The 72089-nt window shown below is 41.3% G+C and overlaps 1 long non-coding RNA gene across 1 annotated transcript; it reads right to left on the reverse strand.

Moving 5' to 3' along the window:
* Nucleotides 1–30505: 30505 nt before the first annotated feature.
* On the reverse strand, nucleotides 30506–33942 carry LOC309531072. Its single transcript, XR_014219053.1, has 3 exons — nucleotides 33840–33942; nucleotides 32162–32255; nucleotides 30506–30672 (listed from the first exon to the last, which is right to left on the reverse strand). It is a non-coding gene; the product is annotated as an uncharacterized lncRNA (long non-coding RNA).
* Between the last annotated feature and the right edge of the window lie 38147 nt (nucleotides 33943–72089).

Consider the following 72089-nt stretch of genomic DNA (forward strand, 5'->3'; position numbering starts at 1 on the left):
TCCCAGCGCCTGCCCACCTAGCAGTTCGAAAGCACCCCCGGGGGCAAGTAGATAAATAGGTACCGCTTACCAGCGGGAAGGTAAACGGCGTTCCGTGTGCGGCTCTGGCTCGCCAGAGCAGCGTTGTCACGCTGGCCACGTGACCCGGAAGTGTCTCCGGACAGCGCTGGCCCCCGGCCAATAGATGTGAGATGGGCGCACAAACCCCAGAGTCTGTCAAGACTGGCCCGTTCGGGCAGGGGTACCTTTACCTTTACCTTTAAAGATATGTAATGAAGGCACCAGGCGAGCCTTCCTAGGGACAGCATTCCACAAGCAGGCAGCCACCACAGAAAAGGCCTATTCTCGTGTTGCCACCCTCTGGACCTCCCATGGAGAAGGCACCTTAAGAAGGGCTTCAGACTATGATCACAGAGTCTGGGTTGGTTCATATGGGCAGATGGGGTCCTTGAGGTATTGTAGTCCTGAGCCATTTAAGGCTTTATAGGTAAAAACCAGTACTTTGAATTGGGCCCAGGAACAGTCAGTGCAGTCATGCCAGGATGTAGTGTAGAGCCACAGTGCATTGGTATTTGAAATATGAATCCACATACAAATATTAGAAATATGCATACAAATATAAATTCAAGCCCAGCCCTATCAGAAAATCAAACATACTTATGGTGGGAGGTCCCCCCCCTTACATACTTAAAACAAATGAGAATTTGAAGGACGCCAAGATTGTTGTCTTTCCCTCCCTTCCAAACTCACACCGTTTTGTCCTTCACGTCCACAGTTGAAACTTTCTTTGCTTGGCTGCTACCCTTTTCCATAAGCAAGTGTTCCCCTTCACCATATGATTTTTTGATAGAACCAAGTTAGCAGAGGAAAGGGAAATCTGGAGGCATAATCTATCTTAATTACTCGAGAAGCACTTGCTAATTATTATATTGAAAGCTAGTGATTAAGGTGGGGGGGAAAGCTGGCAGCAGATTGGTGAACTAGATTGACTGGCTAACTGACAAATTGTAGAGGATTGTCATAAATACAAACAGATTCTTCTACAACCTGCCAAACGGGATTCCCTTGAGCAGTAATGTAAATCAGAAGGGTTTTTTCCCACACACAAAAATGGAAGTGTTAAGTACACAGCTATACATAAAAGAACTAAGTAACTCACATCACAAGAGTTGTCCAAAGAAATCCACCTTTCATAAGTTTTGCTTATTATTGACGTGAATCACATCCTAGGCTGATGGAAAGATGCTTAAATTAAAGCAGAGAGACTTAATTATAGAACAATACATAAAGTGTTGCATAACACTGAAGAAGAGTGAACTGTATCCTTTTGGCTGTAGATTTTATACTCAGAGAGAAATATACACAGAAGGCTCCGGAATTTGTGGGATTCTTGGAAGAACCTTCACTGAGGCCACTTCCCTGCAGGACATAAAAACTGAGAATTCTCCTTTACTGGATCTAATCTTCCTAGGTCTTCTGAAGTGAGAATAGAGGTGTTGTTAGGGCAGTGCCGGACAGGCATGGCCAGGCTTCTGATCCCTCCAGTTGTGCCCCTTAGCATGGTATCCTGGGTAGGCCCTCCCCTCAGCTCGCCTTGCCTTGGTAGTGGTGGATGGGCAAATCAGCAACACACCCAAAAACTCAGTCCTGCTTGAAAATTCTTCAGCTGGCACCTGCCATTTTAATTCCCCCACAGTGCAACTTTTGCACCCAGAGGGAATGTGGGGGACTTAAAATGTTGGGTCTTAGTCATGGCCATTTGGGCTTTAGTGCTGAGAGTAGCACCAGGACTATCTAGATGTAACTGACATTTGAGGTTGGCCAAGGGCAACTTCTCAACGGTGCTCACTAGGGCTGGAGGACCTGACTTTGCCACCTTCTGGTACTAGCTCCCATCTGAACAGCATTTCTCCACATATGGATCTCACTGGAAAAGGTCGGTGTTTTGCTGCTCCCATTCTTCATTAGCATGTGTTTCCCTACCCTAGACATTGTGCAACTGCCACCAGTTATTATTAATAGTTACGTTTAAAAGCATGACAGCTAATACCAGTGGGGCAGCGAAGGTAAAAGGAACAGTAGTCATTAGGCTCAACCAGCTCTAAGCAATGGCAATGCTCATAGTGGATAATGGGTAATGTGTGACGTCAGGACAGATTCTTTATTTTGCTCTTGTGTTTTAAAACGATTGAAAGAATTTTACCTTCAGATGTTAGATCAAATTGTAAAATATGATTTAAAAAAATTAAAACCCACAAATTGCTGTGGAAATATGGAGAAGTGAATTTTAGTCAAAATAAATGAAAAATTGGAGAAAAGCTAAATTGAAGGTTTCATCCACACAGTATGCAAAGGATATTCTATATTGTGTATACAATGGATATATGAGACAAGCCATATATGATGTTTGCAGCCAAAGAGCAAAATTGTAGCAAAGGCATAATAACCTGCAACAGTCTTCCAGATGTTCAGGATTACTACTCCCACCAGCCCCAGCCAACACAGTCAAGGCTGCTCTACAATGTCAGAATGGAAGTGTGCAGATTATGGGGGTGCATTATGGGAGGCACCAAGAAAATAATAAAAGTTTCACCAAGAGTTGGTTTTATGATTGAAAATGACTCCCTGGCTGCAATGGCACCAACAACTTTGATGAATAGCATAAACTAGGAGTTTATTGTCCATTGGACAGCATGAAGAACAATGGCCTCCTTGGTGTCACTATATTCCGCAACTTAGCTTTTAGATGAAGGATATGTTCAGTCATATTCCAGGCAGACTTTCATCTGGTTCACAAATCCTGAATTAGGTGGACTGGAAAGGTTTGCTTTATTATGGTTAAAATCATCACAAAACTGTCAGCCGCAGTGGAGGCCATCCAAATATATCTTGCTGCAAAAGAGGTGACAGGAATCTAGCTCAGTGATTGCTGGCTGATATTTTTGGGTTGGAACTTTTTTGAAGGCTGCATCTGCATTCTCTGTTGCTGCAGCCCCAAGAAGTGGAAGGAAGTGCTGAGTGGCCCATTCAGTTTTTAAACCTAGGGATACAGTAGGATAAGATGATAAAGGTAATCATGATTCTATGCTATAACTGCAGGAAAGCAACTGCACCAAAAGTCATACTACTTTGTAGAGCAATTCTACAATTCAGTTATGCCATACCATGTGGTTGATTTTAAATGTGCACCCATGCAGATACACACTAAAAGGTGCACACAAAGATGTTGCCAATGGAAATCTGAAAACATCACTAATTCAGCATTTTAAATGTCTCATTGACTAGAAGCCTATGGCATCAACCTCTGTTACTGATCAAGGTGCACAGAATAATAAATACAGATGGGTAGCCGTGTTGGTCTGCCATAGTCAAAATAAAAAAATTCCTTCCTGTAGCACCTTAAAGACCAACTAAGTTAGTTCTTGGTATAAGCTTTCGTGTGCATGCACACTTCTTCTGTGTATCTGAAGAAGTGTGCATGCACACGAAAGCTTATACCAAGAACTAACTTAGTTGGTCTTTAAGGTGCTACAGGAAGGAATTTTTTTATTTAGAATAATAAATAGTTGTTTCTTGCACCTACTACATATGAAGGCCAAACTGTCCTTCATCTCATAGGAGCTGGGGGCAGTGCACAACAGCAAAGCAAAACACATCATAGATACAATAAAACAGGGTAAACCCATAGCAACAAACCCCCTTCCCAAAAGCAAATCAGCAGGAGACATTGTTATCCAATCCTACTCTTGTTCACCCAGTGCCTGCATACAGAGATATGACTTGAGCCATCCATAAAATATCATATGAAGCTGACTTCATTTATCTGCATGTTCGGGGAGACCAGGAGGAAGAGAGCTTGTCACAGCAGGAGGGGAAGACTCCCTGGCTTCTTCAGCAGTCTGCCTCCACTCTGGCCCCAATCCTCACCAGTCTACACTTCTGCTTCTGATTCTGGACTGCTCTCTGTCACAGCCTCTTCCTGCTCACTAAACCCTGTTACCTCTTCAGCTTCCGACAACAACTCCTCCCAGTCTACTCCCTCTTCTCCTTCTGACCACTCATTGCCCACAACCCTGACTCTGAGCCTTCTTCCCCTGGGGCTTCCCCTGGGGGTTCCTTAGCTGGTGTATCCCACACTCCTCAGCATCCATCCAGTTCATGACTACACCAAAGCATCTAATCCCCAAAGAATCATGAGAACTGCAGTTTACCCTTCACAGAGTAACATTTCCCCACAACCTAACCATACTGAAGGCTTTGGATGTGCTTTAACAGTATGATGTAACTTCAGCCTTGCTACTGTGCAACACTTGAAATTAAATTATCAGTCAGTCAGTTGCCCAATGATCTTACACACTGGAACAATGATGACACGTTATACTTTTGCATCTGTTTGTAGCGATTAGAGTCATGGAAGTACACAAGTTAAATCAAGATACACAATATTTCATTGCAATAAATTATACTTGGCCATGATGCATTTATTCACTTTTAGCTCTGTTGTCAACAGTTAGAAACCAGATACATGCTGTGAGGATCCCAGGAGGTGTAAATTAACACAGCAGAATTCATGTCCTGTCATGTCTTATTGCTTAATTATCTGGATACAGTGAATAAGTCAAGTATACAAACAGAAGTGCATGACAATGGGCTAGACAAAGAACGAGTCTTTTATAATCTCTCTTCTATCTATCCCACTGTGTTCTAGAAACAATTCAAGGTACTCTTGGGTGACCTTTAAAGTTGCATGTGGCTTGGATTCAATGTTGCCCAGGCTCCCGAAATCTGGGATTCTGCTACTATGGAAAGTAAGGTGGTGAAGAAGGAAGAAAAAATGTAGGTGGTGGGCCGAGGCCTCTAGAAAGAGACCTGGCCACAGTTTCTGCCCAATAATTTTTGCTAAATAAATTTGGGGGAAAGAAGGAGCTGCCAATACATCAATTGTACCATCGCTATTGATGGGGGGGGGGATTGTCATTATTCGCAAGTCACTTTATACAAAAAAGTCTCAAAGCAACTTAAAAGCAAAATAATGCTTATGCTTAAAATACCATGCTCAACATTTTTATTTTTGCACAACCCTCAGGAATAAAGCACGTACAGTATATTGGGATTTCACTGTTGATATTGAGTAAAAACTTGCACATGCTTTTGGATACTTAACAGAAGCCTATGTAGAGCTCTTGGTGACCAGGAGCTATTCTAGGCAGCCAGGGAGCCTCAGGATGCATATGCTACCCACTTTACTTTAGTGAAGGGCAGCACAGATCATAATTGTCCCTTCAAAGTAAATGTGGCCAATCTTATGGTGAAAGAGCCCTGCATGCAAACTGGGACTCCTGTCCCACAGTAAACTGGCTTGTCAGATAGAGCATACAATCCCACAAAATTGTAGGATGCTTCTTTTATGAAATGTCTATAATGGCAATATCCTGAGATGAACTGCAAAGAATTAAATTAATTCCAAGTATGTATTTTCTGCTTCATTGTGAACTCAGACCGATGAGGCATGTGAAGCACTAAGGACTGTAACAGAGCACTTAATGCCTCAAAAAGAGGAAATGAGTCAGAACATTGCTTAGTAAATGATAGAATTAAAAGGAAGAAAATTAACAGTTAGAAAATGCTAAGGGCACAGTAAATTCCAAGTTCTCAGTATATGCAGTGAAATTGTTTCTGGGGACGAAACAATGGAAAACTAAAACCCAAATGTCCTGGCTAAAAAGTAAGAACTTGGAAAGTGAACAAGACCTGGAAAGGAGGCCAAGATGCTGAAAGAAAAAGCAGAAGCAGAGAAACAGCAAAATGGAGAAAGGCTAAGAATCTCAAATCGTCATAATGAAGTTGATAGGGTGTCAGCCAACCAAGTATATTATAGATCCTGGTTCGGATGCAAAGGTTCAGAAAAACGATATTACTATGCAAGTGCTCACCACAATCAAAGTTTGCACTTTATCATTCCCACATGATGCAGTGCTGGTCATAAATACAGATGGCTTCAAAATATTAAGTTAATTAATAAAGGTAAAGTTCGCAATGGCTTATAACCATGATGGCTATTAACTGCCTCCCAGTGTTAGGAATCTTAGGTGGGGAAAGCACTGTTTGCAGCCATGTTCTGCTTAAGGATTTCCCTCAGGCATCTGGTTGACACTGTGAAAACAGTGTGCTAGACCAGACAAGCTTTTGGTCTGGTCCAGCAGGGCTTTTCTCAAGCTCTTCACATAGATACAATTTCTTTGGTTCATTCTGTAACAACTTTGGTTTCCTTAACTACAGGGGAGAAACTAGATAAATGTTTCAAGGCTTCTGAAGCATGGTGAGTCAAATCAAGACTTGCAAGCAGATATCATTTCACTATCTTTCATATCTTAGAAACTTCTTTTAATTTTGGTTGAAAATTATTATTTGTGTTATCTGAGATAAGTGATAGGTCAAAAGGAGAACATGAGCCACAAAGGAATTCCAGTGAATGCAAATATAAGTTTTCACTTGGAATCTATCTTGAAAACTACTTTATTTTGAAGATTTTTCACTTCCAAAACAGCAGAATATTAACCAGCATCACACATAAGTTACCAGAGTCCAAATTCACAGTAAATATAGCACTCAACGTATTGCAAATTTGTATAACCTCACCCAACCAATTTGAAACTTGCTTTACACAAAGCTTACCATTTTGTTAGTATCATGGCAATATAGGATTGAGTATAGAAGGCATATGTCCCCCTTTCAGAGTCAACATATCCTAGAAATTGGAATAATATTTCCAGGAACCCTCTTTGAATTTAGGGTCCAAGCCACCATAATATGTACAGATATTTTGTCCAATTCCCTTAGGTAGGATGTGTATTGACATTGTGAGGTTGATTGAAATATTCACAAAAGTCCTATTAATTCACATCATGGGCTTGGAATATTTTCTGGAGAATACATATTTCACTACTTTCACAATGGAATTTTGAATCCCAGTTCATTACTAACCATTTCATCCTCTGCTCAAGCATACAAATGAGCCACAATTTTCCACCTACTGATGCCCTGCATGGTGTATTCTTCTTCAATGGAGTTTATAGAGGAAGATTCCCCCCACACTGCACTATATATTTCTAAAACGTCATATCTCTTTTATTCACATGCATAATAGTCTGTGTTCATAAGTAACACACTTTTTATATATGCCTGTATGAACTTGTGATACCAATTATATAGTCTGATGGTAGGAAAGTCTTTTGAACCTATGGAGAACACAAAGGGCATAATTAGTAATGTATTGTATATCCCCCTCCCCCTGTTTCATGTATTCTGTACTGAAAGAGTGGCAAACGCAATGATCCATCAAAATTATTTAGATCAAACAACAGTTATTCTAACATCAGCATGATAACAGCTTTTTATGTCATTATAACGAAGGCCATTATGCCATCAAGCTTTTCAATTTTGGAGCCAGTGGCCATTTATCTGCATAACTGAAACCAATGGTGAGCAAATCTCTGCCAGTGTGTGATTTATAATGACTGCTGTTAAAGTCTTTTTTAATGATTTAGTCTAAAGCGTACTCACCCACTGAAAGACAATGCCATTTGTTCCTTTGTTTATTTCTTCTCCCCAGAATTTAGTTTTTTTTATGAAAAATAAAAGCGGGGAGAATATGCTCCTTTCCTCATGCAGTTTGATTTCAAACTAGTTAGGCAAATGAAGCATTTCCTTTTATACTCTCTTTGACTCCATGATGTTAACATATAAAGCCCTAAACAATCCGGCCCTTGTACAGAGCCCCATATAGACTTGTAAAACCACTTGGATCATTTGGAGAAACTCTACTTTTGCCTTCACACCTTACAGAATATCATAGGGTGTTGACCTGAAAATGGACATCTGAGGCAGCTACACCTGGACTGTGGAATGCACTTCCCTTGGCCACATGTAAAACAAGACCCATCAGTTGCTTCAGGTGCCTCTTGGCCTGTTTTATATGTCCTACATTTTTTGTTTTAGTCACTTTTATCTGCTTTTTTAGATATTGCTGTTTTATTGTGTTTTGGTTGTTGTTTTTGTTCTTCTTTTAATGATATGTTGTTGTTGTTTTAAACTGGACAGAGCTTGGAGGTTCTTTGAAACAGTTTATAAATGTTTTAAATAAATGTACTTGTTTCACTTCAGACCCCAGTTCAGCCCTTCGGGAAAAGCTCATTAAATCTATGGAGCTGTTGCAACCTATAGCAGTGCCTACTAATTCAGCTTCCGTGATCTTGCTTCCATGTTTTCTAGCGGGTGAGAAAAAGGGAGTCCACGATCACAGAAGCTGCTAATGATTCTTTTGTCCCTGACAGATTAGTTCCTGATAGGGATGGTGACGAAAGAGCAAGCTCTAGCAAGGCTCACGTGCTCATGCAAAAACCAGTCTCCTGCTTACATACAGGTGCTTGATAGCAGCGTTTGATACCAATCTCTTGATAACCTTTTCACTCCAAACTTCTCATCACTGTTCTTAATCTCTAAGTGAGCTCATAACTGCTAGCTCCCTGTCAATCCTTAATGTATTGCAACTGTCTTGTGTGTCCGATGTTGGCATCACACAACAAACCTAGAGAACACCTTTAAAAAATAAGAATATGAAGATTCTCCCCACTCTTGTCAGAGGTAGGCAAGACACATTGTCAAAAGCAGAAAAGAAGGGAATAAATAAATATTTACCTGCATTCAAGAAACATGTATAGACTTTTTAAAAACTAAGGCTTGCGACCAATAGTTTTATGACATTTCCACATAGCTTGTTTTAACTGCTGCCTGCAAGATGTCATAGTGTTGTTTCAAGTTGCTCTTAGATATTTATTTCATATTGTGCCCCCTTTGGAGAGGAAGGGCAGATGATAAATTTGAAATAATGAATAAGTAAGCTAATAAATGTTTATGGGGAAGTAAAGGTCTCTGTTGCAGGACTCTTGGGCTAGGGTATTGTATGGGATTTTGTTGTATGGGGGTGGGGGAGTTGCTGCCACCATTGATATTAACTTTTAGTAAATTTATTTTAGCTCTTATGATTTAGGTGGAAATTGTTCAGTTTGGTTGTGTACTTTTCAATATTTTATTTATTGTGGTCATACTTTTATGCTTGTAATTATGCATTTTTTCATGTTGTAACTTGCCTGGAACCTGGTTTAAATTAGGGTAAGGCAGCATACAAATTAATGATGTGTGTACAGTGGTACCTCAGGTTACATATGCTTCAGGTTACATACACTTCAGGTTACAGACTCCTCTAATCCAGAAATAGTGCTTCAGGATAAGAACAGAAATCATGCTCTGGCAGTGTGGCAGCAGCGGGAGGCCCCCTTAGCTAAAGTGGTGCTTCAGGTTAAGAACAGTTTCAGGTTAAGAACAGACCTCCAGAATGAATTAAGTACTTAACATGTGGTACCACTGTATATAGGTAGGTATTTCCACCCTAGAAAAGAAAAATATACTCTTGAGTAACTGGGTCTAAAGAATTCAGGAAGCTACAATGACAGTTCCGAGTTTAAATGTTTGTCTTTAAGCAGTGAGGATGGTGTAGGTACTTCAGGTAATTCCGTCAGAGAAACAACTAACATGAAGAACAGTGGATGTTTAGTTGCCATGATATTCTTGAGCTGGAAATTGAGAATTTCAGTTTGGAAGGCTATAGAGTGACAGCAGAGCTGAGCTCACAGTTAATAACTGTGAACATGGCCCACATCAGCAGGTGGTGTAGTTCACTCAACACAGGTTCAATATGTATGCAGCCAAGTGGTCTACTCAACAACCTGGCTGCAGCACTCTGGATGAGGTTTTCATGCAAATTTGTATTCTGCCATTATGTGTGTGTTCACACGCACACATGCAAAAACTTGCACAATTTTGTAAATTTTCTTTGCTGCTTTTCTTCTATTTTTAATTCAGTGACAGATAATTTTATAGCTCTTTTCAGAACCCACCAGCAATGTGTCATGAGATTAGAGGTTCAGTCTCTGTTGACTGAACATTATCTGGCCATCTGTCTCATTGGTTAGATTTGGAACTTTTGTTGGCAACACGCTCAGCAAAAGCCTTTTTAAACAAAGGAGAGAAAGATTAACTAAATACACATGCACAGAAAATGTGAAGCCAGAAAAGCAGGATGGATACCATGTTGCAGAAAAATTAATTGGATCGACACAAAAAGCATATTAGTAGGAATTAGCCACTACAACCCCCAGGCCAATTCTGCCCTTTGTGGGGAACCATCTTGCTACTTAGTTGACAACGCCAAGGCAAGAGTCCTGAACTTGTCTTGATTTTATTGTTTTCCCTTTTTGTAAACCACTTTGTGGTGGTGGTGTTTTACAAGCAAGTGGTTCTAAAATTTACGTATTTAATTTTATTAAATAAATAAATTACTCAAGTATATAATAGTAATTTTATTATTTATACCCCGTCCATCTGGCTGGGTTTCCCCAGCCACTATGGGCAGCTTCCAGAACATATATAAACATAATAAAACATCAAACATTTTAAAAGTTGTACAGTTCTAGATGGAATGGCGGCAACAAAGCACTTCAGGGAGTCATCTTGGCCCATCCTGGTTCATTTAACCTCTGTTTTATCCTTAAAATGGTTCCCCAGTAAAACAAATTTCTAATTAGGGATCTACTTCGTTTTTGCCTATATTTTTTTTCTGGTACAGCTTAGCCACATTGCAAAGCCCATGAAGAAAGATGGCTGTAATACATTGTTCATAAAAAAAGGTAAAAGCTTTTGTAAAGCTCAAAATGTCTCAGGCCACATATTTCTGAAGCTACTGCATCCTCTCATGTGTACCATCACTGAGTGGAAAATGGTTTCCTGAAGGCAAAATCTGTGTGCTAAATGAGAGCATCAGTGTTCACAAGGAAGCATTTTCAGTAGTAGATATTCAATTGTCTGAATACCTCTGCATAGAAACCTCTTTAAGACTGGGCTTTGCTATATTACAATGTGTGTGTGTGTGTGTGTGTGTGTGTGCGCGCGCTAAGATTTACTTTTAGAAGCAAATGATAAATAGGAAAACTAAGGGTTTCGGATTTCATTATTTTCATTATTTGTATACTGTTTCTATACTGAAATGATGTGGTTCCATTTGCTAATCTTGATTTTTTGGCTTGCTTCTGTACATTGCCTTTGCCATATAATGTGGCCAATTTTTAAAGGAAAAATAAAAATAAGGTGCTATATCTTGCATGTCCTGAGAGGCTCAAAATGCTGGAGGCTTAGGAGAAAGTGCTGCAAGACCACAAAACTGTAGTAATTCAAACTTACCATTCTGTGCTATAAACTGAAATAAAACAGATGCTTAGGATAGGGCATGCTGGATTGTTTTACTACAATGCCATATAGATGATAATCCATTGCTGAGTTCAATTATACTGTATTTTTGGCTGCAGGACCCATCTAGCCTTAGGACTGATCTATCAGAGTCTAATTTATAGCTGACAAGAAACCATCTCCCAGATCACTAATATGCGTAATCTGAACATGGATTTGACAAGATATAGCAGGTCCCCATTTCCAGGTAAAAAATTATGTATACTATACATATGCAAATAGCATTTCCATGCCTCATAACTAGATGCTTCCACCTGCAGTCAACTTAAAAGGGTTTTAAGTTATGAACTAGCCAAGCAGGATCTTAAGCCACTTAAGTTCCTAACAGACATAGCAGGAAAACATAAGCTAATGTCACATATAAATATAATGAGGAACTTTGGTTGTAATAGGTATTCTGAACAGCAATGGCACATATTCAATTCATTCCCAAAATTGTGTACATTTAAATCAACAGCTCTGTCATTTTCTAATGAGGTGGTGTCTCAAAATCATTGATCCCTGCACCTCAAATTGGAGAGCAATTATAATAATTTTAACAATAATTTCTTTCTTATACCCCGCCCAACCAACTGGGTTGCCCCAGCCACTCTAGGCAGCTTCCAACATAATATAAAAACACAGTGGGAGATCAAACATTAAAAACATATCAATATATTTCTGCCTTCAGATGTTTTCAGAAAGTTGTGTGCTTGTTTACCTGTTTGACCTCTGATGGGAGGGTGTTGCACAGGGCGGAACTATATGTTCCTAATTTCTGTTCTTTCTCTGAATTTCAAACTGCCTGTTATTGGTTATCTGGCTGTATATAGCAGTCCAGTAAACAGATATTATCTTGCTCAAATGCCATCAGATATGAAAGTAGTACTCTTCTCTTCATAGCACCAACGTTGTACCGCTCTAGCAGTTTGAATGGCAAATTTTCCAAAGTGTTTCATGATGAACACTTACTAATGAGCCTTAGCAAAATAATAATTAAGCATGCCCTTTAGTATCCCATCACAATTATTTTAATGAAGATTGTTATTTGTTGAAGCAGATTTGATGGTGTGAGAGCTCTATCACACCTCACACGCCTTTACTCAACACATTCTGAAAGGCTGCATCCAACTTCTTCTACTATACATTTGGTTGCCTCAAATTCACTCATCTGCCATCCATCCATTTACTTTCATGCTGCTATATCTCAAGTTCCGCTGGTGGGGAAGAAAATTTCCCCTTCCCCTCTACCTCCTCTGTCACAGCACCAGAGCCAGGTAACAGACCTCCAACACTTCCTTTACAATTGCATAATTGGAACTCAGCAAAGGTGGTGGGTGAGTTTGCTGAAAAGTTTGCTAAATCAGGCTCATGGCCCATGTGACGCAGCATCCTATTCTCACAGTGGCCAACCAAATTCCTGTGCGAAGCCCGCAAGCGGGAGACATGAGCTCAAGAGCATTCTCTCCACTTGTGATTCCCAGCAACTGCTGTTTAGAAGCATACTGCTTCTCACAGTTGAGGTAGAACATGCCATTGTGGTTGGTAACCATTGATAGTCATGAACGTGTCTTTTAAGGCCAGGTTGGGGGCCATCACTGACTCCTATGGCAGCAAATACCATAGTTCAACTGTGCTCTGCATAAAAACGTCCTTCATTATGTCTCTCCTGAATCTTCCAACATTCAACTTCATTGGATGTCCACAACTTCTAGCATTTTGAGAGCGGGGGGGACTTTTCTCTACCTGCTTTCTTCATGCCATGCATAATTTTATAAACTTCTATCGTGTCACCTCTTGCTCACCTTTTCTCTACATTAAAAAGTCCCAGATGCTGTAACCTTTCCTCGTAGGGGAGTTGCTCCATCCCCTTGATCATTCTGGTTGCCCTTTCCTGGACCTTTGTCCAGATAGTAGCTTGCATGCCATTTCTAGGCACTGGGATCATGAGCTTCATTTGGATTTAACTTTTAAAGGAACAGTGGCCTTTTGAATTCTTCAAATTCAGTGAACCGGAGCATCTATGGCATATATAGGTAAATGTTCAATGGATGAATATAATGAATTTGTATTCAAAAGACAGTGTGATCCCACTTCCCTGTAGCCTTATTAATACTAGTTTATATTTCAAATAAGAACTACATGGCAAGTTAAAGGTCAAACCAGCTTTCTTCACTTTTAAAACCTTAATCTTAATGTTTAACTGAAAGATGACTTTGCAATGACTTACAGAACCATTAACTTTATAATTGCAGCATCAATCATGATTGTTCAACATTTTGCAATACACAGCAGGAATATGGCTATAAGATGTCCTTTATAACCTGTATAAGGTTAATAACAACAGGTGCTACGCACAAACTACCACCCAAAAAACCAACTTAAAGGATTTTAACAGATGGAAGGATTGTTTTATTACCTTACAGAATAAGATATATATTTATTTAATGGGAAAGAGGCATTATAGCTTAATAGTACTTAAGTTGCAAATTCAAACCATTACTTACAGAGTTCTCCAAAGTATTTTTTTTTATGGCAGCTTGATATTTTGTAAGTACACATTACATGCATATGCCAATAATCATATTTTAGTAGCACTTTGTAGCCCCACTTATCTTAGATTTCCCTTAACATATATTGGGTTGGGGAGTGATGTACGAAGTCCTGGGCAATAGATGTCCAGGGGGAGTTCAAATATTTTCTGAACAACAGTATGTTATTTCTGAATGGCCCAATCAAAACCTAATAATTGGCAAGCCCACAGGGAAAATTAAATTAGTGTGGAAGCAAATGTTTTGGAACAACTTTTATAATTTCCTTTGATGCTTAATGAAAACAATCATTGATTGATTTTTAACTGCTGAGGGGGATAATATACCTTTTCCCTGTGATATTCTTGTAAGCAAGCTGGTAATAAGTCAGCTAGATAATTCTGTTGTTGGATAAACTTGTAGCTGATCAATATAACTGTGTTCCTTTTTCTCATGAAGGATGCTCATACTTAAACACACACTGTTTTCAAGGTACATGCTATCATAAACATACAACCATGGAAACATGTTATTTGGGATCCGTAATTTAGAGCTCACTATAAAGCACAGGGGATATGACACTGCACCTTCAGTAGTTAATCACCTGTGGTATTTAGCGAAACCAAGGAAACTACAACTAATCCAGAATGTGGCAACTAGATTGGTGACTGGGAGTGGCCTCCAAGGCCATATAACACCGGTCCTAAAAGACCTACATTGGCTCCCAGTACATTTCCGGGCACAATTCAAAGTGTTGGTGCTGACCTCTAAAGCCCAAACGGCCTCAGCCCAGTACAGTGGTACCTCGGGTTAAGTACTTAATTCGTTCCGGAGGTTTGTCCTTAACCTGAAACTGTTCTTAACCTGAAGCACCATTTTAGCTAATGGGGCCTCCTGCTGCTGCGACGCCACTGGAGCATGATTTCTGTTCTCATCCTGAAGCAAAGTTCTTAACCTGAAGCACTATTTCTGGGTTAGCGGAGTCTGTAACCTGAAGCATATGTAACCTGAAGCGTACGTAACCTGAGGCACCACTGTATACCTGAAGGAGCGTCTCCACCCCCATCGTTCAGCCCGGACACTGAGGTCCAGCTCTGAGGGCCTTCTGGTGGTTCCCTCACTGTGAGAATTGAGGTTACAGGTAACCACGCAAAGGGCCTTCTCGGTAGTGGCGCCTGCCCTGTGGAACGCCTTCCCATCAGATGTCAAGGAAATAAACAACTATCTTTTACAATTTCTTATATTTTACAATTTCTTATGTGTTGTAAGCTGCCTGGAGTGGCTGGGGAAACCCAGCCAGATTGGCAGGGTATAAATAATAAAATTATTATTTTAAACCACTGCCCCAACTTGGGTTTGAATAAAATGATTTACTTATGTACACAGGGGAAATGATTATCAGTAACATGGCTTTGCAGCTCAAGGCAACAAATACAATTTTTGCAGAATGGCAAGAAGCTCCCCAACCCACATAGCCTGGATCAACAGCTTACACTTCTTCCTATGATAGTTACAGAGAAGGATGTAAATGGATAATCTAATGGGTACTGCAAAAGGAGCAGCACTAGGGATTCAGGGAACTGCTCTGGAGATCTTGGTGTCCTGGGGGTGTTAAGTATAATTGTTTCAAGTACATTGAAATGGAAATATATAATGTGCCTGTATTGTACCGTGAAGCACGGTTGAAACTTTCCATGAAGCTGAAGAAGAGCCTAACAGGTTAATCCTTAAGTGGAGCTGAATCTCTGTGCCTCAATCACAAAGTGTTTAGCACCATCATATAAAAAGGATTGTATTACTCGGCAACAAAAGAGTCCAAAATAATTGGATCACCAAGTCTACTCAGGATATTTGTCCTAATAAGCTGGGGAAGCTCCTCAAGTGAAACGTTAGAGGGGCTTCAGAAAGCAGATAAAGTAGCTCCATGAAAAATCTAACAGTTGTCCTACTTACCTAAATGAAATAAGAAGACTTTATTCATAAGTGTGACGCCAAATTTCATGTAATATGATCAAATGTGTGTATGAAATGTTCACGTTATGGCCATGGGAAAAACTGGTTAGTGTAACATAATGAAGCTTCCCATAGCCTTCTGCACAACTAATTAAACTTCTGTTTCAGTGTATCTGAAGAAGTGTGCATGCACACGAAAGCTTATACCAAGAACTAACTTAGTTGGTCTTTAAGGTGCTACAGGAAGGAATTTTTTTTATTTTGACTAATTAAACTTGCTCACTCCTGTCTCTATTATGCTTTTATTGCCTTACTTCAGTTGGAGCCAGAGAGTGTTGGAAGAAGAGAGAGAAAATGTGCAAAGAAAAATATTGTTTGGGGAGTAATGATATTTTGCTGATTTAGCTTTTGATGCTGCCCCATCAAAATGACTATATAGTGAATGCCTCCAGACTTCAGAAATGTGATCTATAAAAACTGCTGCTCCCAAGCGTATAGTAAATAACACATTCCATTGCAGTATTTTATTTTTCATTTTGGGAAAAGAATCATTTTCCCAGTCCTCAAAACACTTAGTTATAGGGGTCCATTGACATGAATGGGACTTTGCCCTGGTAGTATACTCTGACAGTTATCTGAATAAGATGAGTGGGTTGTGTCTATTTCCTATTGTGTATTGAACAAGTCCATCATTTTGGATGATTTAGGACATAATATGGCACTATTCTTTTACTTCCTTCAAAAGCTGTTCTCCATACTGAGATAAAATGGGGATAATTCATCATACTGCTGCTCAACAAGAATTATTAGATCCCATTCTGGATAATATCCTGCAGTTGAGAGCAGTTCCACCATTGAGGCAAATACAACCATCCCTCCCAACTCCTAGAGAGTAGCTGCAATCTGGTCTCAATCTTCCAGCATGTTTTTTACAGTCTATAACAGACATGTCAGGGGACAAAAAAGATTGCTCACAGATGTATCAGGTCAGATTTTTAACAGACATGCTAATCTGCACTTTCCTTTCTGCTATTGGACCTTACAGGTACTTGATGCCCACATTGGTAGGGATCTGGTAAACATTTAATGACCAGATCTGATACAGTGCCAAAATGAATTTGGCCAAGATGCTCATCAGATATAGAGATATTCAAGTGTTCCAGTAACCTGAGATGGATTTGCATATAGAGAGACAGCTGTGGATGGGCATTGGATAAAGTAGAAAAGCTTGCACGGAAAGCCCCAAAGCTTTGCTCATTTTGTGCTGCTTTGTCAAATCACAATTTGTATGTAGCAGTCAATGGTGTGGTTAGATAATTTTAGACTCTGGGCATAATTGACTTATGCCCCATCATTGTTTGATGTATATCACATTACTTACTTCAAAGTGTGGTGAGCCAACCCTGCCATGTTTGGAGGCATCTTGATCATTCTGGTGAGCGGAACCCTGGATTTCTGCTTCCATAGGAGCTAGAACTGCTCATGAGTTGAACAGCTCTGCACACAATGATAAAATATCTCTCTCTCTCTCTGTGTGTGTGTGTGTGTGTGTCCGCTGTTTTCCATCTGCAGTTTTTTCTAGGCATGTTAGATATTTTTTTAAAAAAATTCTATTCTTTTAACTTTTATTCCTCCCTGGATTTTATTTTACATCTCTGTAAAACTGTGGTGCACATAGACAGACAGATGGATAGATAGAACTGGAAGAAAATGAAGGCCACCCAGATGTTCAAACTAAATTCCTTCAAGCCCTAGAAATCTATAAGAGCTAGTGATGGGTAGCATATTTTGCTAGAGCTCAAATAATATTATACTCAGTAGCAGTGCTTTTTTTTTTTTTCTTCAGGGCATACTCAAGGGCACGCAGTACCGGCACTTCTTTTCTGTCTTGTTAAAAAGTGTAGCACTTACTGTAACAACTTCTTGGTGAGTACTGGCACCTATTTTTCTAGAAAAAAAACTTTAACCTGAATTTAGAAAGACTAAGCCCGGCTTCTTATCATTTCATATGCTTTCAACAAATCTGCTTATTCATGCTTCTACGTACATCATTATATAGACTCATAATATTTCAACATTATGTATAAAAACATCTGAAATCTTATATTTTTAACAAATTCTCTTTATTCTCATTATACGTTGCAGCTGAAAATGAAGCATTGCATATACAGCAATACAACAATAAGGTCTATGATTCAGTGCAATGCTGAACAATGCTAACATTCAAGACAGTAAACTGAAGGGAACTATTAACAATGGAGCATCTTAAAAAGCAGAGACATCACCTTGCCGACAAAGGTCCGTATTGTTAAAGCTATGGTTTTCCCAGTAGTGATGTATGGAAGTGAGAGGTGAACCATAAAGAATGCTGATTGCTGAAGAATTGATGCTTTTGAATTCTGGTGCTGGAGGAGACTCTTGAGAGAAGAGAAGATCAAACCTATCCATTCTGAAGGAAATCAGCCCTGAGTGCTCACTGGAAGGACAGATCGTGAAGCTGAGGCTCCAATACGTTGGCCACCTCTGATGCTGGGAAAGATTGAGGGCACAAGGACAAGGGGACTACAGAGGATGAGATGGTTGGACAGTGTTCTCGAAGCTACCAACATGAGTTTGACCAAACTGCGGGAGGCAGTGGAAGACAGGAGAGCCTGACGTGCTCTGGTCCATGGGGTCACGAAGATTCGGACACGACTAAATGACTAAACAACAACAAAATTAACAATTGATGGATGGCTAGATGGATGAATAGAGATACAACCTGAACTAAATGAAAATCAAATTCGAACATATATTATCAGTGGAAAGCTGCTGGTGAAGGTTGGAAAGAAATTTTCCATTTTTAATATAAAGAAAGCAGGTTCTAAACATTAGTATAAAACCATCTTAAATTTCATTCAGATTATTGTTATAATTAAGAACTTATGAAACTGCATCAATCACATTGTATTTGCAGAACACTGCTTCTAGAGTTTTTATGTTAAACTATCTACAGTATTTCGATCCTAAGACTGCCTCTGAGCAAAGCATGGAAATATAGGCTGTTAGACCTTTAAAATATACCCTTCTAAGTCTCTTCCAAAGCAACCCACTTCCTTTGGTATAGAAAGAGACCATACATTTCTTTGTTAAGTTAAAAAGGATTTACTTAAAAACTCTTCAAAGTTCATATTCATGTCATTTTCCATACAGCAGCAAGAAAATAAAGACTATACAACTTAGTTTCAAAAAGTGGTAAAACATTTCTAAATTATTTGTATAGAAACACAAAGATGGCTTGCTAAAGCTATGTGGTCTATGCTAGAAGCATCCAGCATAGACATCCTAACTGGTCAATTCACATGGTGCAAGAAGACAGAACAAAGTGTTTGGTAACCCTTCCTTCCAAGGTGAGAGGGTGTGACCTAGCTAAACCTGGCAGAACAGCTTACTCTGTGGTCTTAACCCCTTCATGCATTATTTAAATTTCAGCATGTTGGTTATATGAGATTGGATATATCCCACATTTAATCAAAACTATGTTTTACTGGGTTCAATGGCCAAGTCTGGGTTCCATGGCCAGTGTGGTGTAGTGGTTAAGAGCGGTAGATTCGTAATCTGGGGAACAGGGTTTGCACCTCCGCTCTTCCACATGCAGCTGCTGGGTGACCTTGGACTAGTCACACTTCTTTGAAGTCTCTCAGCCTCACTCACCTCACAGAGTGTTTGTTGTGGGGGAGGAAGGGAAAGGAGAATGTTAGCCGCTTTGAGACTCCTTCGGGTAGTGATAAAGCAGGATATCAAATCCAAACTCTTCTTCTTCTCTTCTTCTTCTGCTGTGAGGTGGCTCAATGGATGGCAGTGATTCTTGTGTACTCAGGGGGCAAGGGGCAAATGATTTGCATTTGCAGCTTGTGATTTTTCAGCTAGAATGATAAAGATGGACATCAGAACCGAGTTCACTATTGACATTCCAGGCTGTGGAACAAGCCCATACTGGAGTAACAAGCTAAATGTCATCATGGACCTAGCAACCATAACAAATTCGCAAATGCAAGCCAAGTTAAGAAAAGCAGTGGATCCCATCCTTACTTGTAAATGAATTTTGTGCTTCCTTAAATGCATGGGTGCTGCTCTGTTCCTATGTAGTTCTTCAAAGGTTTTATTTCATATAATATTTTCTCCCCATTCCCTTCCTGGTTTAATTTTCTTCGCAATCCTTGTGAGAACTTCAAGGTCAAACTTCACATGCAACAAGCAAGGCTCATTTTCTGCTATATAAAGGTACAAATCAATAGCATTCATCAAATGTGAACTTTGAGGGAAATACTTGTTCCAGCACTGAAGTAAATTACAAGTTTTAAGATCAAAAGGGAACCTTCCGTTTATTTAGGTGTATCTATTGTTTTTTTCTTGATTTATACCTATCTAGAATGATTCTGCATGGAACTACAGGTCTTTACATGTGCCCCCCAAACTTGCCACTGTTTACATGCACACAAGGCTCTAGCATTTCACTGTTTGCATCCCAATAGGCAAATAAAGAGGCAGGCACATAAGCTGGGGTTGACCTGGACCACTTTTATTTAAACCTCAAATTAAAATCAGCAGAGGGGGATGACTATAGAGTGGGAACAAACTTCACTGTATAACTATAGCTATTGGGAGATTTGTCATTGCCTAAGGAATTAGGGCCTGGCTTCCTAGCCTGTTCTGATTTCTGGATCACACCCTGAAGGTGAGAAGGGATGCCTTATCTGGTCACCACCCCTGGGACCACAGAACCCCATGTGGATGAGGGGGTTTGGCCTCAGTGGAGGCCCTTATCTCACCCTCTGAACTGTGGAGTATGAGACGTGAGCCTCAGGGCTGACCCATCACCTGAAGGTGCCAAAAGGAAGTCACCAGGTTAAACCAAACTATTCCTTTTCCCGCACCTAAACTGCCACTGTAAGGGGACAAATCTCTATTTAGTCCCCTTTCCCCACCCCAAGAGATGCTCTTGCAGGTCAGTAGGATGATGTCATTGCTGACATTTGTCAAATGGACTCCACCTGGCCTATACACTTCAACCCCATCCCCACCATACTTTCATGACAGATTACTTGACCTCATCAGCCCTGAACTGCAAGCCAAACTTCCCTGTTGACTTCGGGGCCTTGTCCTGTTTATTCCCCTAGGATCACAAGAGAACTGTGCCATTTCCATTGAGGGGAGAGTTGATTGCATACTTACATATTTATAAATTGCAAATATATGGTTGCTCATAATTTGTGTTGGTCTGCTTTCAACTAAAGGTGGGACAAAGGTGTGATCCATGCTGTTTCTATAAAATAAGAAGTTTTTATTGGATCGTTTCAGTTTTAGTGCTTTACTCTGGGTGGGTGGGAGGTTAGTGAAATTGTTTTATTTGTTCACAAGAATAAGAATGCAAGAGTTACAAGGGTATATAAATGTCATATGCCAATTCACCAATAAACCTTTCAGGAGGCTTTTGCACCATGAATGCAGTTGTAATGTTTTAGTTTCTGACTCTTAATCTGTTGCATTTTGTCCACTTGTTGGGGAACAGCACTGAGAGGAGGCAATTGCCTTCAGATTCAATTTGCAAAACATAATGATAGCCTAGAATGGCCTTTCAGCACTTCTTATGTTCCATTGGGGCTGTAAATTAATAAGTACATGCAATGGGGTCTGACTCTGCCCCAGTTTCCAAAACAGAAAACAAAGGAGTCTTTGCTACGTACAGTAGCTGTTTGAAACACAAGTTTCTGTTTTGCACACTGAAGGAAGTGGACTTTACATTTTCTTTTCCAATCATGTGTTCACTTATTTCATAACCTACATATACTTTGCTTAAACTAAGGTATTATTTACAGGAGATTGTGATCTCACATGCTTTACTTACACCCAGTGATTAAGATTTCCATTTGCAAATATTTGAGCACTCTTTGACCATAGGCAAGGTAAAAGAATAGATATAGGTAATGGAGCAAATCTAATGGAAGATGACTGATATAACCTGTTTTTTTCACAGTGCACTGCCTCCCATCAGCAGCATTAAAATGAATTTCAAGTAAAATAGCAATTAAAATGATATTTCCCACAAAAGTCTATGCTTATATTTGAATGAGGCTAAAGGGAATGAACTAATCATATCCATATTCAGGATGATTTTAGCAATCACTCACTATGTCCTGTAGCACTTGATGTCCACTATATTTTCTAAAATCATTACTTTCTAGATGGCCAATTTGAAGTAGGATTCCCCACCCTCCCAGAAGCCCTTGGAAAGAGCTTAAAAGGAGCCAGTTTTAATTAGACTATTCTGTTAATCCTAGTAATACTGATTCAATCCTACTGATCCAGTACAACTGAGTCATCCAAACACATTGTTTTTTTACTTAACGTATTTCGATACCACCATATATTCACATTTTTTTAGGTGGCTGAAAGAAATAATTTGGAATTATTGGAATGGTGTGGAATCCAGCCATGAGGAAGTAGCACACAACAGTGTGTTAATGCTAACTGCCTCCTTTAACTTTACTTCACTTCATTCATGAAGATCCCTATTAAGCACTGAACTAATCTCCGATCTTCCATCTCTGTGCCTTATCTATTCTTTATGTTATTTTCAACTACCAGCTTTTTTTTTTTTGTCTTGCATTGCCCCTTGGGGATACCTTTCCATCTGCTTCCTGGTCTTCAGTCACCTGGTGTTTTTGTTTCTTTGTTTTACTCTCAGTCAAACTGACAATATTCTTTTTTTATTTTATAGAAGCTGAGCCACGACTCCTTAGCTCCCCAAAACATGCAATTCTGTGTCCCTGGAGCAGTTCAGCCAACCATTCTCAAAGGCTTCACTACTGCAACCACAATATAAAATGCTGTAGATGGTTTCTACACACTTGTCTCATTAGATCAGGGATGGCTAACCTGAAGGTCATAAGTTTCTGCTGCTACAGGTAGAACACCAACCAATTGATTAAAATTACAATAAGGGAGATTCTGACAATATCAGGAAAAACTTTCTGACAGTAAATGCTGTTTGATGTGAAATGGACTCCCTTGGAAGGTGGTGGGCTGTCCTTTGATATTTTTAAGTAGATGTTGGATAGTCATCTGTCAAGGATTCTTTAGTTCTGATTCCTGTATTTCAGGGGATTGGACTGGGTGACTTTTGGAGTCCCTTCCAACTCTAGAATTCTATGATTATAAGTCATGGCCATGAAAAATGCTGGCCGCTCCTGGGTTAAGCCTTTGAACAATAAAGGCATTCATATAACTCAATAACATTTCCATTTAAGGTTTTTAATGAACATACTTGGATTTCAAGAACCATCAAGGGATCAGATCAGGGGGTGGCAAGGAAGGGATGAAATTCAGAAACGGTCTGAAAGCAGGCAGTCTTTTACTCATCTGTTTACAATATGACTGTACAGGTAATGAAAAGAAATGGTCTGGGACTTATTCTCATCCTTGAAAGATTCCCCCCCCCCCCTTTACACATCAAGTCTGAAGAAAATGCAACTTGGCTTGTTTTTATGTGGGGACTACTAGAGTACTCATTTTAATGCTTTCCCATTATTTACCATCTGTTCTTTGTTTAGCCAAATAGATTTTCTCCATAGTTCATTTGGACACTTGAGACCAATAAAGCATTCTTGTCACCATTAATGTCTCTGCTATAGAATTTTTTAAACAAAGTATTTTATTCACAATAAAATGTGTTTTCTCTAACATAATGTTTTTTTGAATAATGGTACCTGGTTTTATTTTCTTGGTGTTGTTGGTGTTGTTATGCTACAAAGGAGGAATCGCTCATGCTGCTCCTACATTTTCATGGCTGTAGATCATAACATAATTTGAAAATCATTCAAGCCCTGTGCCGACAGCGTAGAAATGAACTCATGGAAGGGAAGGCTGGTGCACATTCATTCAGATGCGTATTGGACATCCATACCATCCATTTTGATCAGGGTACAAAATATACACATACGTGTATGAATAAAATCTTGAACACATAGGGCGGTACCTATCTAACTTGTTACGTCAGTGCAAGGATTTCTGCTTGCACAACAGGATGCCCATTCTTTCCCATTCATATAGCCTGCAGCCTCCCCACATTTTTTCAGGACCCCCAGAACAGATTTGAGGGGCACAGGGAGGACGAGATGGGGGAATTACCATTGCGCAATCTGACATCTTTGCACTGATGGAATGAGTTAGTCGGATTCCATCCATGGAGATCAGGGCAGTGTGTGCAATCCCAGGCTTCCCTCCATAAATGTGTTTCTATACTAGAAGACCATCTGCACAGGGCTTGCATACCCAGCATAGCTTTTCAAAATTGAAGCTACTTTGCTTAGGCTAGAAGCCCAACTGTGAACTGCATTTTAAAATTTCTACCATTTTGTTCTCAAGCAAATCTACATGCTGTTACAAAACGTACTGATGAAATGAAGAGGGGCGACCCTTGCTAAGTCTCTGTTGACGAGGAGTTCCACAGGGCACAGCCTGCCACACTAAAGGTTCAGCTCCTGGTAAGGGTGAGTCAAAGCTTAGGGACATGTTAGACAACCAAAAGTGACCAATTGGAAAACCTCAGCAATCAAGACAGATCCCAGCAGTGACTGTCCCAATCCAGTTTGGGAATCACAGCAGTAGGAATTTGCTTTTTAAAAAAAATGTGCAAAAACCTATTTAAAGTCATGTTTTGTTTAGTCCTTCTGATAGTGTTGCTATTTTTATCACTGAGATATTAGAGGGAGCAGAAATGGTATATACCATGTAAAGGAAATCCCACCTGCTTGGCAAGGCTTTAGAGCAGAATGTACGTATGTAGACTTATTATAATTGAAGCTTATCATTAATTAATTGGTTAAATTTAAATTAATGCATATTCTACCCTTCCACCCAAAGATACCTTGGATGGGAAACACATAAGCAATGAAACAATTAAAACATCTACAAACATGTAATATAATAGCAATTCCAATACAGAGGCATGGGGGGGTGCTTTCTGATGCTGCAGGAATTTGTATTACAGTGGTACCTCTGGATGCGAACGGGATCCGTTCTGGAGCCCCATTCGCATCCAGAAGCGAACGCAACCCGCGTCGCGTGTCTGCATGCCGCAATTCGCCGCTTCCGCGCATGCGCGTGACATCATTTTGACCGTCTGCGCATGCACAAGCAGCAAAACCCGGAAGTAACATGCTCCGTTATTTCCGGGTCGCTACAGCGCGCAACCCGAAAATACTTATCCCGAAGCTACTTCAACCCGAGGTAGGACTGTATTTTCATTTATTGGGTTTTTTTTGCCTATGTTTTGGGTTTTCATTGTTACTACTTCCCCAATACAGTCTCCTGGACAGCTGAAAACCAGAAGAAACTGGGAGGGGCTTTTTCTCATAGCACCTGCTCTGGTTTTCCCCTCCCATCAACCTGCTTCCATGCCACAACACACCCCATTCCAGAAGCCTTCCTTCCTTGAATTGGTTATTATTTTTATTAAATGATTGTCTTGGAATATATATGAACAGCCAGGGCCAAACACCTTGGCAGGTCCCCCCCCAAAAAAAAACCCCCAACAACCCCCTTCACTCACTGTGGCACATCTCATTTGAATTCTGCTCCTGAGACCTTTTTCCACTGTAGCATTCATCAGCTCTAAAACTTAATTGATTTTCTAGAACTACTGGACATAGGCAATATGTTCAAGATTGTAAGCATTATAGTACAGTTGGGGGTGCAATTCATCATTCCTCATTTTCACAGAGATACAAGTTCAATTACAGCCAAACGAACGGATGTTCTGTGTGCGTGTTTGCCTGGCATTCTGAGCTGATGCAAAGTCCATCTGTGCAAGTTTGCCTTGACTATTGTCGTTTTAATTCATTTCCAGAAAATGTATTTAGAAAAGCAGATGAAAGCAATAGAACAAAAGATATGCAATGACAGTCAGTACCAGATTGGGGGGGTTATACCAAAACATGAGCTAGGATTTAGGTCACTGGTCAAGCCCTGGTATAGATGTAAGTTAAATTAGAGTGGTCCTCTGTATCTATTTACATGTATTATTATTATTATTATTATTATTATTATTATTATTATTATTATTATAAAATACCTAATACTGTGTCAGCCTACTGCTCTTTCACTTTTCCTGAAAGCCAGGTCTAGCCATCTTGTATACAGTATGCAAGTAAATTAAACTAAATGGTAATTAATACCACAAAATAAATGGTCATCAGTGAAAATGCCATGGTTAGGGAAAGCCTCTGGAATGGATTCAGTCATCATCAACATCATCATCATCATCGTCATACTTTCTGAGTGAAAAGAAATTCACTTCCACTACAGATTGGAGTTATATTTCCTCAAGATTGGAGGAAATATATGGGAAATCATAAGTCTTCCACATGTGAGTTATTGAACACATTTTAATTAAATTTTATTTATTTTTAGGTATGTGCAAAACCACTGTCTTCTGCTCCCCTGGGATTCAGCTGACGAGCAGAACAGCTTCATTCTGTTCCATCAAAACTTGTGTGTGGGTCATAGAAATTGGGATCATTTTTGAAGAGTCTCTCAACCCAGTGAAGTGGCCCTGCTGCTTCAGCAGGTCCATAGCAGATGAAAATTTATCAGGTAAGGCTTTTCCTGACATAGCAGATCTGAGAAAGATTGCCTACCCATGCCGCAGATCTTAAAGGAACAAAGCTATCTCACTGCATGGAGGGCACAATTTGACTAGGATTTAAATTTTCTTAGAAACTGCTCCCCCCTTTGGTTTCTCTCGCAGAATGGTACTAGAATCATGGAGTTGTAGTTAGCAGGTACCCAGAGTCCAACCCCCTTCAATGCAGGAATCACAGCTAAATTATAATGACTTTCCCATATCCCAAACTGCATTGAATTTTGGGAAAGACCTACTTGTGGAATTTTATTGTTATTTATGATGCAGCTTTTAAGTCACAGAGCCCTTCTGAGGGGAAAAGAGCTATGTAAAGGACTTGTCAAATATGCACAGTCCAGCTGTCCCCAGTTTGGCTATGTTGCAACCATACACTTAATGTTTAATCTAGGCAAATTTATGCCAACTCAGATGAGTGTCTGTAATACATATTACACTTCAAGGCCAAATTAGACCTAATGGAGAAGTTCCCAGTGTTTTATTTCTTTGTTTAGACGTTTCACAGGTGGGAAGGGATGTGATTCTGTGAAAGACGGGTTTTAATCTTTTCTATTATGCCCCTTCCCTGATTTTTAACCCCAGCCCTGACTGTTTTTACTTGCAGAATGAAAGTAGACAGGCGCCATTTTACTTGCAAGCAATTCTCTTATACTAGAGCACAATTATATGCGCCCAACTTGAGAAGATCAGCTGGAGAGACAGTTTGCTGGAGGGAGCACATGTAGAGATTTTATTTGTTTAGGACACCTTATTAGGGAGCAGGCCAGCAGCTATTTTCAAGGGTCTCAGTTCAGTTCAGAAGTTTATTCTTCTAGCCAAAGGCCATGACCCTTCTCTGCATGCTCCACTCTGCAGTGTTTCCAAGCCTTTTGTGGAGACAATCACCAATGCAATAAACTCACTTCACACCCATGGTTCAGGAAATAAGGTTTATTGCTGGTTTACAACTTCATAGTTCTGTACATCCTTAGCCCATAAATCAGTCACTAGCATACTGCTAGGATGGTCCCACATCTGGAGATGATTCTCCCCCTCCCAGTAGGGAGAAGAGCAGAGAGAAAATGAACAAACTCTGCTCTTTCTCTCAGTGAGGCCCAAAGAGACACGGTGCATGAACATTATCTCATGCTTCTGACCTTGCAGCCACCTGCTTGTAGATTATTTACATTGCACTGTGCAGCTAAGGAATGACTATTAGTTTCAGTTTCACATATACCAAAACTATATCACTACCGATGTGAAATATTCTCAAGCTGAAATCTAGCACCCATTTCTAAATACTTTATTTCAGCTTGTTGCTTATGGGTATGTAACTGGGTGCAGAGGTGGATTTAAGGGAGTGTGACCGGCTTGCCTACACCGGGCACTGAGCCGAGAGGGTGTCGCACAGGGCACCACTGAAATTTAAAAATCCCAAGTCTGCCACTGCTAGGTGCATGCTTCCAGTTTCACGCTGCTCATTAGCCCTGTCCCATTATATTGTGCTTGAATCTTCCCAGTTCCCAAGCACATTGTTGGGACCAAGAGCTGTATTACATTCCTTTCACATTCATCTATAAAAATGGGCTTTGGAGGCTAGAAGATTCGTAGTCATTACTGTTGTCATCTTTGTGCTTATGAATAGTCTTTCAAAAAGATTCTCTTTTTTAAAGTGGGCTTTTAAAGGCATTATATACTGTCATTCAGGGTGGTAGAGAGAACAAAAAACTGTGAATGATCCATGTGATAATCAAAGGTTGCTAGTGACTGAAAGAATCCTCATCGATTTCTGTCATAGGTCTTGTGGGTGTGTTGTGTTAAGCTGACAGAATCAGCCTAACTCACTGCAGTCTGTAAATCCTATTTTAATTACATGCAAACTATGGGTTTTGGGTTTTTTGTTTTTCATTTAGATCTTTTCTATACCACTTTACACATCATAATTTATTTGGGTTCTCACTACATCAGGTTTTTTCTGTTTGACATCTTTATCTGATATATCATGCCACAAGCTTATCTAGTCACAGGTCTAGCAATATCAGTCATCAAAACCGATCATATAGAGTCAGCCAAAGAATATATATGTCCAGGTCCTGCTCTCTCCTGGAATCCATAAAAGGGATCAAATGGTGGTGGTGGGGGGTTATAAAGGAACAGGGAAATACTGTGGGAGGATAGAATAACAGGCTGCCGGTCTTAATTACTAGTTTGTACAGTTATGTTGCCTTATCTTGAAAAGAATATAATAAATATATGCAATACAAAAAAACTGTACACTGATGAAAAAATAGCAAGTGCCTTACTATTTTTTGTGGAATAACTCTTCCCTTGGCAAAGACTGGTGTTTGAAATGCCTAGGGAATGAAATAAAGTGTTTGTCTATGCTATTGCAGTCCCCCCCCCTCTCTCTCTGTCTTTCTTTCTGTGTCTGTCTGTCTGTCTCTCTCTTACCAGAGTAAGCATTTTGCAGAATCAAAATCAGTTTTAGGGCAGAACTACACATTACAAAAAAGATGGGGCCACTGCCAAAATGAAAACAATCCACCTTCTTCCTCATTCCTTCTTTGCGATGTCTAGTTCCATTTAGCACACATCCTGGTGTGCCCTCCTCTGCTCCAGATCCATGAATCCTGAGGAAGTTCTGTCGAAGAAAGTTCCTCTGGATCTCATATTACAAGGATATTCCTCTTAATGGTATCAGGAGGTAGGGGCAGGAATGTTGAACTAAATAAGTGCATGGGAACATAAGAAGAAGAAGAAGAAGAAGAAGAAGAAGAAGAAGAAGAAGAAGAGGAGGAGTTTGGATTTGATATCCCGCCTTTCACCCCCTTTAAGGAGTCTCAAAGCGGCTAGCATTCTCCTTTCCCTTCCTCCCCCACAACAAACACTCTGTGAGGTGTGTGGGGCTGAGAGACCTCAAAGAAGTGTGACTGGCCCAAGGTCACCCAGCAGCTGCATGTGGAGGAGCGGGGACACGAACCCAGTTCCCCAGATTACGTGACTACCGCTCTTAACCACTACACCACACTGGCTCCCTGCTGGATCAGGCCAATGGCTCATCTAGTCCACCATCCTTTTCTCACAGTGGCCACCAAGATGTCTGAGCAGGACCTGAGCACAAGAGCACTCTCCCCTCCAGGAGTTTCCAGGAACTGGTGTTACTGCCTCCAACCACAGCAGGTGAGTATAACCATCAATGTTATGAGAGCAGATGGGCCTCAAGATGGGCTTGCAGTTTTCAGCAACCAACAAGTATCCCTTGTAGCATCAAGTTCTGTCTTTATTCAAAGGCTGCTACTGTCTTACCTAACCAGATAGGAAGTTCTTCTGATATTTCTCTGGGTGGTATGAGATAAGCAGTTGTGTGTAATCCAGCCAAAAGAAACTTTTTTATTATTATTTTGAAAACTTGAAAATGAAATGACTGTAATTTAGAGGCCACTCTTAATAGAAGCAACTGGGTGTGATAACCTCCTGCCTTTGATAATGAGGGAGAAAGTGTTTATTTCATTATTTTTATTATACATTTTCTGGATGAATGGTTAACTAATGACTCATTGTGATTTTAATGCAGCCATTGCCACCAATTAATTCTGCTAGCATGTAATGAGGAGTAGCTCCTTCCTCCAAAAACTGCACTCCATTGACTCGTATAAAGTATTAGGTTTAACAGATCAAGATTTCAAAATGAAGGGACAAAGCAGATCAAGATTTTTAAAAAAACCAAGGGGCAGTGCAGAGATCTGGTGCCTGCTCTAGGGCATTCTATGAAGCAGCCATTCCATACTTTCATTATTTCATGTCATCTGAAATAAGGGGCAGCATCTGTTATATTTAATGGAGCTGTCAAGTTCTGGAAATAGGGACAACTTTAAAAAATAAGGGGCATACATAGCAGACATAAACTTTTGCAGGACTCTGTGTGTTTGTGACAGGAGGAGGGGTACAACCTAAAGTTAGAAGAAGTACTTTTTTTGTAAGGAAATAATTTCCTTGTATTTACACAGGTTCTACAGACTCAGATTATTCAGTGGAAGTTACTTTATCCTGAGATGGTTGAGGTCTTGAGGTTTTCTGCTTGTGGAAGAAGAGGAGGAGGGGGAAGAAGTTAGCTTACACTTGCCAGACTGTGGAGAAGGTAAGCAGGCTTAAGGTCCACCTGCTGAAATTTCCTCTTCTACTATGCATCTGTTAAAGTGCAATAATAATTTGAAAATTAGCTATTTTATAGAAAGTTCCGAAACAAAAACCAAACTCCACATAACAGATTATGCGTAAAATAGTTGGCCAGTAGTTGGTCATGTTCTGATTTTGTTAACTTGTGGCTAATCTGTGCCCCTGCAGACCTTGTTGAGCTACAAAACTCCCATTATCCCTCGCCATTGGCCATGCTAGCTGGGACTGATGTGAACTGGAGTCAATAGAAGTGGCCAAGGTTATGCTGATCAATGTTGTAGATTACAGAAAAAAACTTTCACCTTTAAAACCAGGAACTAGCAGACAGAAGGGGAGGAGTTGCTTGGCAATGGCTTTTCTGGGAAAGAGAAGCTGGAAATGGAGAGAGATGCCATCAAACGCCAGCAGTGCACTTCAGCTCTCTATATTGGACAAACAGGCCAAAACCCTACGCCAAAGGATAAATGGACATAAATCTGACATCAGGAATCACAAGACAGAGAAGCCAGTAGGAGAACACTTCAATCTCCCAGGACATTCAATACAGGATCTCAAAGCAGCTGCCTTAATACAAAAGAATTTCAGAAACAGACTTGAAAGAGAAGTTGCTAAATTACAACTTGTCACTAAACTGAAAACTATTGAGAGACCTGGTCTTAATAGAGATATTGGATTTCTGTCTCATTACATATGCTAATCATCTGCATACTATCCCTTGCTTTTTCCTGTAGGACCAATTGCAGTCATTAACAGTTGTCAACTGTTTTACCACACCCATTGAGTCAATCACCCATCTCCTACCACCCTCCTGAGAAAAACCCCACCCCACCCTCCCACTATACTGTATATAAGGGTCTGGTGACTTCTGTTTCAGTGTATGCACATGATTTTTTATATATATTTGGAAATGCAAAGAACTCCATGTGGGGTGCTGAAGGGCAGATGACATGGGTTTAAGTTGGAGACAAGCTGGGGCAGAGGGACAGGGCACTTATAAAGATGCAATGCTGAGCTGCTGTAAAGGACATGCCCCTACCAAGATGTAGATGCTATAAACTCTGCACTCCCTCTATCTGCACCCAGGTTGTAAATATGGGTTAATAAACCTTGTTTCTTGAAGACACAGCAGTCTCTGCCACATCTTGATTCCCAAGAGAAACATGACTCTGGGTGAGTGCTTGGAACCCCCTGGAATCTTGTTACCTCTTGGCAGAGATTAGGGGTAGCGCACAACCTTTGTTACAATATTGTGCTTTAGATGTAAGTATGGATGGGTGAAGTCCTCAGGTGGGATAGCAAACTCCAGTTATAGCCATAGAAGTATGATTTCATTTATAACAGGTCTCAGCCCAATAATTCATTTTGATAGCCTTTTGTAGAACTATACTGAACACATGCAAGCATCATTGATCATGTGAAGCCATATTTTGTTTTAGAGAAGAGGGAATCTTCATAATCTTGAACCCTGGAATGGTGCTGGTGATAGAGATATGGCACTTACTAGAGTCTGACATGTTTCTGCTCCGCCATTCAGTAGTAAAATGCCTATACTCTGTTGCAATGGAATGGAAATTGAGTAAGCAATATACAAAAACCTGAAAAATTAAAAATGTTCATGAACTTGAGACTCATGATATGAAAAGCAATCATATTTTGCATTAGAGCACACAGGGGCAGGTCAACAAGATTTACTGCACATTCACATTGGAACTAGTGGAAATGGAAAAATCAATGCTTTCCTCAAGCTGTTTGAGGATTATTATATTCCAAAGAAAATACCACACTTGAGTGGCAACACTCAGTCACATAAAAATGAAATATTGTTCAACTGCCACTTTCCCGAATAGCCTCGCTGTATGTTCTAAAATCTGGCTTTGATGTGTGAATAGGTAACGTAAGTGGTAACATAATTAAATGTAGATCTGTGAAATAAACTGATGATTACTACTAAGTAAATACTAACCAAATAATCTAAATGAATTTTAGCTATCACAATAATTATAACACTGAGGGTATCTGTGTACTGTGCTTTAATCAACTGAATGTAAAACCACATGGCGCCAATTGTTGGTTTTTAGGAATTCTTGTATTTTGATTTGAAAGGGGAAATGCTATAGGTAAGATGAAAGGAGAATTTCCTGAATACCTAGATTCCAAGTTTGGTCCAAGTACTCTTTGGTGACAGAGCCCCAGCAGAGATTTAAAATCACAAAACATGCAGCAAAGTAAAGCGTGGAAATATAGGCTGTTAGACCTTTAAAACATCCCCTTTTAAGTTTCTTCCAAAGTTCCCTCTTCCCTTATCACATATTTGGTAAGTTAAAAATGGTTTACTTCTAAGCTCTTCAGAGGTCAGATTCATGTGATTTCCCAGCCAGCAGCAAGAAAAGACAGCTAAACATAGGGACATAAAGAGGGAAGATGTTTCTAAATTATTTGTATAGAAACACAAAGAGGCTTGCTAAAGTAACCATCCCAGACCTCCTTCCTGGGAGAATTCGCATGATGGAAAGAGAGTTTGGTAACCCTTCTCCCAAGGGGAGGAGAAGTGAACTAGCTAAGCCTGACAGGACAGCTTATTCTATAGCCTTAACCTCTTCATAAGGGACATGGGTGGCGCTGTGGGTTAAACCACAGAGCCTAGGACTTGCCGATCAGAAGGTTGGCAGTTCGAATTCCCGCGACGGGGTGAGCTCCTGTTGCTTGGTCTCTGCTCCTGCCAACCTAGCAGCTCAAAAGTATGTCAAAGTGCATGTAGATAAATGCATACCACTCCAGTGGGAAGGTAAATGGCGTTTCCGTGTGCTGCTCTGGCTCGCCAGTAGCGGCTTAGTCATTCTGGCCACATGACCGGAAGCTGTACGCCGGCTCCCTTGGCCAGTAAAGCGAGATGAGCACCGCAAACCCAGAGTCGGTCACAACTGGACCTAATGGTCAGGGGTCCCTTTACCTTTAACCCCTTCATGCATTAATTAGAGTTAAGAATGTGGGTTTTTTAAAAAAGTTATAATTTCTATACCACTTAATATTCTAAAAATTATACCTAAGCGGTGTACAAAAAACTGAAACAGACAAACAAAATATTACAAAAAATACACAGTTGCATATAAAAATGTTGCATTAACACAAAGTTACTAATATATATAAATCAACATCAATTCATTTTTCTTCTGAAATACCCTCTCAGCTTCTGGGTTCTCACCCAAGGGTCAAGAAACTCTCAGCTCACCCACAAAAGTCTCACAGTGTTCCTGGAAACAGCAGATATCACTCTAGTCTCTCACTCTAGACTTGCTTTCTGTCGGCACAAGGTGGATGGTACCTTCTCTGGCTACCCACAGCTGTGTCCCATTCAGCTGCACTCTCCACACCCAGTTTCAGTTACAGCAGGTTTGTTGAGTTTCCCAGGGTGTCCAAAGGGTGGAAAGAGAGTCCTCCCTCCACCCACAGCTCTTTCTTCACCCTCTCCTCCTCCTTCAGCTGTTTTCCCCCTCAGACCTTCTTTGATGGCTACAAGTCCTTATATCTGCTGGTCCAAGGCTAAACAGCCTTCAAAGTTTAGTTTTGATCCGCTCACCCACTCCATCTTGGTTCTTGTGGGGTAGATAGAATAGCTGAGGGCACTTAAGTGGCTATCCACTGAAAGGCTCTTCCTCATGTAGAAGGACAGAGATCTCAAGGATCTGAAAGGCAGTGCACAGCCTGAAGGACAGGATCCCTCACAGATTCAGCACAATCATCTTCCAGCTGCCATGCTTCTCTCGTAGAGGGCACTGTACACCCTTTTTGACAGTCAGGGGCAGAGTCATTTCTACAATGCTTCTGTTCTGGCATATCTTTCTTGTACAATTTTGAATCTAGAAGAGGAACCTGGCTTATGGTTGGGGACTGAGGAATGCTGGGCAGAGTCATTGACTTTCCTAATACAGTTGAATCTCGGAAGTCGAACGGAATCCATTCTGGAAGTCCGTTCGACTTCCAAAACATTTGGAAACCAAAGAGCAGCTTCTGATTGGCTGCAGGAAGCTCCTGTAGCCAATCAGAAGCTGCGGAAGCCATGTCGGATGTTCAGCTTACAAAAATAGTTCGCAAACCAGAAAAGTCACTTCTGGGTTTGCAGTGTTCGGGAGCCAAAACGTTCGAGAACTAAGCTGTTCAAAAACCAAGGTACAACTGTACAGGTTTCTGTGGCTTTCTGTCTAATGACCTGCAATAGTTGCCACACTTCCTGTTACTGCACCGATCTGATCAAAATTCATTCCTCAACTTCCTTAGGCTGAAGTATTCTGTAAGCTTTCCAAACGACAACATGACACCAGCGCAGTCTGACCTTTTACCATCTGCATACGTGTGCCTGGCTCAGTAACAGAATCCTCTCTCATTTTTTAACCCTGACTGGGTACTGGATGCCAATAATTGGAAGGGCATCATGCCCACTGATCACCCCCAAACCTACATTTGTGCCCTGTAAATGAACTTGTACATGCCAAGATTATTTCCGCACTCTGCTGCTTCCTTTGCACAATTTATTCTAGCTTAAACTGTAAAATATGGATCTGGGCAAGTTTCTTCATAAAAGGTTGTTGTTTTTTGCTATAGCTAAAAGGGAGATTTATTATTATTATTATTTGCTACAGCAATGCTACATATTACAAACTTTTAATCATTTAGCTGGTGCTCAACTTCTAGAAATCTTCCTCGTGACATACTTAAAGATTCATGAAAGTATGGGAATAAGATAGAAGCTCCTGGGTACAGACCTAAGCATTCACTGCTAGGAAAAAGGAGAATAGGCTTGAACCAAGGACCTTATAAGCCTCTGGAAATAAAAGAGACCAAGGGGGGAAAACCCTGCTTTTCTTAGAAACTCCCATTTTCAACTCTATTTGTCACACTTCAAAGACACAATGAGTGGTTAAGACATGGAGGGGAAATAGCAACTTCTGTACTTCTTTGTAAAGCTGATTGAAAAAAAAGGAAAAGTCTTAACAGGAATTTTCAGGAAAGCCAGAAAAGATGTGATTAAAATGGATTTATTAGTTCATGAACTTCATGGTTCACATAAGCATGTTGAAGATTCAAAGCCAGAGAGTTCAGAAGTTCTAATACTGCCATTTCTTTGATTTAAAGCTCTTTTGCGTTAAAGCCTTTTGCACAATTGCTTTCCAACTGTTCAGTCTGCCACTTGATTAGCCAGGACAGCGCTGCAGCGTTTCAGATTGCTCGCTCTTCTGCAATGCCATATCATCAGCCATCGCCGCTTTCCGCAGACGACTCTGAAGCACCGTAGGAGAGCCTGGCTTCATTTGGTGAGGCTGAGTTTGCTTTTCTTGCAAGACGTTCGCCCTCAGTCTACCACCCCTACTGATTTCTTTAAAAACTTGCAGCGTTGTGCTATTATACGTTCCTGCCATGCTTAAACAATGTGATTGGGCAATGAAGCAGGGCGGTGGGGGGGGGGAGGCAAGCATGAATGAGGTGGAAATAGAATTAAACTAGGGAGAAAATATCCTCGTAGATCAGAGAGTTGAGAAGACACCTGAGGGGGTAGGCAAAAGACACAAGTGGCTACACACAACAACAGCAATTTGATGTACCATGCTGTTCATGCAAGAAATCTCACTGCATAATTACCCTTCCTAGAATACATTGTGCATGTACTGGAACAGTCACAAAACTGCTTCCCTGCATGTTGTATTTTGCACATATATTCAAAGACACATTCTCAAGTCACCAGCACTTACCATTCCTCACTGTGAGTTTACACATGCATGTTCATCAATCATTGCAGTCCAAATGACACAGGCAGTGCTTTTATATCACCCAGAATAGCATTAAATACAAAGGGCTGTAGTCAACTAACTTTTACTCAGAGTAGACCATTTATGGCCATGATGCTAAGTTAGCCAAGATCATGAGTTCCACCATGAGTTACTCTGAATAAAGGTTAGTATTCAGATGGGCATGAACTGGACAGTTTTCATAAACACTGTATTCATAATATTGGAGTACACTCTCCTTTTTGGCAAACTTTAAAAGACAATCTTATGCTGTTTATTCAGGATGCATTTCCCTTACTCTGCATAAACATTGTTGTGTTCTCAGTAATGTCTAGATGGAAGCCACCAAATCAGATGGGCAAAGTAGCGTTGTGACATTATCCTCTTCACTGTGCATCAACCTGATGGGCTGGCATTACTCTAAGTTAGAAAAAGAAACCTAATCAGAGTAAAATGGCATTGAAGTACTAGCAAATAGCAGACTACAGTGGCAGTGACCAGCTTTGGAAGAAAAATGGAGTGTGGAAATATTTCTGCAACACACACACACACAGTGATCAGGATGGGAAGACAGACCAGGAGCAGAACCAGGTGGTATTGATTGATTGATTGATTGATTGATTGATTGATTGACTGACTGACTGACTGACTGATTGACTGACTGACTGACTGCATTTATATTCCACCTTGTCCTCCAAGGCACTCAAGGTGGCATGCATGGTTTGATTCCTCCTCATTTAATCCCCAACAACAACCTTGTGAGATAGGATAGGCTGAGAGGCAGTGCTGGCCCAAGACCTCCCAGTCCATGGCTTTATCACTTGGTTCATGGCCAAGTGGGGATTGGAATCCTGATCTCCCAGATCCAAAACTCTCAACCATTGTACCACACTCATGAATCCAGGAGCAAGACCTGAAATGGAAGATATACTAGAGCTAAGGTAGACCTTGTTGCTCAAGCAAAGCACAGCTGCGAAAGGAAAATATACTCCAGAAGGAGCCAAGGGCCAACCTTGATAAGTGAAGCCAGACCAGATCTCAATGGCCCTTCCCTGAGAAGCTGCGGTTATGCAGCTCACCATGTAGGATAGTAGTCCCCTTGGTCTTTTCCCTAGTAAACAAGTTCACTGTTCACCATATATTTTTTTTAAAAGCTCATCTGGAATGTAGTTTATAAACATGTGAATGAGTGCCCAAAGACACCTACAAGCAAGCTTTAGCCCTCCTTGTGTTTTAGCTGTTTGTTTGTTTCAGTCTGCTGATTCTTTTCAGTTAAATAATAACTTGTCACAGGAGTTAAGGCTAAATCCTGCAGATTTCATGTTTTCTGTTTTTACCCATCACCCAGGCTGTCAAGAAATGTGCCAGTCTCTGTCACTGGAAGAAGTGACATCTGAATCTGCTGTAGCCAATAGCCAGTGGCCAGAACAGAATCTAGATGAAACGTCTCAATGTTCACCTTTGAAATGTCAGTTGTTCTCCATTCACAGTGCTCAGACTGGCTTCGCAGTCAGGAAGAATTGTCAGCATCTCCAATGATGTGTGCTGAATAAATACTAAAATGACAGCCGCTTACAAACTCGACTGCGATTACAGTCAAGCTAGGCTAAATGCTGCGGATTTGATATTAGTATAAAGGAGGTTCCCATATTGCCAGAATAGCCACTCTCTGGGAGCAGGTGCTGGCAGAGTTCAGCGCAGTATACATTTTTCTCCACTGGAGGAATAAAGCAGTTTCAGATGCATAAAAAGTTCAGTTGATGAAAAGAAAGTGAATGTAATCCTAGGTTCTGAAGCACACTGCTATTTAGGGAAGTGTTCCCATTGATTTCTAAGTAGATGATTGATAGCTTTTGAAAATCAAAAGTTGATTTCTGTAGTAGAAGTCTAGCTCCTCCATTCTTTGCTAAACAATAGTCCTTTCACATTGTCATCAGTGAGCAGTTTATCAGATTATAAGTATCAAAAAGTATTGAGTAGGGAGAAGTAAGCAAAAGCTGTGTGTGTGTGTGTGTGTGTGTGTGTGTGTGTGTTTGCTTTTGCTTGCTTCTCCCTACTCAATACTTTTTGATACTTATAATCTGATAAACTGCTCACTGATGACTATATAGCCTGAGCAAAAGACATTTGAGGGTGTAATTGCAACATTGACCTGAATGCTTAGGTCACCAAAAGGGGTAACTGAAAACTGAAAGGTAGTAACCTTTTTTTGTGGGGTGGTGGCAGTGCTTAACTTTTTAATATTTTGTTCATTCTTCAACTTCTTGCCACCACCTGTAGTAGCATCAACAGAGTGCCTTGCAGTAGATGACAGCCAGGTGTAGGTCACCATTTTCCTCATCTTTCCATGTGCCATGGAATCAAATGAATGTGTTTGAACCTAGTTTGTAAAATACAGATTGAAAATCCCAAATGGCCGGGGGGGCACCAGGTGGTGCGTTGGAAGATGGCCGACAATAACATCTCTCTGACCCATACGAGGTACTAAGGGGCTGCTATGGGAAGTATGCGGCCTTCCTAAACTCCCCCAGGATGTGGGGGAGAACTGTCCTGCCAGCGGTGTTCACAATGCACCCCCTGAAACGAGTGATGGGGGTGCTGAACACTTGGCACAGGCCCTCGGTGAAGTCAGATCTTCCTGACGCCGATTCCAATTAGCGCGTGCTGGTTGCTGCAGCTTGGAATTATAATTGGAAACATACGTTTGGAAACGAAGCTGAAAGCACATACATCAAGTAAAGCTCGACTGATATGGCTGCTGATTAATGGATCTCTACGACCAGGAGTGACGGACGGATAAGTAAATCTTCTGATGAATCACCATAAGGAGACTCTATGTTTGGAACGAAGGGGGGGTGGAGGAAAAAATTCTTTTTTTCTCTGTATGATGTGACATTAATAACCCTTCACCCCAGATAGAAACAAGATCGTCGCGTTTCTATGAATCACAGGGAGGATTTTAAGAACTATGTGGGACGGAGTATAACAGGAAAGAAGACTGGAGAATGGTGAGAAAAGAGGAAAAATTTTATGACGCAGTTAAAAAATGGCGTCTCGCCATGACAGGTCTGCCGGAGGAAGAAGGACTGGGGGAGGAGAATCAGGATTGTTTGAATGAGAAGGAATGCTGGAATATGAGTTTGACCTGACAGAACCCCCAGACTCATTTGATTTATTTGGTAAGCCTGAGTAAAATAAAGGACAGATCAGAGATTAATTTTGTTTATGGAAGTGTTGTACGGAGGCTGTCCCGGATTGATATGATTTTTTGAAGAGTACAAAATCCACATAGAATGCCAGCTTTTAACCTGCTTGTGAAAATCATCAGAGATCGCAAAGAAAGGAATTTATGAAAACAACAAGAAGAGAAAAGAAGTAATAAAGGACTATCCGGATCAAACTGGACAGAACTGTCTAATTAATGCAGTAAGATAAGTGATGCTGTTTTAGACTCGAGCTGAGCTTGATGTATGGGTACCCCCAACAAAATTAAAAATTTGGCTGTATAATTTGGAATCAATGTGATAATGTGATGTGATTGGCCTGTTAATAAAAATTATTTTTTTAAAAAAAGAAAATCCCAAATGGCCTTTATAATGCTAATAAGGTGGCCAGTTGACCATTAACCTGGAAAGCCCTTTTCAAAAATCCTTGCATCTCCAAGGGACATCCTGTTTTCCACAGTTTCCATTGGGCTGGAACTCTCGCCCAGTGGTACCTTGAGTTACAGACGCTTCATGTTACAGATTCATCAGGTTACAGACACTGCTAACCCAGAAATAGTACCTCAGGTTAAGAACTTTGCTTCAGGATGAGAACAGAAATCGTGCTCCAGCAGTGCGGTGGCAGCAGGAGGCCCCATTAGCTAAAGTGGTACCTCAGGTTAAGAACCGTTTCAGGTTAAGAACAGACCTCCAGAACGAATTAAGTTCTTAACCTGAGGTACCACTGTACATGACATTGTAAAATGCAAGCATTTGTGGAAGCAAGCCCTAGTACTAAAACTACTGTGTACTGTAAAAGAAGAAATATCTTGTGTTGTATTATTTCTTTTAGAAGGCATTTATTGCTTCTTAACTGGCCTAGAAATACTTGGGGCAATTTCCATGCCATTTTCACATTAATTAACCCATAAGTCTGCTCTGTTACACTTCTGCATTAATCTGTGATGCTTTAAAAGGTGCATGAAAATTTGCACTAAGTACATCTTTAAATGTGCATTTATAAACACATGCTATCTCTAAAATAAATATTTTAGGATATATTTCAATACTTTTGGTGTGTGCCAAGAATTGGAAGTGCAAAAGCCAGTAGATGACTAAGTTCTGATCCACAGGTTAGTCTAGGAGGCAAAGATCAGATTCCTTCATAATGAAATTCACAAAGATAAAATTCCTCAAGCATCCCTAATCTGCTCCTGCCAACCATGTCATTCCACCAAGGTAACTTGCTTCATTAATATCACGGAAACCCTAATGAGTTACATCCAATTTTAAAATGACAAATGTGAGCAGGATATGGTCCTGGGTCTTCTCCATAGGAGCAAGTAAATGTCTAAGAACTGGCAGGAGTTCTCCCATAATCTACTTTTATCCTATAGACAACTGTAGTAAATCATTTCATAAAGGGGAATCAGGTCCGTATAAGCCCTTAATGTGATGAACAATGCCACAATCATTGTGCTGATAATTTCTTAGAATGCTATTCAACTAAGACTCAACCTACTGAAATTAATGAGCACGATTATTGTTATTATTGCTGTTGTTATTATTATACTGCCCTATACCCGCAAGTCTCAGGGCAGTTCACAGGTCAAAATCGGAATATAAAATCACAAAGTAAATAATAAAAATAAAAACAACTAATCAATAATACCCCCAACACATTTTAAAGGGCATAGGAGGTCAATCAAATCAACCAAAGGCCTGGTTAAAGAGGAACGTTTTTGCCTGGCTCCTAAAGATGTATAATGAAGGTGAACCTTCCTGGGGAGAGCATACCACAGACAAGGAGTCACTGCAGAGAAGGCCCATTCTCTTGTTGCAACCCTCCAGACCTCTCATGGAGGAGGCACATGAAGAAAGGCCTCAGAATATGATCTCAGGGTCTGGGTAGGTTCACATGGAAAGAGGCAGTCCTTGAGGTATTGCGGTCCTAATCCGTTAGGTCCATTAATTTCAGCGGGCCTACTCTGACTAAAACTTAACTGAATACTACCCTTAGGCTTCAATCCAAACCCTGTTTACCTAGGAATAATTCCTGTTGAATTCAACAGGACTGAGATGTGAGTAGACATTACTAGGATTGTGCTGTTAAGCAATAGCTATAGTGTCTACTATTTTCAGCCTAGACCAACTGTCCTGATTCCATTTTCAGCCTGCAGTGGTCTCTAGCCACTATTGCTGCAGCTATGAGAAGAATCTCAGTGCCAGCCCTGGAAATTTCATATACATGCCCAGAAAGGTAATGTACTGTAACACAGGAAGCACAATATCCTATGCAGATTTATTAAAAATAAATAAAAACTTTACTTGTTTTAATAGAAATTATGTTGAGGTAAGTGTGAAAAGGATTGCAGCCTAAATAGGGTTTTTGCTTTTTTAAAAAAACAGATTTTGGGAGCATATGTTATCCAGGTACTACTGCCTGTGGTGAATGTATCAAAAGCATACACAAAGAAACTGATAATATAACAAAGATAGCAAGTGTTACAGATTTAAGCTTTCCGTATTTAAGACCTCCCGAAGAGGACATTAGAATATGATCACCAGCTTTCTTTTTTTCAATTGCAATGGCCCCTTTGTTTAACTCTTCAGTAAGAACACGATTCCATTTCTTTTAATACATCTGCACTTCTTTTAATTCTTTAATTCTGATGCAGTACATCTGCGTATTCAGTGTGGAGACAGGCAATTTGGGAATAATGAACTCTTGCTTCACAGGGGTCCTGCTTTATAAGGAAGTTTTATTTCTTGCCTTTGTAAAAGCATATATCTAATATAGCTTTATACCATTTGCCACAAAATATTAACTTCTCAAATTCAGTTCTGGAAGAGGAAGCAGTTTTACAATAACCAAGCCCAGGCTCAATCTCCTTTCTTTCCAGCACATGAGCAAATTGGTTTCTATTAGTAAAATTTGGTTTTAAAATGAATCTTTTACCCACGAACTGCTTGCTTTATGTACATCAGCACCCTAATGTAGTCTCGGATTAGTCACATGCAATCAAGGTAGTAATAACCCAATCCAGGCTTAATAGGTTGTCGGTGAGTTTTGTAAATGGTTTTAGGATTTACAATTCCACATCTTCCACCTCCAAGTGGCAAAACAATGACCCTTTCTCTCAAACTCAGAGGTGTTGCAGGTTCTGTTCCAGACCACTGCAATAAAATGAATATTGATGTAAAGCGAATCACACAGACTTTTTTGGTCTCCCAGTGCATATAAAAATTATGTTTACGCTATAGTGTAGTCCAGGCATAGGCAAACTCCGGCCCTCCAGATGTTTGGGACTACAATTCCCATCATCCTTGGCTAACAGGACCAGTGGTCAGGGATGATAGGAATTGTAGTCTCAAAACATCTGGGGGGCCGGAGTTTCCCTATGCCTTGGGTAGTCTATGTAGCCAGGCTCCCTGGCTGTGGGGGCTTGGCCATGGCCAGAAAAGGGGTGGCAGGCAGGGGTCTCTGTTGCCCTGGAAGCAGCTAGGCTGCCTGCAGCTTCACTCACATACTTGTAAGGAGCAATAAAGTGAGATATGCCTGTAGATTTTCAGTGCTACAAATATGTAAGGTGTTCTAATTATGATCTATGAAATATATTTTTTGTTTGATAGCTAAGTGGGCTGGAGGAAGGCAGGAGAAAGCAGTAGAAAACAGCAAGCCTAAGATTCTTCTTCAAATGACTTTGAATTTGCCATTAGGTGAAATCCAGTGTATGTGGAATCTCCCAAAGAAATTTCATTAGCATTTTGACCAGACAACCCACTCACCCCACTTTGTGTGCCCCCGTTTTCAGTCAGGGGGCATCTACCTCAGATTTCTGTTGCCTGACCTAACACGGACATTTGCGAACACATTCCCCCCCATCCCCAATTCTGACCTCCCTAAAAGAGCTTAAAAGGGGGGCTTTTAAAAATAAGGCAACACACACACTCCAATATGATCTTGGAATTCACTTCCTAAAACACTTCCTAGCAATACCAAGAACCTATTGATTAACAGTTGCCCCTATATGTTATATAAGGCATTCTCTGGCCCATGAAACAACCATCCTATTAAGCACAGAGCTCCCTGGAAGCTGTGCAGTTGGGTTTTTATATTGTAAACTACCCTGTGATCCCCAGATGAAGGGCAGCATAGAAATTTAATAAATTTTTTAAAATGCATTTTGAAAACTGGGGAAGAGCCAGAGCTCAGGAGCACAGCATAATCAATCCCTCGCATTTGTCCATGGGACTTGAAAAGTCTCCTTCCTGAAGCCAGTCAATGTAGATGACACTAAGCTAGATGAACCAATGATCTGGTTCGGTATAATGCAGCTTCCTGTGTCCTTTGGTTTTCCTCAGAATTCCTCTAATGCTTATCCTAGGCAGAAACCTGGTCCTGTTTTAAGGTGGAATTTCGCTATCAACTCTAGGTTTCAAGGTCAGAAGTAAAGGTTTTCTGCTGCAATGAATTCCCTGCATTCTTGCAAATAAGAAAAGCAGAGATGTGTGTGTGACTGTAATATAATTGTGGATGGGGAAAGTTCTGCTCTTTGAGATTTGGGAAATATGTATTTCACTCATTAATCATTACATGAACTATGTTAACATAAAAACTGATTCACCACTATTTTTGCATTGATTTGGGAGATGTAGAATAGATCTAAGTACAGTTTCACTTTGAAAACTGTGATGCTGCCCACACTGAGTGTTGAATAGCTAATTTGGCCTCTGGGGAAACTTGTTCGCTGCAGCGCCTTCCCTCTGTGAAATGTTTTGAGACTTCACAAAAAATGATGCCATCTTAACAAAATAATTAGTCACCATAGTCAAATAAAAATAGAGAAACAGAGTACAGAAAAACAATGTTCAGTGTTTAAAGAACGTGTTACACAGTGAAACAAAGACTGGGAAAAAGTTAGTTTCCCTAATTTTCACTTGACAATATTCACACCACATGAACACACAATGTTTTATGCACAAATGGATAAGCCGCAGAAACAGGAAAGCTAATCTCTTATCCCAGCTGTAGGCTCTGGCTCTACTCTGGACAAATTAAGAGACTATTCCCTCTATTTTCCAAGATCCTGCATTTTCACTCTGATCAGAAGGACATTCTATTCATGGTTACATAGGAAACTGCCTTTTATACCAAGTCAGACCATTGATCCAACTAGCTCAGTATTGTCTTCACTGACTGGAAGCTTTCCAGGGTTTCAAACAAGAGATGTCAGGGGTTGATTCTGAGGCCTTCAGCATGCAGGCAAAGCAGATGCTCCATCAGCCCTTTCCCAGCCCCAACTGCTGGCATATTCAGTTTCTACTTGTAACAGGCTTCTCAAAATGTTCCTACTTGCCAACTATGGCAGTGATCTTAGCCAGTATCCATACACAGCAGCTCCCACGACAGTGGAGGCTGAGCGTGCAACTAATTAAGGATAATCTGAGAGTAATTATCCTTGCAAGCCCACCCCCGGGTCGGGGGGGGGGTGAGCTCTCACTCACAGATCATCTGATACCTGCTTCTTGCTTCCACGGAATACGGAATGCGAGGGCAGGGGACGCTGAGTGCATAGCACTGCACATATTGGTAACTCTACAACGTAGTCACTATGAGTGGCGGTCCCTCCGTTTTTTAAGATAGATCTGAATTTGGACTTAAGAAACAGACATGTTCTGGAAGAAGGAGACACGATAACCTGCTAAATGAGTCAGCCACTGAGTGCCAAGGTTTCGATCTGGAGAGGACTATCGTCGTAACCGGATTGGAAGGTGGGTGGAGGCAAACCTTTGTTTCTTCTCTATATATACACTACATTGTCTTATGGTTTGGCAACCCTTCACCAAAAAAAGAAAAATAATTTCGAACGGAATATAATTATCAACAGAATGCAACTATTAATGGAATGAGAGAGGGAATCAACAAAAACGTCATAATTTTACAGATTACTTGAAAGAGCGGAACTGTGTGGAATATGGGATGTTTTATATACCCCCCCCCCTAATGAGGACCCTGACTTTGATTTATTATGGTTCAGGAGAGATACCAGCTCGTTAATGGACAGTAAGAGATTAAAGAGAAATGCTGGAAGTCTGTATTGTGTAGTAAGTATTGTGCAGTAAGAATTAAGTTCTCGGAGTGGAGCGGGGTATCGGAAATAATGGATTGCAGCAGGAAAGGAGAGACAGACGTTAAAATATACTCCACACAGAAAGTTACAAGATATAAACCCCTCTGGCAAATTAACAGATATGGAACAGTTAAATATGAACGAAAGTCATTCTGTCAGTGGCTGCTAAAGTGAAGGATTAACATCGGAACTGTATTATTTGGATTAAATAAGAATGGAATCAGGAAAAGGAATAACAACATCATCTCCCAAAATCAGAACATGGGAAGTCACCCAAAAATGTTTAATTCAGAATGGAATAATTGGCTTTTTTAATTATATTATGATTTGGTATTGTATCAATGTGGCTCATATTGGATTATTATTAATGAAAAATTAATTTAAAATATCATAAACAGAGATCTCTTGTAGGTTGCAGCATGTATGCATGAGATGGACCAAATATTCCATACTATCTGTGCAAGTCCTTTAAAATCACCCAGGGACCAGGTAAGAGGAGATGGTCCAATATGTGCAAAGACAAACCATGTAACATCATGAGAACTGTGATTAGGGATGGGGTTTGTATCCAAAGTACTGCTAAGTTATGGTCCCATTAGCACAAGGATATCTATTTGTGCAACAGGACTTCCGCCTCTGCTCCCCCATGCACCCACTGAATCTGCTCTAAGGGGTCCCCAAACTTCTGAAGCAGATGTAGGGAAGGTGTGAGGTTTCATTGTGCAAGCAGATACTGCCCAAGGTATCCAAATTTCCCCAGTGAATTCAGTGAGCACTTGGCTTATCCCAAAGCTGGGGGCACATACATTTATTTCAATGGGTCTATTCCAACTGTGACATTGGCTATCACCCTCAGTCTTTTGCACTGGTGAGCACCCAGGAAATGTGAAACATCTGTGTGTGTGTGTGTGTGTGTGTGTGTGCGTGAGTGCGCGTGCGTGCTTGTGTATGTGCGCTAGGCAACAGGGAAGTAAAACTGCCAATTAAAAAAATTAAGTATTAACCCTGACAACCCAATATGCTGTATAGAAATAATTTGTTTACACGGAGATCAAATTTATTTGTGGGCAACTTTAAAGTACTCTGTAAATAAGTTGTTTTAGATGTTTAGTAGCCTGCCAAAAGGATTAGCGCTATCAGACTTTTCCATTTGGGCAAAAAGAATTGGCTCAGTTTTCATGTTACATAATCACATAGCTAAAGATGTCATGAGAACCCTGTAATATGACAGTTGCTACGTTACAGCCTAAAAATCCTTATTTTGTAAATAACTGCCCTAGCTGCATAGTAAATAACTGTATAAAACTTGTATAAATTGTCAGTTTGCAAGTTGCTGCTATTCTTACTGCAGTAAATCATATATGTTCTTTTTTCAAACCTTTCCTTCTATAAATAATGTATATCTCAAGTACATAAATCCATAGGACTGCCTGTTTGTCATCCATGCATCAGCTCCTTTTGGAATTAGGCAAGCAGAAATGTCTAAATAACTAGTAACCATTTGCATAGATATAATTAATATAGGGGGAAATGACTTACAATGTGAATTACGTGTGAGAGTATTCAGACACATTCATTTTCAAGTACCAGCAAAACAGGAAACACAGAAGAGTGCAACATTATTTCCTCCCATAGGCATGTTTTTCTTTCTTTCTTGAAGATGTTGTTTAGCCATCTTTAGCCAGAATCATGTAGTGTTAGACTGAGGTCTGGGAGCTCCATTCAGCCATGTCACCAATTCTCCACCCAACCTAACTTACAGAGGAAATCCATGAAAGCTCCATGAAGGAAAGGTGGGATACAAATTCAAGAACTGTCAGAGACAGGCAGTGTTCAGATGAGTGGGTGGTGGAGCCACAGACTGACCCAGGCCAGCAATTTATGAGGTTTGGTGCCACCAGGAGCCATGACATGGGGAAGAGGAAGGGTTGGAGCAATCAGAGATTGCTAGGATTGTGGTTGGGATGAAAATGGTTTTGGTCACCCTGCTTATGACTTAAGACAGGGAATGGTGTTATGATCCTACAAAGACTAGCAGCAGCTTTCTAGGTTTCAGACAGGAGTCTCTGTTAGCCTACCTGGAAATCTCAGGAGGTACTGTGACCTTCTACAGAAAAAGCATGTGGTCTACAGTGCTCTGTCTCTTGGTCCCAACAAACCACCTTGCTAATTAAGTAACGTTTTGCAATTTAAGCCTCATTTCAATGTTTTTCAGACCACAATTCTTCCACAAAGCACTGAGCCTCTGCAGTGATTTTAGTTTGGAGCAGTAGCATTCAACACACACATACAGTGACCTAGTTTCAAATCTGTACTAAAACTACATCCAAGCTGTGTATTGCCTGGCTATATGATCCCTTAATACTGTCACATATTTCCCCAAAATACATAAAAAGGGTTGCTAGAGAAACAGATGCTAAGCAAGACTACATCATAATGTCTGCTTTAGAAACACTAGCCATGAGGCAGATTCATATTAATTATTAAGGTTGAAGTTCCTCGTATTGAAATATACTTATATATTCCCTTACCTATAAAAACTAAACTGCTAAAATTTTGTGTTGAGGGTTACAAATGCTGCTGAGCTTGCAGGGCAGCAGCTGAAGGAGGAGCAAAAGGGTTTTCTTGTGTGTGTGTTTCTTTGTGGCTGATTAGCTGCTCTCCCTGTGCAAAGGTCAGAGGGGGCAGGGTTTCTGTTGAGTCAGGTGATTACCTGTGGGAGGAGCTTATCAGAGCTTGCAGGGCAGCGGAGCGCACAGTTTGATCCATCTTTTAGATTTAGGGGAGCTAGTCTCAAACGTTTGTTGGGGGAGACCTAGGTTTTTTGGGGGGGTTATTTGTCCTGTCTTCACTCTTTTTAAGATGGAGGACCACTGTAGCCACCCCCAACGACACATTTTCAAGATGGAGGGTGAGGGAACAGCTGCAGTCGCCTGCGGTTCCTGCGCAATGTTTGCCATCTTGCCAAAGGTTGCAGGCAGCTTTACCTGCAGCAATTGTATGTTGATTGCCCTCTTAGAAGACAAAGTCCAGCAACTGGAGGAACGTGTAGCTACCTATGCTCCAAAGAATTAGAGAGCTGGAGCTCTTCTTGGAAGCAACAGAGAACACCGTCTCCACCAAGGAGGAGACAGGGGACACCCCTGAGTAGGAGGCTAGTTCACCAACACAGGTGCCAGATATATGGAGAAACGTGACTCAAAGAAGTAGGAGGCCCAGGGTTCGCTCTGATTGGTTAGAAATACACAATCAGTTTGAAGTCCTCTCCCCTAGCATGGAAGTCGAAGAACAGACTCCATTTGAGGATCTCTCCCTTATTACAGTCGATCAGGTATATGAAGACGAGCAGCAAAGTCAGTCCTCAGGGAATGTGCAGGCGACCTTGGAACGGACAGCTCACGGAAGAACCCTGACCAAACCTAAGAGGAGGCGTGTAGTGGTGATAGGGGATTCCCTACTGAGGGGAACAGAAGCAGTGATCTGTGGGCCTGACAAGATGTCTCGGGAGGTGTGCTGTCTCCCCGGGGCTAAGATCCAAGATGTAACTGAACGACTGCAAGGAATCATAAAACCCACTGACAAATACCCCTTCCTCTTGGTTCATGTGGGAGCCAATGACACTGCAAGCAATAGCCTCCAGAAGATCAAAAGAGACTACGAGGCTCTCGGCAGGAAATTGAAGCAACTAAATGCACAAATTGTCATCTCATCTGTCCTCCCAGTTGAACGACGTGGCCCAGGGAGAGAGGGAAAAATAGTGGAAGTGAACAGCTGGATTCGCAAATGGTGTAAACAGGAACGGTTTGGATTCTTAGATCACGGACTGCCGTTTCTTGAAGATGGACTTCTGGCAAGCGATGGGCTGCACCTCACAATGGTTGGAAGGAATGTTTTTGCCAAAAATCTCAGAAACTTCAACAGGAGGGCTTTAAACTAACTAATGTGGGGGAGGGAGACAGTGCTCCTGAAGGTAGGAGTCTATCAATTGAAGAAGATGATCATCTAAATGTCATAGACCAAATGGAGCAAACAGCACGCAGATCTAGTGGTGGGAGGAAAAAATCCTTAAATAAGAGACATGGGGGAATGATTAATGGACTTCAATGTCTGTACACTAATGCGCAAAGCATGGGAAATAAACAAGATGAGCTTGAGCTCTTGGTACAGCAAACTAAATATGACATAATAGGCATCACTGAAACCTGGTGGGATAAGTCCCACGATTGGAATGTAATAATGGAGGGATACAATCTATTTCAGAGAAACAGACCAGACAAGAAAGGAGGAGTGGCATTATATGTCAGGGATGTGTATACCTGTGAAGAGATCCAAGATTTAGAACCTCAAAGCCAAAGTGAGAGCATTTGGGTCAAAATTAAGGGAGAGAAGAATAACAGAGACCTTATTGTGGGAGTTTACTATAGATCCCCAAGCCAAACAGAGGACATAGATGATGCCTTCCTGGAACAGATGGCCAAGCATGCAAAAGGAAGGGAGATAGTAGTAATGGGGGACTTCAATTACCCGGATATTTGTTGGATGTCAAACTCAGCCAAGAGCATAAGGTCAAACAGATTCCTCACTGGCCTTGCAGACAACTTCATTGTCCAGAAAGTGGGAGAAGCAACAAGAGGAACAGCCATTTTAGATCTGGTCCTAACCAATGTTGGTGACCTGGTTAGTGGGGTAGAAGTGGAAGGATCATTAGGCACGAGTGATCATGCTCTTCTGAAGTTTACTATACAGCGGAAAGGAGCAGCCAAGCATACTAGGACTCAATTTCTTGACTTTAAGAAAGCCAACTTCATAAAACTTAGGGAAGTGCTGGGTGAGATCCCATGGACAGTAATACTAAAAGGAAAGGGAGTTCATGGTGGCTGGGAGTTTGTTAAGAGGGAGATAGTAAAAGCACAACTTCAGGCAATACCAATGAGACGGAAACATGGAAGGTGCCTAAAGAAGCCAGGGTGGCTATCTAAAGAACTTTTAACTGAGTTAAGATTAAAAAAGGATGTGTACAAAAAATGGAAAAGGGTGGAAACCACCAAAAGAGGAATTCAAACAAATAGCCAGCACATGTAGAGACAAAGTCAGAAAAGCTAAAGCACAGAATGAACTCAGGCTTGCTAGAGAGGTTAAAAGCAACAAAAAAGGCTTTTATGGGTATGTCCGTAGCAAAAGGAAGAACAAAGAAACAGTGGGGTCACTCAGAGGAGAAGATGGTGAAATGCAAACAAGGGACACAGAAAGGGCTGAACTCCTCAATGCCTTCTTTGCCTCAGTCTTCTCTGATAAAGAAAACAATGCTCGACCTGAAGAATTTGGAGCAAATGATTCACCAGAGGAAACACAGCCCAGAATAACTAAGGAGATAGTACAGGAATACTTGGCTAGTTTAGATGTATTCAAGTCTCCAGGGCCAGATGAACTGCATCCAAGAGTATTAAAAGAACTGGCAGATGTGATCTCAGAACCACTGGCAGTCATCTTTGAGAATTCCTGGAGAACAGGCGAAGTCCCGGCAGACTGGAGGAGGGCAAATGTTGCCCCTATTTTCAAAAGACCAGGGAAGATTCTGGAGCAGATCATTAAGCAAACAGTCTGTGAGCACCTAGAAAGGAATGCTGTGATCACCAATAGTCAGCATGGATTTCTGAAAAATGTCATGTCAGACTAACCTGATCTCGTTTTTTGACAGAATTACAAGCCTGGTAGATGAAGGGAACGCAGTGGATGTAGCCTACCTTGATTTCAGCAAGGCATGCGACAAGGTGCCCCATGATATTCTTGTAAAGAAGCTGGTAAAATGCGGTCTTGACTATGCTACCACTCAGTGGATTTGTAACTGGCTGACTGACCAAACCCAAAGGGTGCTTATCAATGGTTCCTCTTCATCCTGGAGAAGAGTGACTAGTGGGGTGCCACAGGGTTCTGTCTTGGGCCCAGTCTTATTCAACATCTTTATCAACGACTTGGATGATGGACTCAAGAGCATCCTGATCAAATTTACAAATAACACCAAACTGGGAGGGGTGGCTAACACCCCAGAGGACAGGATCACACTTCAAAACGACCTTGACAGATTAGAGAACTGGGCCAAAACAAAGAAGATGAACTTTAACGGGGAGAAATGTAAAGTATTGCACTTGGGCAAAAAAAATGAGAGGCACAAATACAAGATGGGTGACACCTGGCTTGAGAGCAGTACATGTGAAAAGGATCTAGGAGTCTTGCTTGACCACAAACTTGACATGAGCCAACAGTGTGACGCGGCAGCTAAAAAAAGCCAATGCAATTCTGGGCTGCATCAATAGGAGTATAGCATCTAGATCAAGGGAAGTAATAGTGCCACTGTATTCTGCTCTGGTCAGACTGTGTCCAGTTCTGGGCACCACAGTTCAAGAGGGACATTGACAAACTGGAACGTGTCCAGAGGAGGGCAACCAAAATGGTCAAAGGCCTGGAAACGATGCCTTATGAGGAACGGCTAAGGGAGCTGGGCATGTTTAGCCTGGAGAAGAGGAGGTTAAGGGGTTATATGATAGCCATGTTCAAATATATAAAAGGATGTCATATAGAGGAGGGAGAAAGGTTGTTTTCTGCTGCTCCAGAGAAGCGGACACAGAGCAATGGATCCAAACTACAAGAAAGAAGATTCCACCTAAACATTAGGAAGAACTTCCTGACAGTAAGAGCTGTTCGACAGTGGAATTTGCTGCCAAGGAGTGTGGTGGAGTCTCCTACTTTGGAGGTCTTTAAGCAGAGGCTTGACAACCTTATGTCAGGAGTGCTCTGATGGTGTTTCCTGCTTGGCAGGGGGTTGGACTCGATGGCCGTTGTGGTCTATTCCAACTCTATGATTCTATGATAAGTCCCATTATCATACTAAAACATTTGTCCTGAAGTCAAACATTTGCCAGTTCAGTTTCAGGAAACAACTAAAAATGGGAAGGAAAAGGAAATTTAGGGTGTGGGGAGAGGGTATATAAAAGCCCTCTATTGATTATTATTTTTAATTTAGGAAACCTTGATATTAACAGATGAAAAATTCAACATTACAAAGCAAAGACTGTCAGGTCCTTTTGAGTTCAAATAATTTCTTCATCTTAATTTGGTGTTAACAAATGCAATCAAAAAGAACTAGGAATCAGTGTCTCTTTGATAAAGAGAAAAATATTCGAAGAAAGAGGGGAATGTACTCAGTCCTATATTCTCTGTGAATAGTATTTCCTTGGAAATTATTACAGTGGTACTTCGGGTTAAGAACTTAATTCATTCTGGAAGTCCGCTCTTAACCTGAAACTGTTCTTAACCTGAGGTACCACTTTAGCTAATGGGGCCTCCCACTGCCACCACCCCACCACTGCACGATTTCTGTTCTTATCCTGAAGCAAAGTTCTTAACCTGAGGTACTATTTCTGGGTTAGCAGAGTCTGTAACCTGAAGCGTCTGTAACCTGAAGCGTCTGTAACCCGAGGTACCACTGTATTTGGAAATTCCATGAGGCTTTTCAGTTGTATGAATGTCATTTTGCACCTTCATAAATCCCAGAAAGCATAGAGATAGGGTTGAAGACCAGTGCACTTCAATGTTTTGAATGGCTTAGTTGGCTACTGGACCTGCACCAGTTTTCATGTGGCACTCTGGATTCCTCTAAATACAACCATGGTGGTTCACCCAAGAGGGCAGGGCATTTCATATTTATGAAATGACCAATTGGCAAGTGTGTCAGCAGCTTGTTGAGGCAGCATAAAGCAGAATCAGGAATGGGGTGGAAGGGACAGGTGGTATGGGTGATGGTATAGGGATGAGTAGCAGTTGTGATGAGCAGCACTGGAAAGAACATCACGTCCAGCCACCCAGAATCCCCTCAACCCAACACAGAGAAGAGAAGTGCTTGGCCAGGTGGCTGCAGTTGCCACCTTCATTTCCTCAAGCTCTTTTCATGGATCCCAGCACAGTATCAGAGAACAACAATATCTGGAGGGTGAGCCCCTCAGAAAGATTGATGGTACTGAAGATGACAGTGTCTGCAACCACTTGGTCTGGCTCTTCTTTGTTCAATGTTAAGATCCAAATTATTTGCTCAATATAATTGCTGGGCTGGCTCTGCCTGGGTGCCTTGAAGTGTAAGAGGGAATACTAGTGAGGTCACGGTTCTGGAAGAGGGCAGGGCAAAAGCAAACTGTAGTTAGTAAGGAAAGGCAAGCACAATGGAGTCTTCTAGCTGCTCAAACTCCTGAGCGGAAAAGGCTTTTTTATATAGGAGTTGGGAGTATCACCTGATTTCTTCTGGCTAATTGGAATGAAGAAAACTTATTTGCTGCAACTTGTTTCGTCTGTGTCTAGGGCTGGGTTGTGGTGCACAAGCTAAATCTCCACTGAACCCCCTGAATCTTTTAGGCTGCCAATTTGTTCCCAAGCAGCACCCACTTTGGAAAAACACATTCCGATAAATTAAGGATGGGAAACCTATTGTCCTCCAGATGTTGTTGACTTGCAACCTGGTGCTGGTGGAAGTTGGAATGCGGTCACATTGCAGGTCACATTGCAGAGGATTGCAGGTTCCCCCTCTCTGAAATAAAGAAAATGATGTTGCACTGAGTGTATATGAGTTTTGAAAAAGGAGGGGGGAAACAGACTCCAACAGGCAGCTTGTGTAATACACATTCACTTCTATCTCTACAATAGCTATTTTTCCTATCTCAACATGGGACCTCTGTTCATTTGCATGAAAACAATAGGCAAATGCAAATATTATTTACAATAGAATAATTTTCTCATTCATTGCAATGAAAGATATCAAACCATCCTTAGAGCTTTTTGTGTTTTAGGAATTAAATCATTTTACTGAGAAGTTTATTTTCTTCAAATCGGAAAACATCATTATTTGCCAGTGTATATTACCATTTCTGCAATACTTAGGAACACAGTGATCCATCGGGGGGGAAATCAACCTTGGGCTATAGCTTGTCTATCAGACAAACTTGCCGACTGGTATATTTGAAGTTGAGCTGCTTTTGAGTTTATATATGCTAACAGGAAAATAAAAAACAGGGAAGTGGAGTTGAAGAGAGAGGCAAATACATATCAAACACTAGCAGAAAATATATTCCATTTTTCTTCATATATATATATATATATACATTTCAAATGTTCCAAATGATGTTCATACCTGAGTTCTAATCTGTATATTACAGCTATATACTTTCAACCGGAGTTTAGCACAGAGCAAACGTTGGGCTTTCTACTATCAAACATGAGAAAGAGTTGGAGAGAACGACCAGGTTTGGAGGGATAGATTATTTTTTTCAATGCCTCTGCTTCCTTTTCTGATTGGTCAAGAGGTCTGCAGTGGAGAATGGTATAATATGTAAAATTTCAATCCATTTAACACAATGGGATTTACTTCTGGCATGCATGGTGTGCTGAGAGCCAGTGTGGTGTAGTGGTTAAGAGCGGTAGTCACATAATCTGGGAAACCGGGTTCGCGTCTCCGCTCCTCCACATGCAGCTGCTGGGTGACCTTGGGCTAGTCACACTTCTGTGAAGTCTCTCAGCCCCACTCACCTCACAGAGTGTTTGTTGTGGGGGAGGAAGGGAAAGGAGAATGTTAGCTGCTTTGAGACTCCTGAAGGGGAGTGAAAGGCGGGATATCAAATCCAAACTCTTCTTCTTCTTCTTCTTCTTCTTCTTCTTCTTCCCTGACAGACTTGTATCCCTCATACTGCCAGTGACCACCTCCTTACGCTAATTCAAACTGAGCTTCCATTTCTGCTACTACTGATTGAATTCCATATGTTTGTGATGTGGCAAAATCCTCACACTATATTTGTTTGTCAATAATCAGGTATAGGAGCTCTGGTGCATCTCTAGAGATCTGTAATCTTTCCCATGAAATCCAGTGAAGAGAGCAGGTCAACATGCATAAAAATATGCACACAAGATTTCTTTTGGAATGCCTGAAGCAGTGACCCATATCCCAGATCCCTACAAACACCTGTACATCTATGAAGCTTCGGACTGACACAACAGAGTTTCAGACCCTCCAAGTGTCCCTATTTTCCAGGGATGTCCCTGATTTATAGAAGTCGTCCCAGTTTCTGATTTGATCTCAGAACATCCCACTTTTCCTTAGGATGTTCCTATTTCCATTGGATAAATGTTGGAGGGTATGGAGTTATCCAACCCCCGAGCCGTCTGAAGGCAATCCTGTAAAGTTTTCTCTCTTTTTTGTTTTTATTTAAAGGCTAATGTTTTCTTGTGTTTTTATATATGTTGGAAGCTGCCCAGAGTGGCTGTGGTAGCCCAGTCAGATGTGTGGGGTATAAATAGCAAAATTATCATTATGGAATGAGACATCCCTATTTTCATTGGAGAAATGTTGGAGGGTATGGAGTTTTCACTATGGACCTCTTCAAATGTGTGATCCTTTGAGTTATTTCTCATAGGAGTCTTTAAAGTGTAAATACTTTTTAAAGATTATTTAAATAAAACACTTTTAAAAGGTGTATATTCTAGAGCAGACTGTGGCTGCCTCTTAGAAAAACCATCAATGAAAAACATTTGTTTTATTATTAAAATTAAATATATTGCCTATATATGTGCATGTTAATAAACTATTGTGTATATATTGCTCTCATTTCCAATAGTTATATTATTTCACCCTAGAATCAAAAAGTGTGAGTTTTCAGATGTCGATAATTTGACTATATCTATTGTTTGGATATAATCTCCTTATAAGTGACAGTTTAGTGTCCATCTTGAAAGTCAATAAGCTGATCAAGGAAAAATGCTACTGAATGTTCAAAGAACAAAATGCAAAGGTACATCTGGGTACTGTAAATACTTGTTTAAAATTCCCATGGTTCTGTTGCTATCCATATATCTAAGTGGACTTTTGAAACAGAAGACACACTTGACAGTAGTAAGATTGATGCCTGCCAAGAGAGATAAAGCAAGCAAGTACAAACATTTTTCACCATGTTTTAACCATCTCTCTGACAATGCAGTTTGATCAATGTGATGGTAAGAAAATTGCATGTACTTCTTCCTTACTACATCCTCCAACTGCCAAGATATTCTCATGGACAATTTTATTGGAGCATCTCTCTGTCACTTCCACCACAAGGAAATTGCAAAGCTCCAAGCACAGTCCCATTTTTGTGTCATGTTTGGATACAACTTGTTACAAGATCTGGTTCATCAATACTTCCTGACAGCACAATCCTCAGATATTTTCTCCTGAAAATTGTGTGCAGTCTTAATAGGCAAGATATATAGTTTTCAGATATTTTCAGCACATGTTCTCTGAGTGTTCTTCATAGATGTTTATCTTATGTAACTTATTTAACAACATTTATGTACTGCCTAGTTGTAAGAAAACCTCTAAGCATTTTCAAACAAAATAAAAATGATCAATAAAAACAGTTAAAACAAGTATTTAAAAACATTCAAAAGATGTTTGAAATCAGCAATAGCTAAAAAAAGATACTTCTACATGTCTGGAGAGACTTACACAAAGAAAAATGTTTTAAGCAGGCACCAAAGAGAACGCAATAAAGTTGCTTGCCTGGTGTCAATAGACAGGAAGCAGGTGCCGCTACATTAAAAATTAATTTCTTGCGAGTACAAAATGGGTATTATGTGGCACCTGTAACAATGCCACTTGCAAAGATTGAAGCAGTTGAGTGGGCATATATGGAGGTAAAGTGATCCCACAAATAAACTGGTCCCAAACAATTAAGTGCTTTATATCCTATAGTAGGACCTTGGATTTGACTTGCTAGCAAATGGTCAAACATTGCAGACAGTGTCACGTTCCCATCAGCAGTGTTGGCCTCCACCAGTTTATTACTAGTGCTCCTACTGTTGTATACCTATGCAGTTATACCTTGGTTTTCAAACAGCTTAGTTCTCGAAGGTTTTGGCTCCCGAACGCTGCAAACCCAGTAGTGACTGTTCTGGTTTGCGAACTACGGTATTTTTGGAAGCTGAACGTCTGATGGCGCTTCCACGGCTTCCGATTGACTGCAGGAGCTTCCTGCAGCCAATCATAAGCCATGCTTTTGTTTCTGAACATTTTGGAAGTCGAAAGGACTTCCGGAATGGATTCCATTTGACTTCCAAGGCAAGACTGTACCTATTACTATAGTAAACAGTAGGATCCAGACTAACCATGAGTGGAGTTCTGCTCATGATCAGCCCCTGTGGTTGGAGGAAAGGATTTGATTTTCACTCGTTCCTCCTTTCCACTGTAGTAAATTTTGCCCCTCAGAAGCTGTGTTGATGAGTCAGGGGATCCACTGCATGAGGATCCAGCATGAACTTCTTGGTCCAACCTGAAATAATTATTAAATTATGGGAGAAATTAGCTCATACAAGTCTAGCAGTCGCATTCTGGATTAGTTGTGGTTTCTGCGTTACCTTCAAAGGTAGCCCCACGTAGAGCGCATTGCAGTAGTCCAAGCGGGAGATAACCAGAGTATATTAATCTATCTCAGTGCAATTCTACACATATCTATTCAGAAGTAAGTTCAATTGAACTGAATGGAGATTAGTCTCAGATATGTGGGTATAGGACTGCAGCCTAAGTGTTGTGAAGCAGCAATTGTGTAAATACTCCAATACTTTAATTTTTCCCACATAACTGTTTCTCACTCAGTGTATAACATTTCAATGCCAGCTTTTAATCAGGTTGCAAGATGCTATTAACTGATAGGTGGTGCAATGTGTCAAGGCATCTGGTTGTTAACCAGAAGGTTGGTGGTTCAAGCCACAGGGATGGTTGTGGGCAGGATTCATGCATTGCTGGGGTTATGACCTGCTGGGTCCCTTCCAACTTACAATTCTGTTATTCTGTGATGTTTATTTCTAGAATGTATATAACATGTATGCATTTCTGCAGACTGTTGCTACGGTTCCTTGTTAGAATAGAAACTACTGCAACAATTAAGAAGTAAACAGGTACAAATAGTAACCACTGGTGCTTATACGGGAATGAATGATTGTAAATTTAGCACATAGGAAGCTGCCTTATTCAGCTTCAGATGACTGGTCCATCTAGTCCAGTATTGTCACTACAGTAACTAGCAGTTGTCGTCCAGGGGTTCATTCTGTGTGCAAAGCAGATGCTGTACCACTGAGCTACAGCCATTTCCCTCAATTTATCTCAATGCGTGGGCAACTGGCTTCTTTATATCCTGTATATCCCCCACCAGCCCTGCATAAGCTTTGATTATCAAGTGTGTGCATGCACAGGGTAACTGGGGACAACACAACATATTTCCAAAATCCTGGGGTCATCTCCTGCTCTTTGTAAGCTCAGAGTTAGATACATATTTTTAAGCTTGCACTGTTCAGAACATTGCTCAGATATACTTAGTATGCTGATTCAGTGTGGGAAAATGATTGCTTGTACATGAGAGCATGAGCAAAGTTCTTATTGTTGCAGGGTGATTTCATAGCTAGAAGCATCCTTGGAGCATGAACAGCGCGTGAACAGCTCGTGCTGTCCTATATGATTGGTTAACGTAGCATGGCCTGATGCTCGCATGAAGGTCCTTATCTGCTGGCTAGAACAAATTGCTTGGCTTGTATTTTGTATCTTTCTGATTTCACACAATAAAAGCTGTGCTGCATTAGCCCTACGAGCAGCCATATTTCGGAACCTATCATGGTGTGAGACTGATTTTTCTTTGGATGCCGAGCTGCAACTCGACATTTGGTGCCCCGTGTGACTGCCTTCGGACTTCACGCTGTTTTTCATTATTCAGCACTCACCAACACGTCGTTCATCCACGTAGTGGATCCCTGGTGAGTGCTCCCGTGTGATTTCTTTTGGATTTCATGCTGTTAAACAACGTTCAGCCTCACCTCGCCTGGCAAGGGCTGCAGACGCGTCGTTCATCCACGTAGTGGATCCCTGGTGAGAGCTCCCGTGTGAATGTGATTCTGGACTACGTTACGGACTTATCAGCACTTATCTCCGCCCGGACAGGGCAAAAGGCGCCTCCCTCATCCTCCTAAGGATCCCTCCGGTAAGTGCTCCCTGCTCTTTTTGCAACTCTTGCAATCATGGGAAAGTCTCTCTCTGCACCACAGAAAAAAATTTATAAAGACCTTAAATTCCTTTTGGCCAGTAACAACCTTGCTGTTCGGAAAGCTGACCTTAAGTCCCTTATAAAAGCCCTGGACACTCACTGCCCCTGGTTCCCCCAGGACGGAAATTGGGAGTTAGACGATTGGAAAAAAATTGGACACTTCTTTCAAAATCATCCTCAGATTGATGTCAAGGTTTTGCATGCCTGGTGTAACGTCTACAAAGCTATGTCGTGCTTAACTCCTTCAAACATTCTTCTGGCTGCTGCAACAACTTCTTCGCCCGCCCTCCCCGCTCCCGCTTTGCCTGCCTCAAACCTACCTCCTAAACCGCCGGACATTTTCCCTTCGGCTCCTCCTGTCACTCCCCTGCATTCTTCAAATTCTGCAGCACCCCCCGCTCTCCCACCTCCTCCGCCCAAGGCATTTGGCACCGCTCCTACAATTCCTCTTCAAAGATCTCTCTGTGCCACCGCTCCGTTGCTGCCTTTTGATGCTGATACTCCAAATCTCTTTCCTGTGATTGCTCCTGCACCCCCAGCCCCCGTCATGCTGACCCAAACCGATGTTCTCGATGGGCTGACGCGAGGAGGAAATTTTCTTACTGTTGCCCAACAGCTAACTCTCGATCCTCAATATTGGGAGGCCACTACGGCTGCTGCTCAGGAGGCCTTAGCTTCTGTCCCTGATGACAAAACTGAGCGCGGTGGCCGATGGGGGAGCGTTAGACAAGGTCCTACAAAGCCCTATGGACAATTTGTTGATCGCTTGTATAATACCTTCAAGTGGCAAGTTCAGGACCTGGCAGCACAAGAACCGATTGTACGCCAGCTTGTGTTTGATAATGCAAATGAGCACTGTACGCAAGAGCTGCGCCTTCTAATGGCAACATCAAATATAGCCATTGCTGATATGCTTAAAGCCTGCCAGTCAGTGCGCACTGCTAGCCACAGCCTGCTAGCCACGGCCTTGTCCTCCACCGTGTCCCAAAATCCTGCAAAGGCTACAACCTGTTGGATTGACAGTGGCTAAGGAAAGAATCCAGCGGACTTTACCCATTACGTACCTGGGACACAAGCTGACACCATCTGCAGCCATTCCAGTTACGCCTCAACTACAGTTTCCTGGTTATCTTAGACTGGTGGATTTACAACAAATCCTTGGACAGCTGAATTGGATAAAGAGTTATTTGGACCTGCCCACCTCTACTTTGTCTCCACTATTTTCTGCCCTTAAAGGACACAAGAATCCAGCGGACAAGATCACAATCACCTCTGCAATGGAAGAGGCTCTTCCACAGCTGTTCTAGTGTTTCCTGGCACGCTGAAAGGCCATCTTCATCCCTACTGCATTGGCCCCCCTTTTTCTTGGGAAGCCACTTCAACCACCAAACATCATTACAGTTTTGCTGCCTCCTAATAGCAACCATCCCATCTGTGTCATCACGTTTCGTTGGGCTTGGACTTTTGACTCAGCAGTACAAGGAGCAATACATCAGACTTATTTACAGCAAATGGGCTCCTGTATCTGCAGAAATGGTTGTGTGACTTCTCCTGGATTGTGGTTTTTACATGCCAATAATCGAGCCACGAAATATCACGCAGGTTGCTCAGAAACAGCCATTGGACTAATTTACCATTCTCATCCTTATTGACATCACTTGGATTTTACCCCCCAGAGATTTTTTTTTCTCCTCCCTCAGGAGTCCTGCCCTATGATGTGTTCCCCTGAACATGTACAGAGGGCTGTCTTGGCACTATTGTGGACTCTTGGCAAGGGAGGGGGTGAGGGAATTTCAGTGTGTTCCAGTTTGTTTCATTTTTGTGCTTTGGCATGGTTCCCGGACAGAAAGTTGCAATATGGTTCTTTAGCAAGGCCTGCGACAATGGGCTCTGTTCTCGACCTTGTTGCAATCTTTTTGGCTACAGCAAGCGGAATATGCTTGGCTAGTGCCCTTTTAGCCGCTGAGAAAAATGATTTTGAAAAGCTTTAAAAAGCTTTGAGGTTTTTTTTTTTTTTTGGTGGTGGTATTCTAGCATTCCAGTAAATGCTTCATATAAGATTAGCAATAATATGAAGGACAATCGTATAAGTTTATCACCTGTGTTTTGTTGCTTGCAGAAATAGTGCCTTATTGTTTTCGTTTTAATCATGATAGCAAAAAAAAATTTAGGTCATTATCCATATTGTAATTGGACCTATGAGTATGTTAATGGATCTTCTTGTTTTCTTAATGTTACAACCATGAGTGGCAGACCAAAGGTTTTAGTTAATAATGTCACAACTTATATGACCTATGAACAACAAGCTGCGTGTAGAGACTTTTATGTTTGGTTCGACTGGATGAGAAAGAGCAGCAGAACTACATGTTTGCTTCAATCTGATTTATGGTTACTTTGTGGCACACGTGCCTACAAAGAAATCCCCTCTGCCTTTTCTGGTACCTGCACGTTAGGTATAGTAGTACCCTTGATATATAAAATAGATAAGCTCCCAGCGGTCCGTTTGCGTAACAGAAGGGAAGTACAATCACCTATTTCTCAATCTCTAGGTCCCTTCTGCCTTCTTTAGGTGCAGCCATGAACTACCGTGATCTGCATAAATTGGCAAACTGGACAGAAAATTTGTTCAATTCCACCATCTTGGCTTTAAAAATGATTAACAAAGAAATGTCAGAAATAAGAGAAGTTGTTTTATAAACTTTTTATGCTTTAAATGTAATCTTTGCATCTAAAGGTGAAATTTGTGCCTTAATTCATTCTCATTGCTGTATGTATATAACTGATCAATCGACCAATATCTCTGCTACTATTGATTATATGGAACAAATGATAGCCCATAATCCTTTGAATCCACCTGAAGGTTTTGATCCATGGGATTGCTTATTTTCTTGGTTGCTGTCAGGGGTTCAGGAGCAGAGACGCAGAGAAGGGAGGAAACAGAGAGCGAGGGGGAGGAATACGAAGGAGGGATGAGTGGGGATGACGACCCGAGATCCCCGAGCCTGTCCAGTGAGTCCGGGGATTCCCAGAAGGGAGCGCCAGCGGTCAGAGCAAGGGGGGAAAGCAGGGGGACACCCCAGGAAGAAGGGTCCAGAGACGTTAAGGAGAGGCGCAGGAGGTGGAGCAAGGCTAGGGTATTAAGCTGGTGTGCTAGAGGCGGAAACTCAGACGGATCTTCGCCGGCCTGACATAGAAGACGTAGGGCTGCACATTGCAGTTTGAAAATGGAACCTGTATAACGTGAACGCTGGTAGCGTGGTCCTATGTGAGCTGGGACTGGGTAGCAGCCCTGACAGTTGCCTAATGGATTATGGTTAAGAAAAATATTATTGATTGTAATTGCATGTATTGCTGGCTTCATTATGGTGTGTTGTTGCATTCAATGCATACCCTCTTTGATTTCCCAATGCACTGCATGGTGGTACCGACCACGGCCCACCACAGGGGTTACAAGAGGAATTTATGTTGCAAAGTGTAGACGCTTAGGCAATGAAGTGTACGATTTGGACTAATGGTCCCTCTTTTCCTCTAATAATATAAACAAGAAAAGGGGACATGTGGGAAAATGATTGCTTGTACATGAGAGCATGAGCAAAGTTCTTATTGTTGCAGGGTGATTTCATAGCTAGAAGCATCCTTGGAGCATGAACAGTGCGTGAACAGCTCGTGCTGTCCTATATGATTGGTTAACGTAGCATGGCCTGATGCTCGCATGAAGGTCCTTATCTGCTGGCTAGAACAAATTGCTTGGCTTGTATTTTGTATCTTTCTGATTTCACACAATAAAAGCTGTGCTGCATTAGCCCTACGAGCAGCCATATTTCGGAACCTATCATGGTGTGAGACTGATTTTTCTTTGGATGCCGAGCTGCAACTCGACAATTCAGTGACCTATAATCAAGCCTCACCTGATGCTCAAAATGAAATCTAAAATGCTAATACATATTTTTGACACAAGTTACAGTACTTTCTCATTTGTTAGTTTGATTTTCAGAGTTGCCATGCTAAATACTTACTTCTGGTGCTCTGGTAGATATATGTCTCAGGGTTGTTTTTGTTTATTCCTTCCCATCACCTTATTCACTGACTAATCAAATGCAGCTTTTTCATCTCAAACCTGGGAAACTCAATTTAGTAACTTTTTTTTTAATAACAGCATTCAAATTCTTAAGGCTTTGGTCTATAACTTACAATTATCTGCCTATTCAGATAGCATTAGCCAGCGTCACATTCAAAGTCATATGCATCATACATGATTGTCAATCTATCAAGCTGGGTCTTTGTATATATAAGCTTAATTTTTGTTGACAGGAGTTAAATTTGGATTTAACTTCTAGCTGAAGTACATTTAAATGTAAATTTACTCTCCCCCCCAACAATAAATTTGCAGAGCTTAGCATTAGAAATGTGAATCTAATCAAGGTATTTGCACAAGCAATGTATTGTGCAGAAGGGGGGGGGGGAATCAAGAAATTTAGCTGTTTCCACTGAGTGCAAATGTCTGAGTATTTGCTAAGTATGTGGTAACAGTTGGCACATTCCAAAAATAAGATACTGTATACGGAAAGTGGAGAAACAAAAGTAATGATATTGCGGAAATTCAGAGTTATCTGTTTCAGAATATAATTTTTTGAGTTTATAGTACTTTGTCGCATTACAACTAGCACTAAAGTCCTCCTATAGCTCGGCATATGAAATCAGATTCTTTTGCATTCTACTTTTAACAGCAACAACAAAAACAATAATTATTATTTAATTATTTGTGCCCCGCCCATCAGACTGGGTTGCCCCAGCCACTCTGGGCGGCTTCCAACATATATAAAAAACATAATAAAACATTTAACATTAAAAAGCTTCCCTATATAAGGCTGTCATCAGATGTCTTCTGAATGGGACAGGCTTCCAAAGCAACTACATTGTGGGCACATGGCAGAACCAGTGCTTGGAATCACATAGTTCAGCTGAATGAAGTTCACTGAACTCATTAAAATCTATCTGACCCATCTCTTAAAAGTAATTCCCAAAATTGCTGAGTGAACTAAAGGTGAATTAAGCTCTTTTTGGTGTGGAACTCTGAACAATTTCTAGATTATCTTCACATTCATTTGGCCCATCCTTCTCCAGCAGGAGGCCTGGACTCCTAGCTTTTACTTAAAAAAAAAAGTAAGTCAAACCGACACTACAAACAAAGTTAGAAAGCAAAATGAGGAGGTAATATTATTTAGTTTATTAGGCAGATATGGAGATGCTGCTGTTACTAAGGACAATGACCACTCTGGGAGGGGGGGAAAGATGTGTTGGGCACTGACCCACAGCTGAAGTTTTCTGAGGGTCCCATTGGCCACCCTCCCCTCCTGGACCTCAACCAAATACAATGCATATGCAAACAGGTGCTGCTGTTGCTGCACCAGCAGAGCCCAGCAATTCAAATGGAAGCAAAAGGCATGGAGAATGCACTAGGGTAATGCAGCTGCCTGTTTGGATGCATTGGGGCAGGGGCAGAGGAAGGGGGCATGGGGGTGGGCCGCCCTGGGTGTCACCATTGAGGGGGGTGATAAAATGCAGGGCGGCACTCACCGCGGGGCCTGCAGCATGCCCAAGCCATGCGTCTCTCCTGGGAGTGATGCAGTGGCTTGGGTGCCTGTGGACGGTCTGCCCATCGCCTCCCCCTCAACTGTAGGGCAGCTGAGTGGGAGGAGGCAGGCAGACTCCTTGGAGGCCCCACTGAGCATCCTGCCCCAGCTTGCCCTGCCCCACAGGTGGCTGGCCTCGCCCCCAGCTGCAGAGAATGCGCATTGCCCCAGGCGCCCAATCGGCTTGCTCCGCTGCTGCATTGGGGTAACATAGCCACTCGATTGGCTGCAGTTGATATGAGGTTCCTAGGTAGACACATAGCAGCTGTTCTATCTTCACTGAGGAAATGAAAGTGGCACTTCAGAGTTCAGCTGAGAAAGTCTGATGGGATATGCTCCTCCTTACCCCATGACAGTTTCCTTTTCTCCCTTCCTTTCCAACTTGGATGGGATTTGTGAACACATTTGTGTTCTACCTCTCCCCCCCCCCATGTCTTTAGGGGAAATGCTTTCATTCTTTCTTTCGGGAGCATTTAGACAACTTTTTTTTTCTTTTCCTTTGCAGGTTGGAGAAGACATGGCAAAGAAGCCAATGCAAAAAATTTCAATCTCCTTGAGGTTTTTATATTTCCTACTTTTGCCCCAAGGTTAAGTACATAGCTAGGATTTCCATTGCTTCAGCTGTACAGCATGAGCGCATTTACTCAGTGAGCAAAGCTGATTGGGTTCTGCCATGGTGGTATTTACTTCCAAGTAAATGCGCCCTGGTAGGATCATGGTAACTTCAAAGCCTGATTATTTCTGTTTTTCCTTGGGACTAATTCACAGAATCATAGAATCTCAACGAAAGCACCCCTGACAGATGGCCATCCAACCTCTGCTTAAAAAGCTCCAGGGGAGGGGAACCCACAACCTCTCAAGGGAGTCCGTTCCACTGTCATGCAGCTCTTTACTGTCAGAAAGTTCTCCCTGATGTTTAGTCAGCATCTCCTTTCTTGTAACTTGAAGCCATTGGTTCGAGTCCTACCCTCCCAGGGCAGGAGAAAACAAGCTTGTCTCCTCTTCCATGTGACAGCCCCTGAGATATTTGTATATGGCTATCAGATCCCCTCTCCTCTTCCTGGGTTCAACTATGGAGCTTTGCATGTATTGGTTACAGCACTTAATAAACTGAAATGTAAGGAAGATGCAGTAAATAAACTGCTTGCCTATGCACAGATGCATGCTACTTCAATTATACTCCAGTTGATTGAGGCCAATTTAGCAATGATTAGCAATTTACTAGGTCAAGGACCTCACTCAAGTTGCTCCATGGTTATAAAATGGTCAGTGGTTCTTCATGGAAAAGAGGTTAATGTGCAATAAGAAAAGATAAAATGATGCCGACGTCTGATTAATAGCTTATTAATACCCAACAGCAGGCTGTTTGGAAATGGAAACTAAAGGTATAACTCTAATCCTGAAAAAGCCTTTGTGTATAGTCGTACCTCGGAAGTCGTTAAGAAACCAAGGAAGCTCCTGCAGCCAATCGGAAGCCGCGGAAGCTGCGTCAAACGTTCGGGTTCCAAAAGAATGTTCGCAAACCGGAACACTCACCTTTGCGGTTTGCGGCGTTCGGGAGCCAGAACATTCGATTCACAAGGTGTTCAACGTCCAAGGTATGACTGTATTGGCAAATTGCTGAAAACATGGCATGGTATGAAAGTGTACATAGGGATGTATCCAACACTGGCACAAGAAACTTCCATGCAAGGGGTGCGGTGCACCTGGGCGCTGAATTCTGGGGAGCGCCAAATGTATACGTACTTCTTGATCAGTGGCAGTGAAAAGCAATGGAGCAAAAGTCCCCTCCCCCTCCTCCATCGCTCTGTTACTTCGTAGCGTCAAGTATTCCCCCTCCCCCAAAAAGCTCAACAACATTGAGTTTGCCCCCATCCCCAAAACGGCAGCTAAACTAAATTTGGCGGCGCTGGGCGGATCTTTGCACCCCGGCGGAGCATATGCTAAAGACGGCCCTGCTCACTGGGTTGCCTGAGTTGGTAATAGTGTCTATAGGTGATTATGGGTTATGCTACAACATAAATGACCTATAATGGGGCTTCTCTAGAGGCAATTTCGGCAGGGATTATCTTATATTTGCTTATTCAAAATATTTGGTGAACCATGACTAAAACGGCTCCTCTTTTGTAGATGCACATAAGAAAAATGGCTAGTTATCTGTATAACAGAGAAGGCTAACTTTTTATAAATGGTAAAGGGGACTTTTTTTTTTTTAGATTAGATAAATTTATTGTCATTGTCCGTATATACACAGTATACACAACAACGAAAATCAAACACCCACCCAAAGACCGGGTTCACATATACATTTACACGTATCTCCGAACTCTCATCCTATTTAAACATAATCTATAAAACATAACATAATCCAGAATATAGCATGACCTATTAAAAGCATGACATAACCTAAAACCTACCTCATTCCTTCTACTCCCTACTTACTAAACCTTGCAACTGGCCCTGAGATCGTTATTTAGTGCAATCAGAGCTCTTGGATAGAAACTATTCAGAAGGCGTGTGGTTCGTGTTTTCATTGTCCTATATCTTCTGCCCGAAGGCAATAGTTCAAAGAAGTTGTGAGCAGGGTGGGTGGGATCTCTCAGGATATTATGTGACTTGTTTGCAGCTTCACTCTCTCCCTCAGCCAGAGTGACTTAGGCTGCATGCACACCACACATTCAAAGCATATTGTTTTCCCCAAAGAATCCTGAGAACTGTAGTTTACATTTCAAAGGGCTGCAATTTCCAGAAGCCTTAACAAACTATACTTCCCAGGATTCTTTGAGATAAGTCATGTGCTTTAGATGCGCTGGGTGTGCACAAACTCAGCTTCATAATGGGCAACATGTGTTATTCCTACTGTAATAAGCCCCTGTACTTTGTTCATAATTCTTCAGCTGGAGCATGAGGACCATGAATGAGATTGAATAACTGGCTCTAGATGTGGGAGAAGTCCTTGGGCAAGTCACCTTCAATGGGATCCTCTCCTTCCTGACATTGCTCCCGTATTCTTCCTCTGCCTTTGGACTAATCTGTACTACTGCCCAGAAAGAAAGGGCTGAGAAATGGCAGTTGCTTCTCCTCACCCCATTGTTTGCAGCTTCTCTCTCTCCCTCAGCCAGAGTGACAGAGCAGGTGAAGAAGAAGAGGAGGAGGAGGAGTTTGGATTTGATATCCTGCTATATCACTACCCTAAGGAGTCTCAAAGCGGCTAAAATTCTGCTTTCCCTTCCTCCCCCACAACAAACGCTCTGTGAGGTGAGTGAGGCTGAGAGACTTCAGAGAAGTGTGACTAGCCCAAGGTCACCCAGCAGCTGCATGTGGAGGAGCGGAGATGTGAACCCGGTTCACCAGATTACGAGACTGCCGCTCTTAACCACTACACCACACTGGCTCCACAACTGGTGAGTTGATGTCAATGGCAAGAGGCACAGCAAAGTTGCCTTGAGTAATCCACCACTGAGGCCCCTGATGAGTTGTGTATAATTTATAATTTATAAAAAAATGTATCTGCAAATTTGAGCATCCCCATAAAACTAGCTAATGATAGACAGAAAAATTGAGCAAGAGGCTTTTCTGTTTTTCAGGTGCTAGAAACGAACAGAAGTCACACGGAAAACAAATATAGTAACATTGGGAGGGGGGATGAGATAGAAAAAGAAAACAAGGAGTTGCTTGTTATGACAATAAATATATATTATTATTATTATTATTATTATTATTATCATCATCATCATACCTAAGTAAATTATTTGAATAGAAAGGCATTTAAAAGGCACACACATGCATACATTGCAAAGTGGACCGCCTCCCCAATTGCTTTCATCAAGCTAATGAACTTTTATAATCCTCCAGAAGTTTTTTGTTTGCAGTCAAGATGAACAAAGAAGAACAAATGGTACAAGAAAACAGGAATTTCCAGGGCAGGGGACTGCCAAATTTTAAAATATTTCCCAGCTCTCTGAGAATAAGATTAGTCCCTAAACTTATTGCATGTTGGTTGGCATCTGAGGTAGTTCATTTGTTTCTGCATAATTGAAATACCAATTAATCTTTGCAATATTAACAGTCTCTTAAAATATTTTAATCAGACAAAATACCCTGCTGTGATGCAAACTGTGACATTTAATAAATAAAACTTTCCCCATTTGCTGCTTTTCCATCGTGCGGAATTACTTCTGCCCACATACCTGTCCCCAGAGTGGCTTATGCTGAGAAAGTGATGAAGCTTTTGTGTATTGTCGAGAAACTTTCCATTTAGAGCTGATTGGTTTGTTATATCACTCTCAAGACTGTCATCTGGAAATCCGAGAAACTCAAGGTGGCAGGGTTAAGCCCAGATCACTGGGCTTGTTCATCAAAGACAAGGATAGCTTGAGGTACTGGAGGATGCAGCACAGGTGCAGGTAAAACTATCAAATAGTTGACAAGGAGATGGCTGGTTTGATATGAGAGAAGAATAGGAAATATCCACTTTGAAATGAATACCGTCCATCGTTTTTCTATGAGACATGATTCATTGGCAATTGCTGCCTTAACAACATATAAAGTCAACATTTTAACAAAGGAGAATGGCTTGAAAACTGTATTACGGAGTGACACAAACAATCTGTGAGAAATTCTAGCATTTCTATCTTTCCCCAGTCTCTCCCTTTGCAATACTGGTATTTCCAAAACACTGATCTAATAATCTATTTCAGGAAAATATCATCATTCTGCTCTATTATCATCTCTCTTTTGTTCAGTTACCTCACTGACAAACATGTTAGGTGTTTTGTTTTGTTTTGTTTTAGTACTAATAGTACTATTTTCCAATTATGTAGCAGGAGAGTATCCTAGACACATACTATCAAGATGCATTCCTGGGCACAATTACTAGGAAGTAAATCCTATTGAACTCAATGGGATCGACTTATGTGTAAACATATTTAGGATTGCAATATTTTCTGTAATGAATCAAGGAAGAATCAATATTCTGCTGGATGTATTTTACTTACAAACTTCTTTGAAAGATTTAGATATTGCCCTTTATTTTTTTTAGAAGGATTTATACTGTAGTAACTAGTATATTTTTGCACAGTTCATTATATCAATGTAGGATAAGTATGAAACATAACCAAAACTGATCTATATCTCAATATCACATCTAGGGGCATAGCAAGTGGGGGCAGTCCGCCCCAGGTGTCATCCCTGAGGGGGGTGAAAAAATCCCCCCCATCCCGATAGCTGCTGCGCCGGATGGCACACCCAGCACAATCGCAGCTGCACTGGATCGCGCCCCCGGGTGCACCAGATCACCCCGCCCCCGGGTGCTAGCTCCACCACTGACCACATCCACTCTGTAGAGGATTAAATGATTGTAGGCAATACAATATTTCCGTAGCCTCCCAGCCTCCTTTCCCGCAACTGCCTGATCAACTGCATCTTCTGGGCAGTTCACAATTTAAAATCTCTAAAATGCAAATACAATCATCAACACCCAAACAATCCTGATATAAAAGCAACACCAGCACAAAATCAACAAAAAGTAGCACAAAGTGACACAACAGCACAACAGCAGAAAACAGCACTAAAAACCAGCAATGGGAAGACAAAATACTTTATAAAAGTCTGGAAGAAGAGAAATGTCATCACATGGCACCAAAATTGCTCCTAATGTGCCTGCCACCACAGAGAATGTGCTCTCCCCAAGCAATTATGCACCACACTCAGGTGGAAAAATCTGGCCTCCGATAAAGATTTTAAGGTCCACAAAGAGTGTTTCAAGTATCCTGGCCCATAGCCATAACGTTTGATATCACCACTTTGAACTGGACCCAGAAATTGTCTGGAAGCCTGTACAAATGATGAGACAATGGTGTAGTGTGCTGGTATTGGCCAGTCCCCAATAGCAGACTTACTGCCCTAATTTGGGCCAGCTGTAGTTTGCAGACCATCTTAAAAGTCAGTTCCATGTATAATGCATTGTGGTAATCCAACTGAGAGGTTGACGGAGCATGAATAACTGCTGCAAAGTTATCTCTGTCCAGATAGAGTCATTGCTGGGATATTAGCTGAAGCTGATGAAGCGCCCCGCCCCCAGGGTGCCTGTGTCTACAGCAAGAAAGCTGGAATTAAGAGCACCCCCAAACTATGACCCTGCTCTTTCAGGGGGAGTGCAACACCATCCAAGACAAGTTGAATTCTACCTAAGAAGAAGAAACCATGAACAGTGTCTCTGTCTCATCTAGATTAAATTAATTGGCTCTCATCCAGTTCATTACCACATTCAAGCACAGATTCAGAATCCAATTGCCTCATCCAGATTAGCCAAGATGGGGAAGGGCCGAACACGCAAGTGGTTAGTTGAACATGTGCAAGCACGCTGTCCCAATCTACCGGCCTCAATAATTGGGAGTCATCCAACAAAACAAAGCCAGATGGTGCACGCCTCCACTGGAACTACAGATGGTACAACATGGTAGCAAATTTTACTTACTATTTAAAGGAGTGTGTAGCTGACAGGATGGTAAGTCTATATTTAAATTGTTCTCATAGTGCCAGAGGAATGAAAGATTAGTTAAAGCTGCAATTCTAT

The sequence above is a fragment of the Podarcis vaucheri genome, assembly GCF_965113315.1.
Source record: "Podarcis vaucheri genome assembly, chromosome: 4".
In the NCBI taxonomy this organism is placed as follows: domain Eukaryota; kingdom Metazoa; phylum Chordata; class Lepidosauria; order Squamata; family Lacertidae; genus Podarcis; species Podarcis vaucheri.